The following is a 72089-nucleotide window of genomic DNA, read 5'->3' on the forward strand; positions in this document are numbered from 1 at the left end:
TGATTAATTCGATACTTCACGCTATCAAAAACCACGTCCCTAACTTTCAGGAGAAAGACAGCTAGCAAGTAACTATGCAATGACGTTCACATTCTCCAAACATGCTCATGTTCGAATTGGATTAGCGCTCACAAACAATTATATTTTGCGATTGGATAAAAACTTTGAAGACGTGACGTTGTTGAGTTTAGAAACCTCGTCCGAGCTGTCTATCTGCTCCCCTTCTACTTCCAGGCGGTCTCTGATAGGCCGTAGAAGGGTGTGGTTAGGAAATACAGATTTCTCCCCTGTCATCTAAATGGTTGTGCCATTGCGAGAATCACACCCCAGCACGTCAGCAATTGGCGGAGCGTTATAGCGTGCTCGGCGCGATGGAAATATAGGGACAGTGAGTGGATGGATGACCGAAGGCGTGGTCGTGTAGCTGAAGTGTTGAAAGTCCTGTTGGTTCCCTGACAGGGCGAGGGGTGGAACTGTATCGGAACATGGCGCTAGTAGAGAATGAAGACGGGTGTAGGCAAGGAAATCAGGAAGACCCTCAACCACGGGGACCCGGCAGGGGTGTACCCCGATGGGGTCCACAGCACGCAGGTGCTCGAGAGCTTGCGTCTTTATATTCACCAGGTAAGGAAGATAACTATCTGGCTAACTATTCAGACGGAGACAGTGGGCGTCACCATCAGGTAGCTGTGCTTTCACGAATCCGTGCTCGGCCGTGACTTGGCAGTTGATCGTTGATTCACTGCTCTTTGGTGTTTAAGGTCAAGTGAACAGAAACGCGTGCTTGTCTGTCGTGTACCGTTATATTATTTCCCAATCAAAGTCTTACAAGTAAGCATGAGAGAGCAAACTATATACACCCTGTTTTCGTATGTAGCTGACGTTAGCCAGACTGAATAGCTAGCATTATTAGCTAGCTAGCTCGCTGTATGTCGTGCCGGTGTCCTGACAATCTGAGAATACCGGTTTAACTATTGTAATGTTAGTTGGCTAACAGTTCGCAGTGCAACTGAAATAACTAGGTCGCTAACAAGCCCTTATTTTTCGCTTAAAACAGTATGTGGTGACAACTGTAAAGGCTATCTAGTTAGCTAGCTAGTTAACTGCCTGGATCAGTGACATTTAAAAGTGTAGCTAAGTTAACTAGCTCAGTTTACAAATTGAGTAATCGAACTCTGTTTCGTTGAATCTGAAAATGTAGCTAGTATGCTAACTAATATGTTACTCTGGGGAAAGTTATTATTCATCCAGTAATTTGGAGATGAATTGCCTCAGTTACTGTAGCTACCTGCAGAAGATCCAGAAATTAGTGGAATATGGTTATATATACAGTAGGTTACGTATCAAATTACAAAACATGAAAAATGTAAAACATGCTTTGAAAAGCAGGTTGTGGCACGGAAGAGGCAGACTAGCAACAGTAACGTGTATCGGAAACCATGCTATTTATAGTGTTATTTAAGGTGACAAGTATCCTAGCTACAGCGGGGTATTGTGTGCACCATAACAATGCTAGACATCTTGTTAATATAGAAGCTGTTAACAGTATATTTCAATTTGTGTCCACTTATGTTGAATTATGCTGGTTTTTGGAATAAGTCATTGTCTTAACATTTACAGAGACTGGATCGAGTGCTTCTCTGCACTTCTGTGACCAACGAGACATCGAGTTAGTTATCTAAGCAATTTTTGCTGTCTGATACAGTCTTGATACCACTTTAAGGAGGGATAAAAAAAAAAAAAAACATAGTTTAGAATTTAGAAACTACATCTTTGACTTAACATGCTACATCTCCACTGATATAGACTAAGGCACTCATCTGGGATATATGTATATTTGCCACATGACTTTTTCCAGTGTAAGAGCACCATACATCACGATTTTTGAAAAGGGCGGGTCAGAGCCATTGTCATTTTTTACAAATATTCACTAACTTTATGTACTAATAATTAAGAATGAACTCATTTTCAGATGGACTGTTAACGTTACTGTCTGTGTATTAATGTCTAGAGTAGGCTATACCAAGTCAGTGATAGCTGACTCTTCGCTATATCGCAGGTGTGTGTCAAGTGTCCCTCTTTGTTTTTTCACTGTCACATCGGAAATATGGGTATCTAAGGAATGTTTTAAATATGTTAATTTATCAAGCTTGGATATTTAACATTTCAGTAAATAATTTGCACTCTCACACGTTATACATCACAAAAAAGAAGTGTTATAGACTTTCTTTTAGGACACGTCCCATTGCCTTCAGTGTTAGGTCTAAGGGGTTGGAGTTTTAGCATGTATATGTCCAGTTACTCCAGTAATCGTGACAAAAGCTAGGCAAAGTTGCAAGGGTAAAAGCTCCAGTTAGGGGCTGGAATCCTAGCTTGGTAGTCCACGAATTAGACCTCTGTCTCATTAGGTAAGCTGCCTCATTTTTCTCTGAAAACATGACTCTTTAAATTTGCGGGACACTCCTGCACTATTGTTTGAGCTGGTGTGAAGCAACACGCAGGGAAATTTGTCTTCCAACCCGAGACGTCGTCCTCAGCTAGCAGCAGATGTTATGGCAGAAGGCTGTGCAGTGGAAGCCAGGCCAGTATTTCTGGGCCGGCTGCATTTTGTTCAGATGAGCGGTGTCACCCAAATGCTGCCTAAGCAGGTTGGAAAGAGAGATGTAACCTTATATCCAGCTTTTTAATATTTTTTTCATATGTTTGGAATGATTTAGGAACAGTTGTAATGTGATTTTTCTACCTGGGCCATGTGTTAGTACTCTGAAGTCAAGTCTGTGAAAGATGTATGTTCTTAGATTTTTAAGGGTCTAAGCGCTGATATTAAATTAAATTAAATGTTAAAATGGTCTCAGTGTAACCCAATGGACCATTTTTTTACTCTTCTTTGTTCTCAGATTTCACAAAGAATGTGTTTTCACAGCCATGCTCACAAGCTTTATGCCCCTTTTTTGGACTGGTGGCATGGTGGTGCCACAGCTTTTAACAGTACTAGCATTTTACATGAAACACATCCCAGAAATGTGTTGCCGGATTAGGTTATCTCAGTCTAAGTGAAGACAACACTTTGCAGTTGACTTCATTATTGAGCAGATAGATGTGTTCTCTCTCCCTCTGACTCCCAATAGGAAAAAGGTGCCAGGAATGGATCAGTGTCGTCCTCTGCTTTTCTCTCATGGCCTTCAACTTCTGCCACCTCCTTGCCAACTTCCACCTGAGTCACATGTGGTACATCCTGATGGGCATAGGTGGGTACAGATGGCTCATTAGCTTTACTGGAAACACAGCCATCCATTGGGAATTCCTCTCTAATTGTAAGTCTTTGGTGGTTTAACTGAATAAAGGTTGCCAACTCAATAAACCCATTTCACTGAGGAAGGCAATTTGAACCTTAGCATCATCTTTGTAAAGTGATTTGAGTGTGGGTCCTTGATGAATATAGGTGTTTAATTTTTTTTTGTATCAAAGCCCCTGTGTTCTTAACCTGTATGCTCAAATAAGACCACAGTCCACTTCTGTTGGAAACAAATGCTCATGCACACACATGCCTGGCTGAAACACACATACTCATTTTCAGTTTTAAATTTAAATTTCACTTTACCTAAGGTTTCCGTACAGCCCACAACACATACTGCAGAGTTTTTTTTCTTTTTCCCCATGTTGTCATGAAATGGCATTTTGGCTGCTTTCTCCTTAGCATAATGGATATTGCTTAGCTTTGGGCAGTGAAACATGCTGGACACTTAATGACTGGAAATGAAGGAGTCACAAATCCTTGTCTGTGTCTGTCTTAGTTGCAGGAATCCTGACTGCAGACTTTGCCTCTGGGCTTGTCCACTGGGGAGCTGACACCTGGGGGTCTGTAGATCTGCCCATTTTTGGAAGGGTGAGGAACATCATTTTCTGGTTTACTGTCTCCAGAGGCCCTGAAAAGTGCTGTGCTGAAACAAACACACACAGAAGTTGCCCCCCAATGTTAATGTATATTTGTTGTACAGAAAAACCGATGGACTATGTTTTGACCTCTCTGGTCTCTGTCAGGAATTTGTGAAAACATTGTCTGTTATGTTGTACAACAAAAATCCACCAACATTTGTGTGCAGGTCATACTGTTTTACTCGGTTTCCCATTTGTCCTGCACCTGTGACAAATTTGAATGTGTCCGCATTCATTCTGCTCTGCAGGAGAGGAGTCACTTGCCCAGATGAGGAGTGCTAGGCCTGTTGACATGAGTCACCACAGACTGAGTACTCCCCTCTTTTTGTCCCAGGATGGTGCAGTCAGGGTGATCATTAAAACATGTTTGCAGTTTCCAACTACCACTCAGCAGACCATCAGAAAGATCTTGTCACCTTTCACGTTTAAAGGCATTGGGTGTTATATTGAGTAATCTTCCTTGCGTTCTTATTAAAATATGAACATTGGTGGGACGTCTGGTCCCGTCAGTCTTCCTGTGGAGTCTCAGCCCCTGTTTCTCTGCTTCAGAGAAATAGGTTTCCTGTAGGCTAGCCCTGGGCTAACCTTGGGTTCCAAATTTCCAAGAACCGTGGATTTGATAAGACATGTACATTTCAATTTTGCTCTTTGGTTCCTAACTTTCGCATATTTCAGTCGCGCTCCTGAGTGAAAAGCAGTGAGCATTTTACAGTCCATAAAAGTTTCACTTACCTGCTAGGACCTGCTATGCGGACCTAACGACACGTCATTTGTTATGCAGTACGTCAGCAAACCATGTGAGAAGAGACACTTCTGTTTACATCCTGGACCATGGCTGACCGCAGCAAACGCTCGAAAGTTTGGCTTAGCTTCACTAAAAAAGAAAACGACAGCAAAATGCAACACCTGCAGTAAGGATATTTTATGCAAGGGAGGAAGCACCTCCAATATGGCAAAGCATTTACTTCAACACAGCGTGAATCTGAAGGAATGCACCGTGTTTGATGTGTTGTGGTCTCCCAGCCACAGTAACGCCCCAGATACAGCTTACAGTACAACGTTAACAGTAGCAACATCTCACGCTCAGGTACAAAACACAGCAGTGTTAATTAAACAAAGTTAATTAAACAATCTCACGTTGCGGCTTTCGCAAGCACACAAACTACAGACAATCTGTGCTGTTTCGCAAGCATAATCATTTATTCTAACTACGCGATTGGTGTCGGTTATTCTATGAATTATTTGTTTCATTGTTAATCAAGGAGGATAAAGGGGAACAGGTTGAAAGTATTGATAGATTTAAAGGTAGTGTTTGGGCTTCCCCTGTTTCCAGCTCACCCGCAGCCACTGTGGGTATGATGAACAATAACTAGCTAGCAAGCCTACCGTATATCTAGCCCATCCATGTATGCTAAAAAGTAGCTCGCTAGCCTGTATTGGGCTATGATTAAAAGTGGCTTGCTTGCCTACCCTATAGCTGACCTTTCCGGGTATGATAAAAAGTAACTGGTGAGCCTGCTGTCGGGTATGAAAGTAGCTAGCTAGCCTTTTTGTGTATGATAAAAAGCAGGTAGCTAGCTAGCTAGCTAACTAACCTGCAGTCAAGAAACTGTTTATGTGTTGCTTGACAGTACGTGTAAATGTAATCCTGAAGGAACTATTTTCGTCAGCGGAGCCGAATAAATGACAAAAAACATAATTTTGTTGTCTCAAATTATCGTTATTTGATAAACAGCCTTGTCTGTAGAACTGTGATGAGTTGACAGTTTACTGATTATAGCCTAAATGTGCCAAGAATAAAGGCAGGCTAATTTTTGTTCTTGAAATATTTGTTTTTTTTCTTTCCAAAAAATATTGGAATCAGAACAGAGATCCGATAAGAACCGGACTCGATAAGCATAATCGGAATTTGATAAAATTGAAACGATACCCAACCCTAGTTTCCTGGAAACCATTTTCTCAGCTCTGTTTGTTTTCTGGTTCCCCTGTTGGCCCCTCCCTTGCGTTCCTCTCCGTTCCACTGGAGCTCACCCCGGTATCTCTGGCCCTCCCAGGCATTCATTCGACCATTCAGGGAGCACCACATCGACCCCACCGCCATCACCCGCCATGACTTCATTGAGACCAACGGGGACAACTGCATGCTGACCCTGGTCCCATTGGCGCACATGGCCTTCAGCTTCCTCACCCTGTCCCCCGGTGAGCACCAGCCGTTGGTTTTGTTTGGATAGATGTGGCCGTGTTGAGACAGACTGCTGGGACACTCCCAGCCCTGGGCTAACCTTGTTTATCCTCCCCAAACACAACATGAAAAAAGGCAAAATCTGATGGGTCTCTGTTCATTAAAGCTGCAGTGCACTTTGTCTTTAAAGAATTCTAGGTTTATGTTTTTAATGCAAAAAAATTAGTGAAATATGCAACACCTGAAAAATGTGGCACTTGCTAAAATTCATAAATAGAGGCCTTGTTGACAGCGGAACCAGAAAAGGTCTTATTTTCTGTCCTTTCCCTCTCTGCAGCGGAGCTGTACCACAAGTACCCCTGGGACTGCTACGTGTTCGCCTTGGCCATCTTCGTCACGCTCACCAACCAGATCCACAAGTGGTCGCACACGTACTTCGGGCTGCCTCGCTGGGTGACCTTCCTGCAGGACTGTCACATCATCCTGCCCCGCAAGCACCACCGCATCCACCACGTGTCCCCACACGAGACCTACTTCTGCATCACTACAGGTCCGGTCTCCAGGGCAACCAGCTCAGCCTGGCTCCGCCTGCAGCTCATCACACTTCTCTCAGGAAATGCAAACTGATCACGCCCTACTATACCCCAGTACACACACACTCACACACTCACACACACACACACACACACACAAGCACATTTTCACTGGTTCTATGCTGGTGAAATTTGTATTTACTGTGTCAGAGAGTCAGTCTGATTAATAGAGTGAAGAAGCCCAGCATCCACAGATAAATGAGCTCGTATTTCTGTCCCTCCACTGAGAGATCACAGCTTTGGCTGACTTCACAAAAGCCACATGGTACATAATGTTTATGGGATTAATTCAAGTGGGAAATGAGTAGGTTTGTAAAATTGCTGCCTAGTGATGCCTATGATATTATCTCATCTGTCTGGCAAACAAGCATAAAAAATATGGAAAAATAACAAGGACAACAAAACTCTATTGCTGTGGAATACTTGGGAAGAGAGACTAGTTACAATTTATTAAACCCATCAAGGGTGAACTGCTTCAGGTTGTATACACCAGTACAGCTTTATGGTGTAGCTCTGCAATGTAAAATTAAGTGTGAGAAATTATAGATGGTTTTCTTTTAAAGCTAATATGGTATAAACGGTGAGTTCTCCCTGTGTTATCTGGATGTAGACTTTGCCTGAAGACATGAATTTGCTGGAGGCCATTGCAGTAACCACAAGGGATGGCCCTCTGTCCAGACATTTTTAAGATTGCATTTGATCTCCTGTTGAGGCTAAATTAAAACAAGCAATTTCCCAGTCGTATGATATTAGCAAGTATTGTCTTGTGTTTTGTGTGGTGTATCTGTTACTCCTCTAGGCAGACTCACTAATGAAATCTCTCTATATTTCCCACCAGGCTGGCTCAACTACCCTTTGGAGAAGTTTGGCTTCTGGCGCAGCCTGGAAGACCTGATCCAGAGTGTCACGGGAGAGAAGCCCAGGTCTGATGACATGAAATGGGCTCATAAGAAGTAACTCTGCCTGCTGACAGCGCCCCCTACCTCGGAAGACTCCCCTCCCGCCTCTCCCCTAGCCCAGCTGGCCTGCAATGTCTTTGCTCCCAACTTTAGAGATATAGATTAATCTTAACCAATGTATTGTTGATGGCATAGCTTTAGATTAAATGCCTTTAGTTTGCTCAGTTAATCCTGGTCATGGTAGCCAACATTAGAGGAGTGGTTTTTAAAACCTCGCAAAGGCTTGGAGGGGGCTGTGCTTTGCTTGGATGAAAGACGCACAGAAGCTCAAGACGGGATCCCTCGGCCCCCATCCAGCGCTAACCCCTGGTGGCATCCTCCCCACCCGACCCACCCTCTCAACTGGTGTCAGAGTTCAGACAGAAAGCCATTGTCCACATGTGGTGAAAAAGCCTGGGTGAACTTTGCCCTGCTTCACGAAGACGCAAAAATCAGACGTTTGACGTTTTTATCTTTGCTTTCTAGAGCGAGGAGTTCTCCTAAACTGATACTTGAAGAACAAAACGGCTTCCCGTCCAGTCTCTGCTTGTTTTCTTCAGAGAAAATTTTGAAACGGCTGAAAGACAGTGGCTGAGATGGAGCCAGTCTTTCTTTTTTTTTTTTTGTGTGTGTCCCACAGACCCTGGCCCTGGCATTCATCTCTGTCCTTCACTCTCACAGATGGGGCCTAACAGGGTTATGTCCTCCTCACCGGGCCATTATCCTGGAGATGTTGAGTTGCAACCCAAGTGTGTATTCATCTCATCCCCTTGTCCGGACGCACGGCGTCCATCATATGCAGTTCTGTTGAAGCAGCCTTACGCACAGCCGTTGCAGTAGACTGTCCGCCTCGTCTTACTTTACAGAGCGCCTTTTCTTTGCACGCCCGCGCAGCTGTCTCTTGACTCGATCTCGGGTTCTGTTTTGCGTCAGAGCATATTCGCCTTACACCTGCAGCCTCCACACCCCCCCCGTTCACCTGAGCACCTCTCGCCTCACTTCAAGTCCCGACTCGTAGATTCGCAGCACTCGGACCCGTGACCCCGCTGCCAGTCCGGTTCATTTCCAGAACAGCTGAGAGAGAGAGGCTGCGTTCCGGGGCTTGCAGCATGCAGGCACTTTGTCTGCTCCCTGATGCATCAGTTCGGTACAGTGGAAACCAGTTTGCTATTTGTGCATTAGAGACTGCGGTCAGCTTCGGATTGATGTAGCTAGATGAGAGGCAAATGAGTAGCTGGAAGGTTATTTAGCTAGGACTATGCATTTTGCTTTGAAGTGAATGTCTTAAAGGGAAACCTCAAAGAGCTTTGCATGGCTGATTGTCTGATGTTGCGGATGCTTTTTTTTTTTTTTTCCTTTTCATTTCTGATTGCGGCTGAAATGCCTTTTTACCCCCACACACAGAACACGCCGCAATATCATATGTATAGTAAATAAGCAAATAGTACGCAAGTAGAATGCTGACATGGTTGTGGTGCCCTTATCCCAACTTCATGCTGAAACATCCCCTTGCAAAACATGATCTTTATTAGAGAAGCAACACGCTAGGAAAAGACATTGTAGAAAAAAGTAAGGCATTTCATTACAAAGACCAGCACACCTTCTCCCTGGCCTAGAATTTTCATTCTTAATGGTTCTGTTTCCACAGCATGGTGATGCTGTAGCCATTTTGGATGGACGCCAGTTATGTTACTTACCAAATGTCATCATACCTTCCAGTCATTTTTTTGTGATACTGCTTTTTTTGGGAAAAAATGCATGTTAAAGGCAACTTTAAAGTTCTGAAGCCAAAATTCCTCAGGTTTGAAATTAGATTAATTATGTACTGTTAAGCAGAATGCATTATGCAGGCATTCTGGTGAACAGAGGATATTTGGACAGACATCCAAGTAGTGTTTTACTGTTCCACTGTCACTAGCAGTGTTGGAACTTGCCCTTGAATGTTGAAAATGTAAATTGGCAAGGTTATAATTGTACTAAAACATTCTGTGTGGTCATACAGACCTTACACCCCCTGCTTTGTCAGGTTTTAAATTGAAATTTTCCATTAGGATATTTAAAACGTATGAAGATAATCTTGAATCAAAATTGGATGGTAACGCTATTTGAGCCTTATTATCAGCATGGCAGCATGGCTGCAGTAGCCACGTTACAGTAGCAGTACAATGGTAGTAAACAAAACAGTAATCCTTCAAGTGTTTTTGGGTAGCAGAAAACCCTTGGAAATATTTGAAAAGGAGAAGTTGGATGAACACAAAAATGTGATGTTTTATGATGTATATCTACAGCTAACATGTACAATCGGCCATACCAAGTGGTGTCCTTTAAGCCTAGAGCTCTTTCCATCTCCATACTATCAGCCAGCAGGCATCATAGACTGGATGGGTAGCCTTGGGCTCTTTTTATTAATTATATGCTTAAAATTTGCATAAAACATACATTTTTGATTTTTTTACATCCAAGACTTCCCTAATAAATAATGAAATGTTTCTTCATTCCTGATTATAAGCCAGTTATATGGTCAGTCAGAGAATTGCTTGATGACATTGGCTTTAGTTATACAAGTGACTATTTTTTTGAATAGGTAAGTAGCTATGTAGATAGGCTAGCCAACAGGGGGATATCCTCTCCTTTGTAAGATCACACTCAAACTAATTACTTGAACAGTGGGTCGGAATTCGGAGTGGCATAGGTTGGGGCACTTTTTTGTATAGCTGGAGCTATAGGGATGTTGCACAATTGAGCTTTTTGCATTTGCGAAACCATGTCAGCCTACATTCAGCTGTCTTAAATTGATGTGCCAATTCATTTTCCACAAGGAATTCATATAAACCCACTGGATATACTATCCAAGATGACTTATGATGGTAGTCTTGCGTCTCTGTGGGCTGGAATTGGGTATACCTTTCACTTACAAAAAGAAAAAAGTTAGTTTGATGTAAATTTTTTTGGTTATTCTATAGAGCCACAGCAGCCATTTCACAGCCCTTTGAAAAGTGGCCTGGACTGCCTTTGTATTACATATAACTCTTTAAATTTAAAGATCTACAAATGTCAGAAAGAAATCTTGCACATTCTACCAGGTACATCTAAATATGGCAGTAGATCAGTTGCTTAACATGTCTGTATTGGGTTTTTTCCAAGAAAAACAAACAACAATATACTTCGTTCACCTTTTATATCACTTTTGTGCAGGTTTTTTGAACTTATAACTAGCGTAACTGTTCAGTGGAAAGTGCTGGTTGTCAATCAGAGTTTAACTCCTTATCGTGTATTTTAAGAGAAGCAGTAATATGAAAAAAGATGCAGAATGACAGCAATTATAATACGTCTTAAGCACATTCCAACTGGAAAAAGCAGAACAATGCAATAAGGATTAACTGTTGGATATGTAAGAGCACAGTTAATCACTGGACTTTTTTTTTTTTTTTTTTACAGTCAGGGTTTTTGCAAAGGCTTTATGTAGTATGGGAGCATTGTCACCCAGTTGAGCTCTTACACCAAAATACCTGAATATTGTGGGAAAATAAAGCTATAATCTTAAAACAAAAAATTATGGAGCTAGATGAAAAGGAAGGATCCTGATTACTGTTGAACATCTGGTGTGTTCATTGATGGGGACAAGATTCTAAATTCCATTCAGCATTTTGAATTCTAACTCAGTGACGGACACTGAAGTCAACTAAACTCTTACAAGTGTTGTCGGAGTAAATTTGTCTGATTCACTTGATTGGCCTTTAAAACACATATTTGTAGTACGCCGTTTTACTGTTTAAATTGATTTGTCCTCCTTTTTGAACCTGAAAGGAAAGCATATTTTTTGTAGTACATTAAAGGAGGATAATTTAAATATTCATTAGAAACTTGTAACTTACAGGCTGTCATAACCTTTGTGCTGCCATACAGAGTGTTTTTATGACAAGTTGTAAGGACAACATGAAACGTGTATAATAGCTTTTGTCTAAATATCAATGTTTAATAGGTCAAAATGTTAAGAATATCCAGGAAGTACGTGGTGAGGTATTATGGGAAAAATGTTACATGTTAGATAGGAAAATGTTGTTTGATGTGGCTTGGAATATTGTTGGGGAATGCTTTACATGAAATGAGAGGTCAGTGTTCTGTTCTTACTGACTTTTAAATTACTTTTTCCAAAAACAAAGAGTCAATTTGGGGTATATTTGACCACCAAGCAATTTAGCATTTTATTAACTTCTAATTCTCCTATATGAGAATATGTCCCTTAAAACTTAATAATTCATTAACTTAAATATTTACTGTTGTACTAACTAATCATATTTTTGTGTAACAATCTCGATTTGGTTTGATTCATGTTTGTTTTAATCTCTGAAATGTTTTCTCAAATATCACATTGATAGCAGAAATGCACTTGGTTTTGAAATAAGTGATTCATAGCTTCTTGTTTAAGATAAAGCATACCTGGTATTTGTCGAAGGGATTAAAGCAGTGACCGTGTGGGTTTTGTTGAAGTACCTTTGGACTGGTTGACTTTTGTAAATATCAGAAACAATGCCTTGATGCCTTTTTGTTTTCTTCCCTTGGGGAGACTGTAATGTTACAATGTATATATGCAGTATATTTATAAGGAACTAAATAAACAAATGTGTACTGTCTTTTTTTTCATTTTGTCATGTTTACTGCATTATCAAGGATATCAAATGGCTTGTTTTCATATGAATGCAGTTTCTTTCATAACTGTGGTAAGAACCGTCAATTGACTCCCTTGACTATGTGAAACCCAGGATGGATTGGAGAATGATTTCTCTCATATTGTTGGTCAAGTATGGCCTGTGCCAGTTCCTTGTGTCTGAATGTCTTACTGTATGTCCAGTTCAGTGAGGGTTTATTTCTGTTTGCAATGTTCACTGACAATGCATGTTTTGACAGGTGGGACACTAAGTAGAGAAAATAGCAGATTTTTGTATGAAAATATTTAAACTTGTATAGAAATTCATCTACCTACAGCAGGTATTCTGTATATTTGTAATAGAAAGTATCTTTCATTTAACTGTTGAGAAGTTTACCTTCATTTACCAGCTGTGCACTTCAGTGAGTTTTGTCTTTAAAATAACGTGCTGAAACATGTTTACTGGAAGGAGAAAGTACAGTATATTCTAGGGCTATAAAATATCTCTTTACAGCTGCATCACCTAGACACCATGGACATAGCGGGATATTTAGGCGGCAATACATCGAACTTTTCAAACTACTCAGGACCCTTTATGCGTAAAAAAGAAAAAAACAATATTCTCCTTGTGTTACATGTAGACAGTTAAACACAGGTGCTTTTCATTGTTCTCATTGTTAAATAAGCTGTAGGTCTTGGTAGATTCTTGGTTTGCTAGCTGACTAATTGCTTGTGAATTTCCGTGAAGAAAATGACATGGCAATATCTTTGGTTAATAAATGAAGAGTATATCATGCATCATAAATGTGATGTTTAACAGTGACAGAAAGCAAAAGTCCATGTAGGTGCTGTCTACAGTTATGCTAAGAATCCTTTGCTATCATTTTGTGTTTCTCCAAATGCTTAAGCCGGCTCCACCTGTAACGCAAAGAGTAATGAGTCACCTGATATGTAGTTTTGTTGTAGAATCTACACATTTTCAGGCTGGCAGGAGCAGGGCAGTTTAGGGTGCAACAATCCCTGTGCCCTCATTCACAATTGCTCCCTAATAGTATTGGGACATGATTCAACATGGTGGCAGCAGACTCCTGAGCACCCACCCATTTAAGGCCTCACGCCTGTTTGCTGTATCTGTTTGCTCCAATATTCATCCAAAATTCATCCCATGATTCCTTTGGCTGTAGAGCTTATTTCCAGCAGCAAGACCACTTAATCTGGCAGTGCCCAAATCATGATGGCAGTATCTCCTTCAGTGTGGAGTTTTTGAACCATCAGGAACCGCAGGCTGCCACAGTAACCATGTATAAATGTAATATGGAAATAGACTGTGGTTTTCTGTAAGCTGTTTCCTGTAGAAACACAGTAAGACTCAGAAGAAGATGTAGTGCGAAAGGTTGATACTCAAAACGCATAAACAGCAAAATGGGGAATTTGGCTTTATGTGGTGACGCACGTTGTAACTGTTGCTTCCATGAGCCCCCAGTTTTGAAACTCATGTCTTGTGTCACACTGATGCTGCCAATTCCTCATTAGCCCACTCAAATTGTGTCAGGGTCAGTCACCATACACTTTCTTGAGTAATTTAAGTGGGCAGGAGAAAACTGGATCCATTTTGCCAAGGTACTGTATGCAGGGAATTTCCTTGACTGACCTGCCACAGAAGAAAAGTGGGGCTCACACACACACGCAAGCTAAAGGCAACAGCAGGATTTCATGAGATGGTTGAAAAGTATGAGGTGGTGGTGTTGTAAATACCAGAGGAAATGATCAGCTAATGGGACTTCTCTGTTTTAGTCTCACACATGGTCAACTCTGACTTTACTGAGTCATTTTGTGGCTACCAGTTAGGTCTTCATTTGGTGTATGAAATCTTTTTTTTAATGGTGTATGCCTTTTTCACCTTTTCAGTTGCCTTTTATTCTCTCTTTTTTCTAGTTGCTGTTTATGTATGTCTGTGTGAGAGAGAGAGATGGAGAGAGAGAAAGAGAGAGAGAGACAGAGAGAGAAACTAGTAAGTCCAGCAGAACCTACCCAGCAAGCCCAATGTTTACTTACAAGGAACTGCATCTGAGCACCCAGGCAATGCAATATTTTTAGATGTCCCTCAATGCTGGGTGCCCAGAGATAGTTGCTGCAGCACCCCCTGGGAGCTGGTTTGGTTATAGCAACACCACTTTAAAATAAGACCATAATTAAGTGGGGTGACGTGAAAGGCTGAGCTATGCATACTGTTTGATGAAAAAACGGTACCAAAAACATTGAACTTTATCCTGCTTGAGGCCTCAGTTTTCTTTCTGGGTTACTGCTTCCCTGTTACACAAAATCAAGATTCACATGACTTATTATTGAAGTTGAATAGGCAGTGGTGTGGTATAGTGGTAAGGAGCAGGACTTGTAACCTAGAGGTTAGTGGCTCAGTTTTCAACAGGTTAATGATTGAGCAAGGTACCTAACCTGAATTAGTTAAGTAAATATCTAACTAAAAACTGATATGTGGACTATGTAAGGCCCTCTGAATAAGAGAATTTGATATGTAAATAATGATATGACTATCTTCAAAGTCAACATGCTTGGGCAATGTAGGTCAGTGTGAACAATAAAGCACTTCAGTGTTTTATTGTCGGTGGAACTGATTGAGGAACACCCCATATATCACAACATGACAAAGAATAACTATTTGTCAAGAATCATGAAATGTAATGCTTGGTGAGATACTACTTGTTTTAGAATTGAAAGGTACATTTGTCTTGATGTGCCAATTCATAAACAAAAACAAAAGGAGGGAACCAGTATCTAATTTCACATATCAATCTTGTCTCTCGGTGCTGTTAATTTTTCTACCTCACAGACACAGTGGGTTGACCTGTAAGGGGCTGTGTAAATACTTAGTAGTGTTTCCATCCTGAATGATGCTAAAATGCTCATTTGTCCAGAAGCATCTTCTGTGCCATTTCCACAAGTTGTGTTCATGTAAAAGGACCCTTTCTGCGTGTCTGCTTGGTTCACCCAGTCTCTTTTTGCTGCCATTAACACTGCCTTAACTGAGACATTCAGCATATGCCTGTTTGATGCACTTCACCCCAGGACACTGATAGCTTTTCCAGGTTGTAACTGCTGCTATGGCTCTCTTTGGGTTTGAGCAGCAAAACAGAGTACGCACAAAATAGATCACATGTAGCTAACAACATGTGCCATTTTTATTTGTGCCAAGTAGACTATGGCGTGTTGCTAGTTGCTACTTTTATCAAGATACCTCTGTAAAATTATGTATAGCCCCCTATGGTTAGAAGCTTAAGTGGTAAGTACCATGAGGTTATCTAGTTTCAACTATATAGGTTACATAAAATTAATGTCCATATTTTTAAACTAGTACCAACATGTTCTGGCTCATTAACATGGCTGGCAAGTTAAAGTTATATAAAACTTGCTTTCTTTTTCATGGTTACTATATAGTGCTGACTGCATTAACACTTACAATGTCATGCCTACCATATCAGGTATATTCCTTACCATACCTTAGCATCATACTTGCACATATAGCCTACCATAGCGTGCTAATTCTAATGAGCATTACCATACTACCCAGTTCACATACTACGCAGTACAGTACAGTACAGTACAGTACAGTACAACTTGCCCCTCATAATATAAATCATACTGTGTATCTTGCTCTTGTATACCTTAAAATCACTTTAATGAATCTTCTGAAATATTAATATTTAGTTTTATGAAAAGTAACTTTAGTGCTGCTATATGCAATTAAAGTTTCTCTTAAAACTTTAACTTTCTAGTTGCAGTTAACATCATGCACGGTTGCACAGGGGCATGGTAGCGTGCGCGTTCCCGCTTTACAGCGACAAGATGGCGGTCGCCGCCGGATCAGGTAAATGAATTTCACAATGTGACAAATAAGTAACCACATGATTATTATATTTTACATTCTTGATTGTGGTGACGTAATTTTCCTTAAGGTTAAGCAGCAGGCATGCTGCCTTGCATCTGTTTTCCTAATCGTTGTATGGAGATTATGGGTGTGGAGCTAGCTAGCTATTTGTTTTATTTTGCGGGCGCACGTTCAACAACATCAGGAGGCTGGCTGGCTAAGGAGGCTGACTAAGCCATTGTCCACAGAGGTTTAGTTTGGTAGCTAACCAGTCTGTCAGTTATTGCATAAAACACTCAAGTCATTCCATCGCGGCTTGTCAGATGAGCAGTTACAGAGGCAAATAGCTAACGAGTGTAGCTACTGTAGTCGCTCAACTGCCGCGTCATTCGGATGCATTGTTAGCGAGACTGACCCAATCTGCTAGCTGTAAAATCCTTTGCATTCTTGTTAGCTAGCTATATGGATTCTTAGCACTGTATTTTGCACTTCGGATACGGATAGGTGATTAGCGGCTTGGGGTTTGCGTTCTTGTTTCTGGAACGTAACTTTGTCAGTGGTAATAGATTAGCTAATATCGTAACTTAACACTGCAGGTCTGTGCGAGCCTAGAAGTAAACAATCTGTCGATGGCTACCGTTAACCTCAGATCATCCCAGATTTTAGCCACTCATTGTGGCCTAGCTTGCAAGATACCTAGGCATTTTATAATTACAGCTGGCCGGCGTGGATACAAGAAACCAATTTTTGTATTTGTCATCAACTTACTAACCAGCTGTCTGCACTTGTGTCATCAGTTAGCCAGTTAAGTTGTTGGATGTTAGTCTATCCCTGTTGTTGTGATATTGTTGAAATAGCTATCTGACATTAGCTACCTTACATTTTAAACCCTATACAATAGCTAGCTATAGCTGACGTGCTTGCAAGGTGCAATACAGTATGTGCAGGCAGCACAGTAAGAAGTGTCTGTGCTCAGATTTCGGTTGCCTGTCCGAACGAAATTATGGTTAGAGGCTTGTCATTGCTCTCGGAATAATTACAATAATTAATTATCTGTTGAATTTAGCCAACTCCATTATGCTTAACACTGTCTCAGGGTGTTTTAAGTTGTGTCAGGGCAAGGAGAAACACGACACACACAATACCCTATTGTATGGTGATCACGACCACATTTATGCAAAAAAGGTTACATGTGTGAAAACATCTTGCACACGTTCACACTGGAAGATCATCTTCCACGCAACAGGCTCATTTTACATACTTCTTTTGACCGATGGCTGATGTGACCACTTTAATATAAGCATTAAGTTTCAATGTTAACTGTAATGCAGGTCATGTTCGCAACCCTCTGTGGTGTTTTCTTTTCAGGAGAGAATAAACGAGCAGTAGCCTAAATATATAAACCAAAGATTCTGGAATTTTTCTGGTTAAGGGTAGTTGCCATAGAAAAACACTTGTCAACCGTAACAATGCAGTACTTGAATGTATTAAATGACATATGACAGGCATGTTTGATGCAGATCAGTTTATTACAGTGAACAGTAGTTGTAACAAAAGAGAATAAATTTGGTGATTTGAGGATGGCTGTGAATGTGCATGTGTGGACACAGAGGTCTGAAATGACTTTGTCACTGATTGAACCATTCAGTGAATTTTTTTTGCCGAATGTGTGTGTGTGTGTGTGTGTGTGTGTGTGTGTGTGTGTGAAAGTCTCCATAGCTCACAGAATCCATTAGCACAATGGGACGGTATTCCCATCGACGCAGGAATCCTGTCGGTGAAGTCTTTGCATTCTCCTCATACTCTCTCTGGAGAAGTGCATATGCATGACCTGGGGTGTCTTTGACCAATCAGGAGCCTGGTGTATGAAGTGAAAAACATTGGTTTAGAGACAGGCTGGTGTTGAAACCTGTGAGGCATTTCTTCCTGTCGCATCTCCGCCAGTGCCTGAATACCAGCTGCAGGGTCTTTAACTGGGAGCCATCCTTCACTGATGTTTCACCCCTTTAATCCCAGAACATCTCAGGATGGTGGGGCAGCGGTCAGGGACGTCTCCCTGCCGCTCCCTGCAGCTGGATTTAGATGGTCACTAAGTGGCTTCTCGGTTCCCCCTAGCTCTCGTCTCTTCTTCACAGCCAGAGCCAAAAACTTCCCTTTTCTGCTTTTTCAGAGAGATCTTTTAGGACTTTTTTGACTTTGGCTGACATGAAGCCAATGTCTCTCAGGAAGCGCTTGGTTGAGAGGCACACAAAGCCACGTTAGCCGACTCAGCTGTTCTGTCCCTTAATTACAGTTTTTGATATTTTATTGTAGCCTGTCCCTTTAATGTTATTGATGATGGAATATAAAATGTCATAAAATACTAGATAATTTTGATGCAGTAAAACCGCCTGCATCAAAACAGTTGAGACTACAGTGTTTATGTTAGTACTGATGTGACAGACACTGACTTTAGCATGTTACCTCCTTAGTGCCTGTTCACAGAATTTCCAGCCTATATAAAGCAGGTGATAATTCAGTTATATTTATGCCTTTAACTTGTCAGATGATTTAGAAAAAAATGACCTAGAATGTTTTGTATTTCCAAAATCAAGGCATGAATAATAATCACTGTACTCTGTTAGCAGGAGAAAACAGGAAGCTTCTGAAACCATGCACATTGTCTTGGATTCTGTCTGTGGATCCTACATTATTATTACATAATTATTACATAATACCTGAGCAAATAAAAGTGACAGAGCTCAGTAACGTTGGGCCCATAGGTGGAAACCCAGGGAAAAGATAGCAGCCTATGGTTGCTGTCTTTTATGTGAACATAAGAATGTGTAGCAGGGCTTAGATTAGCACTTGAGCCCAATGCTGAAGCCGATGTCACCCGAGGTCCCAGTCCCTGGAAATGGGTCTTTAATGTAGTGAACCAAATGGACCTCTGGGTTTGCTGCATTGACATTGAGGGCCACTGTTCAGAAGCCACCATTACAAAAGGCATGTGGTTAAACACAAAGCCCAATTGCAGTGACCTACACATTGTCAGTATGCACTGTTGTGTTTCCTGTGCGTCTTTCCAGGCGTGAAAGTTCCCCGCAACTTCCGGCTGCTGGAGGAGCTGGAAGAAGGACAGAAGGGCGTGGGAGACGGGACGGTCAGCTGGGGCCTAGAGGACGACGAGGACATGACACTCACGCGCTGGAGAGGGATGATCATCGGGCCACCCAGGGTGAGCTCTGGGGACCGTGCCCGGATGTCCCGCCAGCCCCTCCCCTCTGGGACTCCCAAGGGAACAGTCCCGAAACAGTCACCGTCCTCCTGTTTGGACTTTGTGCCAAGAACCACTTTCCTTGTGGAATTCCAGATTTTTGCTGAGTATCCAAATGCGATTTCCCAAACCACAATGCTTTGAATTAATGAGGCAAGCTTGTATATACACGCAGCATATATATCAGCTCCCTTCTTTTGACAAAGTGGTTGAAGTTTTATAGGTCTACCTATAGTTCTAATGAATAGTTTCCTTCATGTCTTAGCAAGTGGTAGACCCACTCGCACTCCCCCAAATGCCATGTTTGCGGGATGCATGTCAACTTGGTGTTTTGAGTCAACAGCAGCTGTGTCCATATTTTTAAACATAAAAATGTTCTTTATCTGTGGAACGTCAGTTCCAATCTGGTGTATGTTTGGTGTGGTGAAGTGGGGTTTTCCAAAACTGAAAATATGTAGAGCAAACACAGAGTAAAGAAATAAGAAAACAATTGTGCTCATTCCAGTGTACTTTATAAATTTTACCCCTTACATAATTAGTAAAACATAAAATGCTAATAAATGTAGATTGCTACTACTGTGTGCAGAATTCAGATTGCTCCTCTCTTGAAAATCTTATTACCGAATGCTCCCATTGTAAAATTCCATCCTTTACCGGCTTCAGGAGTGTGTCATAATATTATTGTATAAATCAGTGTTGTGACACTCGGTATCTCCAAAGCCACGTGTATGTTGATTTTTGCTCCGACCTCTGCCCTTAATCACTTACTTAACATAATCGTTTAGGCATTCTTAACATTCCTGAAAATGGTAAATCGTTTCCGGAGACTATATTTGTGCCATATTCCTGAGAAATATTTTGCTGTTACGTATTCTGGGAAGTGCATAACTGTAAACGTGTAGCAGACGGACTGACTGAGGCACCCATGCCCTAAGCAGTCGTTTTCATAAGCCATGATGTAATTCCTGAGTTGAAGTGAGGTGGTCCCCGGCTCTCTGTTCAGAACAGACTGCTGTGATGCCCTTGACCCCGTGCTCTTTCTTCTGGCTGCAGACCATCTATGAGAATCGGATGTACAGCCTGAAGGTGGAATGCGGGCCCAGATACCCAGAAACGCCTCCCTTTGTCCGATTTGTGACTAAGATCAACTTGAATGGCGTGCACAACTCCAACGGTGTGGTGAGTAAGGCCGTGGGCAGGGAGTAATTACGCTGTCAAGATCATGATCCTGCTGTTCAAAAGCAGCTCAGGAGGCAGCTTGCAGAGACAGTTTCCTCTCAAAATTTCACTTTATGAAAGTAGATGGATTAACTGCAAGGATGCGTGAAATGTTTTGTTCAAAATACAAACAATTTATTTCTTAGTGTTACTGGCTGCTTGTAGAAGATTGATGTATATGTTGATGTGTTCATAATGGAGAAAACATTTGTACCTGCAGTACAAGTATAGGCCATTGTCTGCATATGAATAATGAACCTGACAAGAGGGCTTTTGGCTGGAGCTGAAATGGATTGGGAGGCTGAGGAGCAGATAGTGGCCCCTTGCATGATTTATAGGAGATGGTAAACTCAGTCTCCATTGACCACACGTATTTTACACAAACACAGAATTAGACAGCACAGTATGCTTCACACAGAGTCTGGGCACTAGTAGTTCTTGCCCAGAGCAGTTGTGTCAGATGAGAGGGCTTTAGTGACTATTTGATGTGGAGGGGAGCAGGTGATACGGAACTGAGAGGAGGGCCCCTTTGGGGAAGAGTATTCCAGGGGGGCATGCTGTATGTCAAGCAGTCAGTGTCCGTTCTGATTGGCCCAGACACCCCTATGTGACACATCTGGGCCAATCGCAGACGCGCACTCACATCTCTGGCCTGCCCCCAGGTGGATACGCGGGCGGTGTCAGCCCTGGCCAAGTGGCAGAACTCCTACAGCATCCGGGTGGTCCTGCAGGAACTGCGACGGCTCATGATGTGCAAGGAGAACATGAAGCTGCCCCAGCCCCCCGAGGGACAGATCTACAGCAACTGATCTCCAGCTACTCCTCCTCCTCTTCTTCTTCTTCTCCTCTGTCTCGTTTTTCTTCATCCTTCACTCACTTCCCTCCATTCAGCTCCGTACATGCACGCACACATGCCGATACACACACGCACACACACACGCACACGCACACTGGCAGCAGCCTTTCCCCTTTATCTGCAAGACTCTGAATGTCCAGCCCTGCCGCACCCTTGGCCCCACCCCCATCTGTGGAGCTCTCGCTGGACAGAACGGAAGATGCAGACGGAGTCCGCAGTGCAGACCACACCACAGCCAGACCATTCAAATACTGTACATCTTACTAATCTTTTTTTATTATTATTTGTTACAAATGCAGATTGTACAATAACATAAATAATCTTATTGAGTGTATTAGGAGGTGTGTTGAGTTTTTCAGTGGAGGAGAGGAAACCTGTAGCTATAAAGGTCATATAGCCACATGGCCCTGGCAGCCTGTGAAGGAAACAGTTACATATGTGGATATTGTTCAGCGCTGAATGTCAGTTGAAAATGTTATGTTTTTATCGCAATCTAGTCCGTAACAGATCTATGAGAGCTTGAGCTCTTTGTCACAGGCCCACAGATTAGTGTCTTAGGTTGAGTGAAGATGGCTACTCTGACAGAGAAAGCTGGCAAAGTCAAAGAGACACCGCCTTCATGTAGTATGGAACTGAGTTGTGGATTTGTTCAGAAGGATTCAGGGGGAACAACGTACTAATTCTGTATGTGGACAGTTCACGGTCCCTGATGAGAGACACTCTCCATTTGCTGTGTAAACATGTTTATTCTAGTGTGACGAGGCTGTTCCCAGTCCGCAGTGATGGGCAAGCTCTCCATTTTGTCATTGAATCTGTACTGGACATTATGTAACATAAGGCCTACTGCTCGTTCTGGAAAATACTGATGGGAAATTCTTTTTTTTTTCCTTTTTTTTTTTTTGGTCCATCCAATAAAAAAAATTGTTCAATTTCATTTCTCCGTTTCAGCTGCTGTGGAGAGCATTTGACTTTTGAACCTTGAACCCACCCTGACCTCCACCCCCAACTCGCTGAGGTCACAGTGACTAATAAACGGGCTGGAGTGAAGTGACTCTTCCCATCGCGCCAAGCTCACAGTCAATCCAAGCGGGCCGTGAAATCGTTACGTGTCACAAGCGGTTATCTGTAGAGACAGGAAGCAGTTCTCTGAAGTTGATGAATTGTATCGGGAATACAGTCTTCAGTATTAGTTCCTTATTAATAAATACCACTTTGGAATAATAACAGCCACCGTAGTGAGTTTGACTGTGCGTTTTATCTGCATTGGAGGTGCTGCGTGAGTGGGTAGATAAAAGGAGAGGAATGGCTGAATGCCTCTGCCAGCTGAAGCTGTTTATCAGTGTAATTTATGGCAACTCGTGTCTGGAACATCAGGGCACTTGAGCTGCCAGAGCAATCAACAGATCGTCATAACTAGGCCCTTGTAGAGGCTGCAGGGCAGCCGCTGACCTTGTTATACATTGGAGAATGTGGTAAATGCACCACGCTGCGGAGTCGGAGAGCATCAGAGATGCAAGCAGTAGTTTCTCTTTTCGCAGTGGGACTGGTAGGGGTTAACAGACATGTATGAGCCTCCAACACTAACGCATGTTCTTGTATATTGTGTTAGCAGGCATCATCCAGAGCGACCTTTCATATGTATGCCATCTATTTATGCAGGTTAATTATTAAATGACACAATTTAGGTTAACTACCTTGCTCAACGGTACGATGGCACTGTCCCACCTTGGATTCAAATCTGCTTCCTTTAGCCTACAAGGGTAATCGCTAGACCACTCTACTGCATTTTGTCATACTCTGTGGGTAACGGAAAGCGTAACAGTGTGAAACCATCCCATTTTCTATGGCTGTCACACAGAACTGAAGGACCATCTCGTGTGCCCAGGCTAGCCTGGCAGGATGTCGTGCATCCCGTCTGCTGGGTGTTGCATAGATGACTGCTCCGTCTGGATATGCATGGGCATTCTTAATACTTTCCTTTCCTTTCTTTCCTGTTAAAAGATTATGTTATGAAAGGATGCTTATGTACATGTACGGGTCCTGGAATGCTCAGGACACGACCCGCTTGCAAACGTTCTGTTCCGTTTTGTTTGTACAGAAGAATATGTCACAAGGCGCATGGCCACTGAGCGCTCTATCAATAGGCATCGTGTAACAATAACGGCTCAACTTTGACACAGTAACACAGACTACCCATTTATGCCGGAGGGGATCACACGGCAACCACTGCTCCTCGGTGAACTCGCACAACCTGCAGCATTGTACACTCTGTTACCAGTCATTTGACTCCTTCTCAGACTGGCTTGCAGCGGATTAGGGTATCACGGTGAGGAAAACACCTCATTAGTAACCAATAACATTTTTTTAATTCCCCCGCGGTTTACAGAGGCAAAACAGGGTGATGACAGCACTGCCGTTATAAAAATGAGGTCAGCTTAAAGGTTTCCCCATTTATGTATGTTATATGAAATGACAGGTATTTCCCACCAAAGAAATGCCTGTTAAATGTATTGTCTGTCTTTACATTATTGACATTTAGCAGATGTTATGCAGAATGTTACATTTTATCTGCTTATACAGCTAGATATTTACTGAGGCAATTCTGGGTGAGGTACCTTGCCCAAGGCCCAAGGGTACAACAGCAGTGCCCCAGTGGGGAATAGAACCGGCAACCTTTTCGGTTGTGAATCGTGGTCCTTACACTATGCTACACTGCCGCCCCCTGTCTGTCTTATTGTCCTTATCCTTATCCCCAGATGCACTTTACAAATATAGTTTTTTTTCATATCAGTCGAGCAGTACGGTGGTTTTAGAATGAAACCAGGACCTACCACGTGTCAGGGTAAAATGTTCAGGTGACCCTCAGTGTGGCCCTCGGTGTCGCCGCCCACATGGCAGTGGGCTCAGTAGTGCTGTTGTGGGTGTTGAAGTGTGGTTGAGTGCCGCCCGCTGCCAGGGTATCGTATCACCGGTGATCACATGCGAAATGCCTGCAGTGCCGTTCTGTGCTCTGAACATTTGGTCCAAACATCTCGTGGTTTTTCTCCGACAGCTGAATAATAGACAAAAATCATGCCAAAATTCATCTGAGGGTCCTGAACCTGAAAATGTCTGAAATATTAACAGAAGAAACATATGTGTGTTTACTGAATAAGCCATTAAAAGGCAGTGATATCCATGCATTTTCACTGGAAGATCTCCATCCCTGATGGCTACTGGGCCCTAAATGTGCACTGTAAGTACAGTTAGATAGCTAGGCCTGCTGAAGGATGAGTTAGCTTTGTGCTTTTCTCTTTTACTTGTGTCTGTGAGGGGTTTAGAGATTCACAAACTGGTCACATCATACATAATTATCATTATAACATGTACATGTAACTGAACACGGGGATAATTAGAAGGTTTTCTACTGCATTTGACAAAATGTTTATTCCATCTAGTAAATAAAATAAAATGGGGTAGGTTCATCATGTTTGAAAATTCTTCTTGATTGAGAAGTGCCCATCTACTGTTCTTTGCCATCTGATGGCCTTGCAGCAATCTCACAATTCTGTTCACAAAATAGTTTGTTTTGTTACTTACCAGTAGTTTTTTTGTTGATTTATCTGCAAAATTAGCCATTTTGGACATGTTTTATATATATACAGCCTTTGCCTGTCCCCTGAAAAATCAATAATCAATCTCTCAAATCCCTAAAGTAGATCTTAGATGAAATGACTTACCAGTAATTCATTTTGCCTTAGAAAAACAGCTATCTTTGACCCAAATCTATTGGGTTATTAATCGCTGTGGTCAAAAAAACCCAGCTTTCATTTTAGAATTACTAAACACACAGTGGTCTTGACATACCAACGGAAATAGCATGCATATATTTAGTAAAGCTTAAAATAGAAAACAGCCAACAGGCTTGATGCGTGTCACATAACATGCACAACATGAGTGTTTGCTTTTGTAATGCTTACATTTGTATTATTTGCTGCCCTGACATGCAGTGCCAACATTACACATTGGTTCTGATTACAAAGTGAAAGCTGTGTCATGTTAATCTGTTTTGCTGTATGAAGGGCCAACCATATTGCACACACTATGATGAACCTGCTTGTTTTTTTCCCATGTTGACTGGGTGAAAGCAGATTAGCAGTGGTCGCTATCACTAGTGTGAAGTGAGGTCAATGTTCATACCTGTTGCTAGATATCACAGGGGTTTCCAGGAGATTACCACTGTTTCTCTGTACTGGGTTTGCAATAATAGATAATGAATACCTAATAGAACAATATCTCTTTGAATGTCCTTGGGCATTATCATCTTAACTTACAAAGACCAGTTCTAACATCTCTGTGTGTATGCACACACACACACACATACACACACTTGTAAACATCAGCTAATCTCTGAGGGGTCCCGTGGCTACTGCTGACACACTACAGCATTCAGTCATAATTGAGAAATGCGGTAAGAGACCCGTGATGTTCTGTTACGAGAGGACTGGAACTTCCTGTTGAGAAGGCAGTAGGGAAGGCCCGCCCCCTTTTTTTTCCCCCTCTGATAGTTTATGGCTGTTGCGTCGCCCCCGAGAGATTACTAAAGAGCAGCCTGCGCGGGCGTCAGTCACTGCCACGGCGGCGACAGCTGGACCGAAGTGCTGAACGACCCGCGAGGCAGCCTACCCAGAGGTGAGAGAGAGAGAGAGAGAGAGACAGAGAGGGAGCCTGTCTCTCAGACCCCTGAGCCTGCATGCTGGAGGACAGAAGAGGGAAGTCAGAGCACGTGAGCCTGCGGCTGAGGTCTGCCTGATCAGTGAGTACAGCAGGTTTTAAAGACCTTTAGCTACCTGGCTGCAAGAAGGCTGTCATCTGCCATGGATATGTAATAATTTTCATAACAGGGTTTTTTAAGACATGGATCACCCTTGCTCCTTTTCTGAAAACAGTGTGACTCCTGACTTAGGCGTTTTCGATGGACAGCCGATATTCAGTTCTGATGGTTTGAAGTTTGGATCACACTGCTGGTGTCCCGTGTCCTTGCTGTTTGCTTGATGATGTCCTCCAGACAAATGTCGCTGTAGACCCGCGCGTTTCGTATTGAGCTCATTCATTCTGTTTATATATGAGAGACGTGGCTCACCGGTGAGACAGAGCTGCCATGTGAATGTTCAGGTCACCCTTAACTGTAGCTGAAACTGGGCCAGGTCATGTAAAGCATTTGCAAATGGTTAACCACACAAACCCTTTAGTGTTCCTAACAATTATTTTAATGCTGTGTTTTATGTCTTTACACAACGTCAGTATTTTGTTGTTCAATAAAAGAAGTCGCCTGTGAAAAGCAATAAAAGGCTGAATCTAAATCATATAACCATAAACCACTATTGCTTGCCGTAAAGTAAAAGAATATCCATGCAATTTTCAGAGAATAATGACTTAGTGCCAAGTTGTTGTGACATATTCCTGAGGGTTGACCTCGCAGAGTCATCTCAGATCCAACACCTGCGTGCTTTCAGAGGAGCCAACAGTTTAGAAGGGGTGTTAACTGCTTCTTCCTGGCATATGTATATAGTATGCAATGGGGCTTTTGATAGTTTGTTATGCCCCAGAAGTTTGTGAAAATGAGATGAAAGCATTTCTTAGCAGGACTCTGTGAAAAACACATTCTTATTAATTTTTGTAATCCTCTCTTCTCACATTGCCAGTAGAGCCTTGTAAATTGAACAGGTCATGGGATTTTTGCATTTTGGGGAATTTGCAACAAGAAGTTTGAATAGGTTTTGCAATTTAATTTATCTTGCATCCCTTGGGATATTTGCCTAATTGAGACTCTTATGTAGCTTATATTTTTATGTTATCCACGTACATAGTAGAACATTTTTAAAGAAACAATTTAAGGCCTCACTCAAGGATAGAGTGGCTATATTCTACCAGAGATCTGAACCTGCTGTGTTTTGGTTCCTGAGCCAGGCTCCTAACCATTACACCACACTACTGCTTTCTTACACATGCCTCATTATAATGTCATGCCTCTTGCCTGCTCCAACAACATGGCAAATATTTTGCACATAAAAGTGCAAGGAGTAGCCTGCTCTAACAGTCGACCTACTTTTTTTCCCATGAAACCCCTGCTTGCATACTTAACCCTATATAGCCCAAGTTGACCGAGATGCACAGTTTTGAAGGTTGCTCGTTAATTGTTGAGGTTACTCGCAATTCAAAACCTACAGCACTGTAATTTGGCACAGGGCACACACATGACTGAGGGACACACTGTATTTTAGCTGAGCTGTTTAATGAGATTATTTTTTAGATCTGGATTGGGTAAGAATACGTCCATATTGACCTGGCTTTGTTAATAAGTAACCGATCTGAGCTCACAGGTTTACATCAGGTTTTCAGACCACGAAGTCTGAAACTAGGATGCACTGTCTGGTGTACTTTCATAATCATATTCTGAGAAAATATCAGTTACTTATTATGCAAATAAAATAGCTTTTTGACACAGGTTAAATATGTGTACAGTCACTGTACTACCCCTGGCCCACTTTTTCTTCTTGTGCTGAGCAAACATTCTTTTGCGGTCTCATTTTTCTCACCATTGTATGATGAATTGTTTTTGCGTCATTGTTTTATTGCTAGTGCTGATCGTAAATACATTTGCTTGTAATATTTTGTAACATCTTGTCTCAATTTACAGGTTTAGAATTGGTGAATCTGCGAGAGTCCAGTGAAGAGAGAGGCCAGACTTTTATTGACGCCACTGTGCTTTCTTGGACTCTGCCATGGCTCTGCTTGTTCATTTCCTGGCCTGTGCATTTGGGCTCGGGTCCTGGGTGGCCATCAACGGCCTGTGGGTGGAGCTGCCCCTGATCGTGAACGAGCTGCCAGAGGGCTGGGACCTGCCCTCCTACCTGACGGTCATCATTCAGCTGGCCAACCTGGGGCCCCTGCTGGTCACCCTCATGCACAAACTCTGCCCGGGGCGGCTGAAGGAGACGGCGGTCATATACACCATCCTGACCATCGGGATCCTGGCCTGCTTCCTGCTGGCCTTCTTCTGGAAGGTGACCACGGTCATGGCAGGAGCGCTCCACAGCACCGCCTTCCTGGTCATGACCTTCTTCCTGTCGCTGGTGGACTGCACGTCGTCCGTCACCTTCCTGCCCTTCATGATGCAGCTGCCGCCGAAGTACATCACCACCTACTTCATCGGCGAGGGCCTCAGCGGCTTCATCCCAGGGCTGGTGGCCCTCGGGCAGGGCGTGGGCATCGCCAGGTGCGTCAACATCACCCGTGGCCCGAACGACACCAGCCCCGTCAGGGCAGTGGCTGCCAGCGAGAGCCTCTACACCATGCAGACCGAGTACCTCCCGCCAAACTTCTCCACAGAGGTCTTCTTCTTCTTCCTGGCCGCCATGATGGCCATCAGCCTGTTGGCGTTCGTGCTCCTCGGCCGGGTGCCCCGCACGTTCGAGCTGTCCACGGAGAACCTGGTTTCTGACACTGTCTCTTCCGTCTCCTCTGGCCTGGACAATCCTGTGGCATCCAACCAGAAAGCCCACAGTGGGAAGAGCGAGGAGGCCGGCCAGTCCAGGCCGTTGCTGGGTAAGCCAGGCTACTCGGTCTCACAGCTGGCCTTCATCTACTTCCTGGTGGTCTGGGTGAACGGCCTGACCAATGGTGTGCTGCCGTCAGTCCAGACGTACTCCTGCATGCCCTACGGGAACATCGCGTACCACCTCTCTGCTGCTCTGGCATCCATGGCAAACCCCTTGGCTTGTGTTATTGCCATGTTTCTTCCTAAAAGGTAAGCCAAGCACGATTGTGCTATGACATATCAAAATCCCTGGGAAAGGGTTTGGTTGCACCTTCCAAACGTTCTTAGCTTTTTTGATAAAATTTGTAAGGACCATTTGATTTGGCTTTGGCATAGGTACGTCCAGCTGGACACTTTCCCTGGGGTAAGTTAAAAAAATGTGTAATTAATTTTCCTGACAACTTAAAACCAGTTTTAAACTCCAGTTTACAGTTATATCAACATATTAACGGATTAGTAATTATAATTGAAGGTGCCATTTAAGACTTACTGGTACTGTAATTACATTTGGGGTGTGCATGCAAGTTTGAGGTTTCTTTTTATCAATAGACATAGGTAGACCACTGGTGATGCAAGCCTATGCAATGACCTGTGATAAGCAATGTAGACACTAGGGTTGGGTACCGAAACCTGGTGCCAATATGGCACCAGTTCCTATACGATCGGTATCTACCGGACCAAATCGCAACACAGATTTCGGTCCCTCATTTCAGTGCAACTGAGCCTGAGTGCTGTTGGTTGAAATATTTGCCCTCTGGTGCTCCGAAACGGACGTTACAGTAATGTAACTGCTATTTAGTGTTAAATTATTGTAGTTGGGTTAAGTTTTATTTATTATGTGAATTTGTTATGTAAATTTATTAAGTGTTTATATTTATTTATATTTATATATATAAGTATACTTTAAACTGTTAACAGTTAATATATTGTTCAATTTCAAGTTCAAATTTGCCATTCTTTAATGTTGTTGACCGTCGTTTTGTCCTTTTTTTTGTTTTAACCCTTTCACACGTAACTTATTTTATGCTATGTAGCGCACATGTTATGTTACATGGTTTGTTATGTTTAGTGTTATTAAGCTTCTCATAGTTTTCACCGCCGCATTTGCTATATTTATAATGTTAAATCGCTGTTTCCTGAAAGCTAGAATTAGCTAGAATTTTTCCAATGTTGTGTTCTAATCGCACCAAGTTTTAGCATACGCGCTAAACGGCTAATCACACCGGTGTGACCGTACGCGCAAAAGGGATAAGTATCGGTTCAGGCACCGCTTAGGCACTGGTACCATTTTAAAAGTATCGCTTTAGCATCGGTATCGGAAAAAAACCCGAACAATACCCAACCCTTGCAGACACTGAGCTATACAGCAGCCTCTCAATCTTTACTGCTGTTGGATTGGTCCTGGAAGGTACACGAGTGACCTGTCTCCTGTGCTGCAGGTCGCTGAGGTTCCTGGGCATGCTGTCCTTGCTGGGGACTGGATTCGGAGCGTACAACATGGCCATGGCAGCCCTGAGTCCCTGTCCCCTCCTCCAGGCCTCTGCGGCAGGGGAGGCCTTAATTGTGAGTATTTCACAATACGCCCGAGAGGTGGAAGAGCACGGCTTCACCATCCACGGACTGAGGGTAGCTGTCATGTTATCAGCGATTCAATGGTTTGAGGCCAATGTAGCGTTTTCGCTACCAGGAGCAAAGTCTTTCGACCGGTTCAGACGAGTCAGGGATCACAATCTAACAGTGGCCGTTGACCCTGTGAGGCTCATGAAACCTCACTCTCCTATCCTCACCCCACTGTTGTGCTTTGCTGAAATGGTCTGCCTGTTTAAAGCACACCCAGCTTTTGTGATCATCAAGCTCTTTGACAAATTAGCTCATGTTCAAGTTTGCATATTACAGAAACTGCTTTCTTATCACTGTTTTTCCTATCAGGAAAAAGGTTGCATTACTTGCTGCAGGGCGGCACTGTTGGAGTCGCTCAGTGTCCAAAATGCAAACTTCAAGCAGTGATAGTTCATGCTAAGGCCCAGATTTATTCTGTCCACTCTGTGCTTTGTCCTGAAATTTGAGCAGTAGTAAATTTAAGGTTCTTAATTAAACTTTTCGTTGCTTACAAAACTTTTTTGTGCTAATCTTAGCAATTGCCAAATCCTCTCAAAAACAAACAAACAAACCAAAAAAAAACCCCACAGGCTTCCTTTTGTTTCTGAAAGTCAAGGTCAATGCGCAAAGCGGCTGGGCTCGACAAAGGCCCAACTCTCCCACGCTTGTGTAATCCCATTACACTGACGAAACGTCTTGGGGTCGTTAGACTTCGAGCTTTCCACAAGCCTCACACCCCTCTTCCCTCCGATCCTGCAGGTGCTGTCGTGGATCTTCTTCACCGGGACGCTGTCCTACGTGAAGGTGATGGTGGGAGTCATACTGCGGGACCAGAGCCACAGCGCCCTGGTCTGGTGTGGAGCCGCGGTCCAGGTGGGCTCCATGGTTGGGGCGCTCAGCATGTTCCCCTTGGTCAACGTGTACCACCTGTTCCAGTCCGGGGACATCTGCAACACCAAGTGCTCATTGTAATTACCAGTGCTTCACGGACTTAAGACACCATGTGTTACGCGCGCGGGGTCAGGCTGAGAGCACTGGGCTGCAGGCTGGAGGTGCCACGGGTTCAAGTCCTGGCTGTAACACTGCTGTCGCACCCTTGAGTGAGGTGTTTAACCTTAGTAACTCCTTTAAACAGAATGACTGAACATTTGAAGAATGTGTGCAATGTAAAAGTGTATTTTTAACACTGGCTGGGTGATGTTATTGTCTACAGTATCTTTAAATGCTATTTACATTTTTTATATACATAAATTATACCACTGTCCTTTCTTATGCATTTATTGAAGCATAAAGCAGATGTGTTTAAGAATGTTATACAATGATGTGTATATTAACTGAAAACAATTTTGTCTGTGGCCCATTGTGTTGGAGATTCAGTCGATTACTCAGGAACTCATGCATTTTTCATCTGATATATTACAGATTTGACAGAACAAAACTAAAAACCTGAATAAAATTTTATTAAAACTAACATCCTACGAAATGTGAATGGTCTGACCTGATTTTGAAGTTCAGTTGGCATTAACCACCTAAAATCTTCACTGGTTTTTTTGTTGTCTGATATTCCAACTTTTGAACACTAGGGGGAGATATTACATTTTACTGGAACAATCATCAGTCAAATGAGGGACGCCACGGACGAGCGCGTCAAACATGCGTCACCACATTCACTGTGCTACTCCTCTGAATTGACTCTAGAAAATCAATTGACATGGTTTTTTTTCTGCACAATGGAATATTTGCGTTTGGACGAATGTAGTTTGGGTATCACACCAACTGGAAAATGCATTTAAAATAAATATTACAAAGCAAAACACCAATTGTAGCTCTTTTATATTTATACACATCTTGTAATATAAATCCAACACAATGTTAAAGTGGAGAGTAGTGTGTGTGCATATGCCTGTTTGTCAGTCTATGTGTGTAACAATCAACAGGTTTTGAATCCAAGCCAGTCTGTGACTAGCATGTAATTTATATAAGTAACTTTTGTCAGAATAAATCATTTGGTTTCTGCCTGAACCCTTTAAATGTGCACATACAATCAACAAACCTCTGAGAACATCCCATTGCAGTGCTTGTGACAATCAAGCGTCAATGAACAGATGTCAAATGAAAAAGTCTGTTTTATTATCTAACCTGTCAGTGCATCAGTAACAAATAACATTTAATCTAAGAATGAAGAAGCAAACATTATCTCTGTAGCTTTCTGATTCTGGACTCAGAAAAACTGTGTAAAGTGAACTGTGCATGCATTCTGGATGATTTTCTCAGCAGGCTCTGGTTTAATGAGCTTATGGCTATTTATACTCTGCTTATTTAAATGATCTCCTTTCAGAGGGGGCTGCATGCTGATATTTGGTATCAAAGCTATTATTGTTCCTGGATTTTATTTCATGGTATTTTGGCAATTAATAGTGTTAAGCCACATGCAGAAATTGCACAGTGAAAAATTACTATTCCTGATCTTCCTATCACATCAGGTTGTATTTCACAGATGTAGCACCCTTTGAGACCAGCTGCTAAAGAATGCTTCACAATAGACAGAGGTCAAACCTGATGGAAATGAACTTGCCAATCCCATTTAGGAAAGCCAATTCACTTTCAGTCCACTCTGAAGGTAAAGGTATGACACCACACACAGTTTTGACAGGTAGGCAGTGGATTTATATATTTCCCATAATCCATTGGCACGCAATGTGGACATACACAGACCGATTTTTGACTATGAAGTCACCGCACCCTAATTACTTCCCTGGTGTTAGTGTTTCTGTGTCATTGAAGTGTCCCATGATGCTCAGGGGCTGGTGGGCGGGGTTCGCTCTGCGGGATGCCCGGGTCCCAGTTGCCCAGCTTTGCTGGCGTGCATATGGCCGTCCCTTTCCTCAGAGAAGACGGGCGGGGCCGGGGTTCTGTGGGAAACAGAACGCGGTCCCCAATTCGCAGCTGTTCCCTCTCTGCCCCTTTCCGTCAGACGTGGCCCTCGGAGAGGCGTGCGAACCCGGGTCCGAGGGGAGGTATGCTAATTCGTCACAATTAAGAGCGGGGCTTCGTCAGCTGCTGGCACGGCCATTGGTCATCAGGGGGAGTGTCCCTGACCTCCGGCGAGGCGTAAAAACAAAGAGGAAGAAGCTTCAATTATCTTAACGCTGTGTTGGGGGTCAGAGGTCAGCTGATAGGCTGCAGGCAGATGCAGGCTTCTCACCACAGTGATTCTGATTGAGAAGACTTCTTGCAGCCACTGCTAGGGACTACATTTATAATAGCAGAAAATGCATCAGTCAATACAACACTATGGAAGCAATTCTTCAGACGGAGGAAGTTATGATTAGTGTCAAGGGGAACTTCCTACGTTACAGTCCGTCTTGATATCATGTGAAATATTCCAAATTAATGAATGAATCCTGAGTAGAGACTGTGATTGTGAAACTGTGAACCAATTTCACACTGTAAACCAAATCTGTCTCTGGATACCTTAGAGTTGGAGCCAGAATTGAAATACAGGTTTTGAGTGCAAATAAATGCATATTTTTAGTTCACCTTTTCACACGTTTTTCAAGTATTTTATTTGCCTTACCTCGAGGCATACCTTGTGTAACAGTTAAGTTAAATCTAAAATATAACGTCAGGTGGCTAATTGTGTATGTATTCCAAGTGAGCGTAAATCATAAAAAGTATCTGAATGCCGTTTTGAATAGGCTACTTCACAACAAATAATACGAATAACTAGCTCCATTACACGATTGGGCTACATTTGTCGTTGCATTGAAATGCAAAGCACTAGTTGAAAGTGTATCGCTTCTCCGATGTGTCAGATGGCCGCTGTTCTTCCAGCTGGTCGGGAGGGGCCTTCACCACCTGGACGCCCCCCCTGCTTTCGCTCCTGCGAGATCCTGCCACCGCCGCTACCGCGAAGAAGCCTGCTTACAGCACCGCAGAGAGGCCCATCTGCTCGCGGCTGTCACCTCGGAGAGACACTCCTCCGACTTCACCACCAATTTGCCAAATGAGCAGTTTGGCTTTCCCGTTGTCAATTGAAATGAGATTAGCCCTCTTTAGCTGCGTTTCCACGACAGGGAATGAACTCTGGGACAAAAGACCAGCATTGTTTTCGCAGGAACGTCACCTGTGCGGAAAATTGCTGCGTCCTAATCTCAGACACACCCAGACAACACGAAATTATTAAATATATAAAATGCACTTTAGAGTAATTTTAATTATTTATAAATAATAACGGGACTTTTCATCTTTAGAGTTTAAATAATATACATGATAACAAAAGAATTATTATAATTACCAGCATACAGCGGCATTGATACATGTCTGAATCTAAATTAGTCTAATCTCTAAAATAGTTTTAATGTATAGGATGTTTAGTATAATATTAAATATTTTGGTTAAGCAATATTAGCGTGCAAACTGCCTCTAGTTTAGCGGCAGTTAAAAAGTAAATGATGTGTTAAATAGATGTATTTTACATTTCCATACAAAATCTAATTTAGGCCATATGTCAAACATCCAAGCAAAGGTTTTAATTTAGCAAAAGCAAATTGTTTTAATAAACGTTTTTAAAACACTGATAACGACATGAAAGAACGCAGAGGGGTATAACTTTACAAAAAATCTTTGTCGTAACACTCATAAAGTATGTAAAATATGCACCTGGCAAAAATTACTTGAACAAAGCCAGACTGAGACTAATTCCGACAGCTGACGGCATGGCCAGGTGAACAGCTTGTAGAGCAACCGCTCGGCAGTCTGCGAGGACAGCTCTGAGATGCAAACAAGGTTAGCTTCCATTCATGCTCAGCGTTGTGTTAATTGGCCAGTCCATACACGTTCACTGGAGAAACGTAATCGTTGAAATTAATGTATACATTTCCTTGCTCTCTGCAAGGAGATGGATATTGTATCCCTTGAAGGGAGTATTTTCTGATGACTCTCGGTAGAATTTCACTCAGTTTTAGAGGTTTAGATTAATTTACAACAACCTTTGCAATGTGTTTAACTGACTTTCTCAGATGACAGAATTTCACTCGTAATGCAGTTTTCCTCGAACACCTCAGCTCTTTTCGCGTTCTAGTTTCTACATTACTTTCAGTCATCAGATATCGGTGGTTAATGATTTAATAAACTGTTAACCACGCCCCCTGGGATGAGTCTGTAAGATTATGCAAATATTTCCGATTTGCCGTTTTAGCGAGGGGTCAGCAGGTCAGTGTTGCTTCCCCACTGGGAACTCTTTTTTTTCAAAGTTTTACAGTGGCACATATGGAGGGACCAATTATACTGCTGCACAGCAGGGAGGAAATATACTTGTTACGCTCTTGTATCTTGCCAATTAGTGCATTTATGCTGCTGTGACACAAGTGCTGATCAGCAGAAGCTGAAAAAGGTGGCCTGTCCATAAAGTACCAACTGAGAGCAAATGTGCTCGGTTATGGGTAAAATGTCCACACCTAGCATGCGTGGCTGAGAAGAGATCTGTTTCCCATGAACAGCTGCGGGGGCAGTGAAATCATTGCTGTGCTTTTATTATGCTGTCAGCAAGGGGCGATTTACCGGTAACTGACTGTGAGCTCTATACCCTTGAAATGAATGGAAAATGACTGAATCAATCAAAGTATTGATGGCTCGGCAAGGAGCCGGCTCATGGACAGGAATGCGCTGATGTGGATCAGGAAGACCTGGCGGCTGGGCTCTCTCTGTCTCTCTTGTTCCTCAGTTTGTTTCCATAACAGCCTCATATTAATGTTTCTCAAAGTCTGCGGTGCTGCTCGGCAAGGCAGCACCAGGTATCCGCACAGGATGCCAGAAGCTAATGATGCTGAGACACAGATAGGGGACTGGAGCTCAGTTCCACTAACGTCCGCCCCTCCCAAACCCTCCCCCGTTATGCCCATGGGGCCCCTGGGGGTCCAATTATACAATGGTGGCAGCCTCTAATGCGCCAAGAATTGAAGTGGGCTGAAGACCAGCCAGGGTGGCTGAAGCCAAACAGCAAAGGACATTACTGTAAGAGCACATTTCCCCCCCAATTGGAGCATTCTGAGAGGTTTAAATAAAACATACAGGAACCACAGCGCCATGTCTCACTGCCTGTGAAGCCCAGAATAATTAGTCCCAGAAGTGAGAGGCAGGTAGGTACTGGCCATGATAAATAAACAGGCCTTCAGGGTTCACCAGCTCACCGCAGGCGTTAATGGGATAGCTCTCAGGCGAGGAATTACGCAACCATCAACAGATTTGCAGATGCAGCAGGCAGAAACTTATGAGCGAAACTTTTGGGAGGGCACTGCGGTTGTTTTTCATCCCTGTAAACCTATTTCCTTATAATGTCAGCCTAATAGCATGGCTGAGATCCTTGAACTATAACACACACTCCCAGTGTGGTGCGTGCTGGAACACGCCGCAGCTGCACACGCTTTTGCGCGAAGCACACTTTTTTACACGTCTGTCTTCTGAGGCTCAGACAGATTTGATTTTACTTCTTCCTGCTTATCAGATGCCAGCATCCCACGCAACTACCAACTGCTTACAGATGTTTCATCTGAAAGATGCAAGTTGTTTATACAGTCAGATGTTTAGTTGAAGTGTCCTGCGCAACCCTCAGTTCCAGGCAGCAGTGCCCTGTATGTCATTTCCCACTGTCCTTCTGTCATATATTCTCCACTTATATGATCAAAACAGAAGATGAATTCTATTTTGTCGAGAAGTTTTGTCCACTGAGTGACAGTATTTTAATTTTGCATCATTCATCTCATGTATTTATCCATTCATTTACTAGCTTGTACTGTTGGTAATTTTTTGTTTTCAAATTTAGGTGGATTGTTTCTGACATGAGTCAGGATGCTGTAATGTTTGTGCTAAGTGTTGTCACTGATCCACTACATATCAAAGGAACAGGTGATGACTGGAACAGGCCAAACCAATCTAAACCATGACTCCTAGTTCACTAACAAGATACCTGTACTACAGGAGTCATCCAGTCATTCCTTTCTGCAAGTTATCTTTGTATGCAGAGGTCCTGACTTGAGGCCACAATAGTCACTGTTTCTCCGTGTCTCCACATTACAGATGCTTCGGTGTACATGAGGACCTAATAAAACCCACACATAGATCACAGTGCAACTGTTAATTATTGATACCGTTTTAAGTGCTCCTGCAAGTGATTGTTCGCCTTGAGATGGCAGTATTCAGAGACAGAATGGGAGGGGTCCCACCCACCTTCACTCACTGGGCCCCACCCACCCCCTGCTCTGCTCCGCCCCCTCCCCGCCCCGCCTGGCTGGCCAGGCGCAGCTGCAGGGGGGGTGGAAGGCTGCTTGGGCCCTTTGTGTGGAGCGCCAGTCAAGTGGAAAATGGCAGCTCCGGCGAGAGGCCACTTTAGAGGGCCATCATCTTTTCAAGAGGCCTGATAGCCTTTGACAGGCACAGTGTTAACACCAAGTGCACACAAATATGACATGGCCATTACTGTGTGTATTAGAGGGGGAGAGAAAAGAGAGAACGAGGAGCACCCTCTGATAATGTTTGTGTCCGGGCCGAGGTGGGGGCTTGCCGGAACACTGCCACTCTGCCCTAACTGGGAGAGATGACATGCCTATTATAACCAGAGGTACATTAGAGTCTTTGTCATCTGCGAAATGGATAAATTACACCTCTGTCAGGCAAAGGTCAGATGTTGGACGCACTGGGGATTGGTGGTCGCATGCAGTTCCTGTCATTTTTTCCACCTCTGTCTGCACACTCCTGGCTTTCTTCTCTGAAGGTCAAACTTTTAGTCACGTGTTCCTGTCAAGGTCCTGCAGGATGGCTTAGTACGGTTGTCTTTCAAGTTCACACTCGTGGGCTGGCACGCTGTATCAAAGGTGTTCCTGTGCACAGTCCACAAAAGAATGATGCCACAGCATGCGTCTTGCCGACGGATGACGTGTCCATTTTCGATTCAGCTGGAAATGAACTGGTGAGTGGTCAGCTCAACGTAAGTTTAAATCCTACTAATATTATATCTACTGAATGACCCTTGGATTCTGAGCTGCAGTGAGCCAGCTGGCACACACGTGGCTCTCATTAGAGAAGACTGTTCTGGCCCAGTCCCACCAGTCTCACAGGAACACATTCAACTGCACATTTGACTTCATTTGGTTTACAAGCGTTTAAACTCTGGTGTAGAGGCAGCATTTAAAAAACTATATTCCTAGACATCAGATTCAGCATAGTTGCCAGTTGATATTTTTGAGTCTAGACAGCAGAATGGAATGGTATCTCTGCCTCCTAGTGAATGAATTTTGGACCTTCCTGCTGACAGAAAACATTCTCAGTTTAAGACATGAAACGTGGAACTGTGAACCAGGAGCATTTGCAGTTTCCATGTGTAAAACTGTGAACTGATTATTAACATGAATGTCTAACAGAATAAGCACAGCACACCCTGTATTCAGCGGCAAGCTTACATGTTGGTTAATGAATAACATTCACATTTTAAAACTTACTGGGGCATTACTCTATTGCTTTTTCACCACTGCTACTGCTAATTCTGCTGATACTACTGCTACTGCTACTACTACTGCTACCATAACTGCTGATTCCACTGCTAGATATAGTGCTGCTGCCCTGGGGGTGTGGGAGTATGTGGCAGAGATTGCTATGACAGAGAAAGGCCACTGCTCAGGTGTGTGTGTGTGTGTGTGTGTGTGTGTGATCTTATCTCAGGGTCTGTGTAAGTAATCTCTGAGGAACCCTGGGGCTGTCAGCAGATCAGCTGGACACCTGATCCCAGTGCTCACTCACTCACTCACTCACTCACTCACTCACTCACTCACTCACACACCATCCCCACAGTCTAAGAGATCATGCTGCCTAGGTCATCTGCCTCAGTGCTCACAGCTTGATGGAGACTGGGGTAAAAAGTGTGCTTGTGTATGTGTGTGCTTGTGTATGCTTGTGTAAATGTGTGTGAGGATGTTTGTTAGTGTCTGTGTGTGCAAATGCTTGTGTTAGTGTACAGTATGTACATGACTGTGAGTGTCTGTGTGTATGTGGTGCCGTACCTCTGAAGCTGTAGCTAGTTCATGCTCCCTCCAGTTCAGTAACTGCTGCATTAATTGGCAGGTACTTCTTAAATGTGCCCGGACCTTAATTAGTGCAAACAGAAGCGGCATTAAGAGCCACGGGAGAATCGTTATTTAGCTCCAGTTCCAAGGCAGTGAAAACGTTAATCCCACTTCATCATCAGCAGTTTCTTTTGGCGAACAACCTTGAACACAAAATATCTGGAAAGGATAACAAAATGGTGTCTCGCATAGCGGATGCGCGCAGTGCTGACGGCAGCTCTTTCTGCCCGCGCTCCCCTGACCGCTTCATCTTCTCTGGCGGAATTGCCATTACCTTTGATGCAAGCCTCTGTTGTGCATGCCCTGAATTGCGAGAAGTCTCGGAAGTCATCCCTCAGTGTGGCCTGATGGTCAGCGCTGCATCTTTTCCAGCCCGGCTGCGTTTGAACCCACACCTGTGAGACATTGGATATGGCTATTGACTTCGCCTACATGACCCTGGAGACTGAAGATAAGGCCTTCAACAGCACCGGCCGTGTTTAAAAAGTAATTCTCTCCCGCTTGATGCATTATTTACAGCTGGCCTTTCCTGCCGCTTTCTCTGCTATGACAAACGGGTCTGTGGGAGAGCTGAGCGCTGGGCGACTTGAAAGGGTGGGATCCGGCTGCACTTGTACAAAGGCCAAGGTGTGCCCTTGCAGCACCGTGTACATAAAACGCAGCCCCCCCCAAACAACACCACCACCCAACAATAACACAGCATGACGACAGACTAAATGACAAACCGTAGGGAGGCAGCCGGGAGCGAGGCCCTCCACGGCACGGCGCAAGCTCCACGGTAATGACTGTGAAAGAGCAAGGCGCACCGTGGAGCTCTCAAGCTCTGGAGTGCCGGGGACCACCCCCGGGATTAGCCTTCTCCTCCGTGCCACGCGGAAACCAATCACTCAAAACGGACGGGGGCGGCAACGCGCGGACACTTCCAGGTTATGATTTATGCACCGGCCAGTCTTCAGAGGACAAAGGGGTTTTTTTGTGTTAATGGCTGTTACAATGAGTAGAGTGTCCATTTGGACAGGGGCCAGTGGAACGCCGCATTCAAAACAACACTTCTGACCTTGCCAGAAGTAACCTTTGTTTTAAAGCGAGAACAGCACTGTGTAGCATGCGTGCTTTTTCCAGAACCTTCCATCTCCATCCGTTTTTAACTGCAGTCTGAGAATTTGCTACTGTCATAACTATTTCCACAGATTGTCTTCATTCAATGTCACATACACTCATTGTGATTGGTGTTCCACATTGCAGAGGTAGAACATTATACAAACAATGCACTATTATATTAAAAACGTTGTTGCCCTGTAAGGAAATATTGCAAAAGGTATGGGGTATGTAAATGGTATGCTTTTGTCATATATCATAATAAAAAGTATATTACAGGAATATAAGGACTTCATACAACTAAAACTGAATTTTATAATTATACAAGTTCTTTGTTAGAGGCTGTCATAAACTGAATTTTTGGCTCTTAAATTCAGATGACCTAATCATAAAAGCCCCATTTGATTCAAATATGTATAGCAGTGTGCATGATCATAGCTGTATTGGGTGTTGCATTAAAAGTAGCCAACATTAATTCAATGCTAGTTCTTAAACCAGCTAATGAGGAAAAATTTAATATATTTTTTCATTTGCAAAAAATATGTGACAGTTATACTAATGAAGTGCATTATGTAAATATTGAGTCAGGAGAGGATTTGGGGAAAGCATGTTTAGTCAAAAAGAAAATGAGATAAGATGTATTTTAATATGTGAACAAATTTTTACAAAGTCACACCATAAATTATCTATATCCTCTGAGAGGGGGATGTGGTCAGATCTGATCTCCTCTAGTAGTTAGGTTCATTATGAGATATTTGTTATTCATTTATATGCTTGTTTATAGTATCGTTGCCCAAAGAGAACTCTAGCCCAGATTTGCTAAATATAAGTGCTGAAAGACAGCCAGCTTTGCTGATAAAAACATGCCTCTCTGTTTCCATTTAAATAGTCATTTTTTGCTTGCATTTTATTCTAATTGACTTCAGCAAGTGAACGCTGCACTGCAAAGGTCCTTTGGTGTGTGTAGCCAAAGAAAAATGTCATATGCTAAACTGACCCCAGCATGGCCCTCTGGTCCCCCACTGGAGAGGGCTAATCACAATTATACACACGCTTCTCTGAAGACGGCTCCTGGCGGAGTCCGCCTCTCCTCGGTCAACTCGTGGAGGGACTGCATGCATCTGTGATGTGCGTGCACTTCAGACTCTGTCTATGCAAATGTGATTGTGCAGAGAGGGCTATTTCAGTAGCTGTGGCCAGCGCAGAGGCGTCGGGCCTGTTGAGCTCGGCGGACCCCGGATTTGAGAGAGGCGAGCTTTAACAGCCAGCCTCGCTGTTGCTTTTATGATATGAATAATTCAGTCCTTCGCCTCCGTCTGAGGTGACACCAGTTCACCACTGCCCCCAAAACAGCAGAGATGTCGTCACCGGGGCCTGACTCACCATGCCTTCACAACGTGGGGCAAAAGCTCCGGAAGGAGCAATCCGTAGTAAGTTACTCAGTTTGCCCTTGCTGTTGGTTAACTTGCACTGACCATTTCAGCTTGCTTACAATCCCTTACACACCTCTGTGTATGTTCCTGGTAAATGGATGTTCCTGTCAGTGATGAGAGGCGGCATGCCAATGAGTCTCCCAATCAACCAAAGTGAGTTTGTGTAGCACATCTTCAAAGAGTACAATGCAAAAGCGGAGGAAAAAAAATTGAAAATTACTGGAAAACAGTAGAAAATCAGAAAAAAATGTGTGGGAGAAACACATAAATGGTTGTCCATGAAAATATCAGTTCACCACACGCTGGAGGGGTGGCTGTCGGTGTGACATGGTGGGTGCTGGGTGGAGGGATGTGGTGTCTTTAACACACTTCATCTCAGGGCCTGCGGAGCAGGTGTGGATTCCCCAAATCAGCCTGAACCAGAGTGCTTTCCAGAGCTGTGGTGTCTCTGACGAGAGGGGTGTTCCGTGCCGCTGGAGAGGACAGTTCCTGAGAGATGACCCAAATTGCCTTAATGAGGAGGGTGGCCACAGCCTTGTGAGCGAAGACAGCTGTGTCTGTTCCCTTGCCCCGTTTCCTTGTTTCTCCTCCCCTGTCTCTCTCTCTCTCACTCTCCCTTACAGGCACCCTCTGCCAAGCCTGAACCTGATCACCACCTGCCCCCTGTTCACCAGCCCTCACCAAATCGCTGTAAAGACCAACGCTCCAATGGGCAGCCAGTGGGCAGTGGGGTCTCTCTCATCACCTGATGGAACAATATACATGTTATCAAACACACCACCTCTCTTCTCAAGCAATCTGTTGTCCCATTCCCGTTTCCACATCATAGACTAGCCATAGACCTGCTAATGGCTCCACAGTTCAGTTTATTTGAATTCCTATATTATATTTAAAGTGCTTGAAACGGACTAGCATAATTCTACCTGGAACAGAGAAATGAAACATTAATTGTCTCTATGCAGTTAGCACACATCCTCACACAGGGTGATGTACATAATTCAAATGTTAAATGCTATCCCTTTAAACAGATTAATAATTATGAATGAAATTCAGGCTAAGTACACCTGTCCAGCCTGGAATTCATTGTCACGATGAAGTCCTCAGTCGCTACACCACAGTACCACCTTACTTCCAGGATGAGGTAACAGATTTTATATTGGTAGTTCAGAATATTGTGTGCATCTTGTGAAGTGAAAGACTAATTTTAGACGTTAATGTAACGTACTCCGCTCTTCCCATTCATTAAATAAAACAAAGAACTTCTCACACAACTGAACACACGGTGCATTGCTGCAATGCCATTTGGGTGAGCAACTGGATCCTGCCTTAGAATAATAATTTCGGATGGAGATTAGCAGAGCGGAAAATACAGAAATGTCATGGTGAGGCAATGGACAAAACCCAAAGGACACTACAGTTTTATGATCAGATATAACTTCTCAGCCCCCTCTGAAATTATAGCGGTACAATTTCATCATGTGCCTACTGAGTCCTCTAAGCCATGTGCACCAATCCTTACATTTCAATTTTAAGCCATAGACTGAATGTGCGGAATGATATTCCATTTTGAAGAGTCTGTGAGTGCATTGTAATTGCAGCTCAAAAGCTGATGCCACATCGTGTACAAGTCCCCCTGGATTTATAAAGCTTAGTTAAGAATTTAATTCTGCCACAAAGAACGCTTTAAATGTTTCATTGTTTGCCATTAAGACTTAGGTAATAGTTAGCAATAAACATCTGTTCGTGCGTTTTCACGCACATTAAATTATTAACTTAGGTTAGCAAACATGCGGAGTAGGTATGCCAGTGTGACCTCAAAGGAGGTTCTCATTAAATTAAAATCAACATATTGAATCTGCATCTCCAGTAACTGAAGGACATATTTAAAAAATCTTCTGTCTTTTGACTTTTTACAATTATAATCTCCCAGTCCAGTTTACTGAGGTTTATTTTTCCAGCATTCATAGCATTCTCTAGATGGAGTTATGATATTAACATATGATGTTTTTGTGCATGAATTTTGTTCTTGAAACCTCATACACAACTGTCAACTAGAACTGAGGTATTATTACTACTATTATTATGTACTTTGACCGACAGAAATCTCACTCTGAAACTGTGTTCACAGTCCAGATACATCTGTTTCTTGGCGAGTGCGATCATTTGAGGGAATTGCGTTTCATCCCTCCATCAGTGCAGTATCAAATATACCTACCCATCAGTCACCAGCTCCTGCAAGAAATGAGAACCTCTGCTGTGAGATATGGATGTGACCAGTTTATTTTAAGATATTGTCTCACAACAGCAGCCCTGATTTTCTCTGTCATGTGTGAAAGCAAAACACCACAGAGACTTCTTGCTCCCTCCTTTGCAATGTGAGTAGCACGTTATAGCAATTCACCATTTATTGAAGCAGGGACAGAGACATATTAAAATGCACAGCTGGTGCTAATTGAGTTCGCTAGCAGTTGGATTTGCACATGTGGTATCATGTGTTGTTTCTTTGGGATCGAGGATTGTAATAGGGGATTGTAATGAGCAGCTATCTGCAGAATGGCCTGGCTACCTTCTACAACTGCCTTCCCTCTGTCTCACTCTCCCTCTGTCTCTCAATCTTTCTCTGTTTTTTTTTTCCATCTTACAGCTTCAGCTTTCTCCTTCAATTTCTCTCTGTCTCTCTCCTTCAATTTCTCTCTGCCCCCCCCCCCCCCCGCCCTCACCCCCTGGCGTCTTGGGTCCTGTCACCCCATCTCCCCCCCCCCCCCCCCCCCCTCCCACCCCCCCACGCTCTTGCAGTCTGAGAGAGAGAGGCACTTTAGGACACTGACAATAGAAGGTTCCGCATTCAGGCCACAGGGCCCCTCTGGGCTTCATTCTGTCCTCCCCAGCCAGCGGAGCCTCATCACAACATCTGTCCAGCTCTTGCATTGTTCCTTGGTATCAGCCCTTCGCTGAGGCCCTGTGTTTTTCTCTTCCCTGATTGAGATGAGAATCTGGAAGGTTCTCGGGGAAATCATGTGATCATATATTAACATTCTTATGAGAATCAGTAGGAAACAAAATAGCTTAATTCATCATTTATTTGTGTACTTCTGCTTCCTTGTCCTTATGTATGGGTTGTGTGTGAATGTGTGGCTGGGTCTGAATGTCTCTGTGTGAACTTGTGTCTGGCATTAAACAATATGTCCCCTCGCACATAATATGCTTTGATCAGTTTTTAGTTTGTGTGCAAAGCGAAAGGACATCTGTATATCCAGCCCTTAGAATTCATCCACTGGTTCAAGCTGAAATCAGGTCAAAGACGAGCCAAAACTGAATGCAGGGAAGTCAGTTTCACTGTGATGGAGGGAGTTTTGAGGCAACACAAGGATTCATGCCCTTTATTTAATCTTCATTTGATCTCCCTTCGATGTGTGCGATTTTTCAGGTCAAACGCTGGGCTATTTTTAATTCTTTGGAGCAAGTGAGCTGTGCTGTGCTCTGATTGGCCAAGCGGCCTTGCTCGGTGTCAGCACTTTGCATGGAGAAGAATGTTGAAGGAGCCTGTTGGCGAGGCCGCGCAGATTTGATACGGCGATGCATTTTTAACGCACCACGAGAAATGTTATCTTCTGCCTGTGGAGAACTTTTTATTCCTGCTCTCCAACCACTTCATGCCTGCCAGTCCTTGTCTTCAATGTTCAGTTTTAAATAATACAACAAAAAGGAAAAAAAAAACTAACAAAACAAGTCATGTCCTTTAAGCAGATTGAATATGCCAAATATTTCACAATGAGTTTGGTCATACATATTTATTAGGCCCTCAGCCAGCAATGCATCATCTCAAAGGAAGGGTCACCTTTAATGGTAGAACAGTGGGCATGTCTCATATTGTGAACTGAAGCAACGGGGAGCGTCACTCCTGTCAGAAAGGGAAGGGGGCGGAGGCAGGGGAGGGAGAGGCAGGTTCGCTTCGTTTAGATGATTACGACTATTTTTATCCTGTTAATATATTCGGCTTGTTTCGCTTGATTCCTGCCTTCAAACCCTGGAACCCGCTATGAGAGCACTCAGACACTCTCATCTCATCAGCCTCCCTCACTTATTTATTTATTTGTTCCATTTTTGGCTCCATTGGCTAATCTAAACAAAAAATGTGGTGCGTTAAAAAATCCTGTGCAGGAAGTCTATTGAATGTGACCGGGGCTGCAGATACAACAAAAGCAACCGAGGAGGTGTGCCTCAGCGACTTAATTAACACCGTTTAATAAAATGCATTTTGTGACCCCCCTGGGGGAGGGGGACTTGGAGTTTTCTGCTGCCCAAACCCCCTCCAGTGCTGTAAAGCAGCGTCACAGTGACACCGGAGGATGTGGTCCCTTCCTCTCCTTAATGATGTGTTTTACTTCCCTGCCGCAGCATGCATCACTCTTCATTTGTACACAGAGGGTCGGTAAATGGCTTTGTGAAACCTTGAGAGAGGATCAATGGCAGCGGCGCACGGCATTCTGGGATTCTGTGGTGCGCAACGTGAGAACTCTCCAGCTCTGCCTCTCTGGAGCAAATCAATGGGTCAAGAGGTCAGCAGCTCTCACTGAGAACTCAAACAGGTGCCATCCAAGATTCTCAGGGGTAATATGAACCCAAACCAATACGTGGCCAATGATGAGAGCAGGGCCATATGTCTACTGTTTGTCTTTAAGTGCTAGCCACGCCACTCTGTCGATCCGAGCAGGGGGTGGGGGGTGGGGGGGTCTACGAGGAGCCCCCCCTCTGAGCTTGCATTTAGGGCAGAGAGCTCATTTCCGTTCCAATTGCTCTTTTTCTCAGTTGATATCTGGTTCAGGTCAGCGACATGGAGCTTTGTCCCCGAAGAATAAACCTTTAAAAGAGATGTTTTAATGCCGTTTGTTTACCGTTAAGGAGTGTGATGTTGCTTAAACTGGTTTGATTATTTTCGGAGGGAAGGTACAAGATCTAAGCTGCTTTCTACATTCTATATCGTTTTATTATTCTACATCCCATTGTATCAACATACCCCCCCCCCCCACCCCCTATAACCACCACCTATCCCCCTAATCGAGTGGAATAAGGCCTCCAATGCCTAGTAGGAACTACAAGGAGAATGAGCCACAGAAAAATCGGATGGGAACATTAAGCCAAGCAGCCCATCCTCAAAGCCCACATTTCCATCTGGGCCAAAGTAATTGGTCTGTTATTCATATTTCAGCAATAAAATAGCCTGAGGCCATTCTGACATTCACGCATGAACTGTTTACACTGGGGACAATCACAAAGTGTGGTGACCTTAATGTCGCTGTGGATTTGTTTCATGCAGGAAACGAGGGGTGGGGTATACGTGTCCAATATCAAGATGGGTGTGGCCTGACGGGGGGGCAGGGGTAGCACCTGTAAATTAGAAATGAGACCCTTTTCTAAATGTCCAGAAAGACCACTTTTTCAAATTCAGCAATGGTTGAGATATGTAATTTAAGATGATTTTTCAATAACTCTGACAGATGATTCTGGTTTTTTGTGCAAGGTTGTTGCTCTGAAATTTCTTACAGTGGTCACAACACGATAAGACAAGAGGCTTTCATTCAAAATGATAATAAGGAGTGCAGCGCTGTGGACATCGCTATCACATGCGATTCATGCTTGACTCCGACGCAGTTTACTGGAGTTCTGGAAAGTATGAGAATCTGCACGAAGCTCAGGGCATTGAGTCATACATCAAAAGTGCCTTGAAGTGGCGCAAATATAACCGACTTTCTTAGATCTAATCTTTCATTAAAAATGATTGGTGTTTTCCTCCAGAAAATTATTACACATTTCCACTCTATATTTGCTGAAATGTATGCAGTGACTCATGAGTTCTTGCGGCTGCTAATGGTAACTTATTATCTCCTCAACCGATTAAAGCGCAAGTCTCTAAAGTGTCCGAAAGGCAGAACCCTTAAAGCAACAGCAGTACTTCCCAAAGCCTCAACACGAACATGGAAAATAACAGCCTGATAATCACCCTTGAAAGTGAATTTATGCGCCACAGTAAATTCAGTTCAGACACAGTTCGAAAGATAGCTGGTTAGCCATCTGATTCAATGATGCACAGCGGAACTGAAAGGAAATGAAACTGGTTACCACACTATAAGCATGTGCTGTATGTTCAGATATTACTATGCTCAGAGAGTAGTATCAAAGCTTTCAAAGTAGGGGGTGACTTATGGAAGGATGCAGGCGGAATGTGGCTTGACCTGATAGCCTAACCCCCCCCCCCCCCAAGACACACACACACCTGACCCTATGGAGACTGTGTGAAGTCTGATTGTAGGTGTTTGTCTTCATAATTCCCAGGATGCTTTGTGGCAGGTGAAGTATAACGAATATGCTTTACTGTAAAATCAAGAGCAGTAGCATAGTGTGCAGCAGTTACTAATTTCTCTAGTTCAGAAAAAGCATATGGCTAGTAACTGTGAGGATACTCTTCACAACAGAAACACAGTGGAAAGGTCCCTCTCCATCTAAATCTCCAATATATTAGCTCACAGATTATTAGATTTCCTTGCAATTATCACAACCCCAAATCACTTTTCAAATGAAGTTCAAGTTTGAAGTTTATTGTCATATACTTGATAACAATGCATCATTATCAGTAATGAAATTCTTAGCCTCAGAGCCAACTCAACTTTACATATTAAATAAAATAAAATACGAGTGTAACAGTGCATACCATCCGGACCAGTTGTCTGTCACTGGGTATCTTTTATTCGAATTCACCCTACAGCGCATAAGAAACACAATGCTGTGCTAATCATCTCATTCTCTGTATAAGGAAACAAGGCTGCTGATGCGCTGGATCTGAGGGCACTTCAAAGACTCGAGCGTGCACGTGTGGGGTTCGGGTGCTGCAGTTGTGCGGGCGCATCTGGCACGCTTGCGTTCCTGTGAAAACCAAGCCCTGGCCTTCGAGTGAGTGATAAAGCAGCCAAAACATGAGGAGGGAAAAAGAGCCCTTTCATCATTTCTCAACAAGACGGATACGCCAATCGATGCATTCCGAGACAAATGCGGGCCACTTGGTCCCGCGGATCGAGAGCGCTTTATTTATCACGGGCTGAAATGCAGTTGAACCCTGCCAGCGGTGCTGATTAGTCACTCTGAAGATGAACTGTCAGTCCTCCGTCGGCCGCTACCTTAATGCTCCTTTCAGGAGGTTTGTCTACCCTCATCCAGCTCACAGGGGAAAAAAAACAATGCAGACAGAAACAAACAACCCCCCCCCCCCCCCCCCCCCCCCCCCCACACACACACACACACACACACACACACACGCACACCCCGCCCCGGTCGCCCTCCCCTCACAGGGATCCTGTCAGCTGCTGCGCTGGGAGCTGTGCCATTCATCCATTTTCAACAAGTTGGGTACTTGAGGAGCAAAAGCCTCAGTCAGATGTCTCTCTCTATCCTTCTCTCTTGCCCTTTCTCTCCCCACTCTCCCTCCCCCTCGCTCTCTCTCTTTCTCCCCCACTCACTCTCTCTGTTTCTCTCTCCTCCTCTGTCTGTCCCTTTCTCTCTCCCTCGCTCCCTCTCTCTTTCTCCCTTTTCTTCCCCCCTCCCCCCTTTCTCGGTTTCACCCCCGCCTCTCTAACAAGCAGTGCACCCCCCCCCCCCCTCCCCCGGGCCATTGTGAGATCCAAGCAGATGGACTGGAACAAAGAGGTGAGAGGGGGCCCCCTGCTCTGTCCCCCCAGTATCACCGAGAGGCAGACCCTGTAATCTCTCCAAGCTCTCCGAGAGGCCATGAATAACCCGGGGCCCGGACCTGAGAGCCGAAGCCGCCCCTTATCGCACCCTCTGCAGGCCCGCCACCCCCAGACCCGGGATAGCATCTCTCGCCGCTTCCCCCTCGCCTCTCGCCCCTCGCCCACTCTTCCACGCTAAATGGTTTTTGTCGGGGGCCTGTCGGAAGGCGTGAAGATTAATTGGTGCGGTGATTGGCTGACATCTGGCCTCAGCATCATAAAGGCTTGTTTCTCTGAGGTCTGTTGGGTTATAATGAAGTGTGCATAAGATAATTTGCTCATCGACTCTCTGTTTGTCAAAGCTTCCCCAATAACCCTCATAGCATGGTTTTTACCCCCAATGTTCCCCCCTCCAGCGCCACCCTGATAAGGACAATTAGAAAATGGCTTTGCATCACAAAAACCAAGACCCTTCCCTTTTCCTCAAACTTAATCTTACATTTGTTGATTTTTTTTTAATTTGCTGGTGCAAATACCCCTAGAGGAGCAAATGCAAATGTGTGTTCGGTGATATCTACAGGAAAGTTGATGTTTGATTGATTTTCCATAAATAAATTTGAAGTAGTCTGTTGCTTATGCACACAATGAAGTAGGGTTTTCGGTTTCAAAAGATTCCTACTGGCCAGAAGTGCTGCCTGACAGAAGAAAAGTTTATTATCCAACATGATTCTTTAAAGATGTACATACATTTTTAAATGTAGCTGTGCTTCTGCGTTTCCATTACACCATTATTAAATTAGTGGAATCACTGTTAGTGTCTAATTTAAATTTTGGATGTTTCTGGAATGATTTTTCTTTGTTGTACTGCCAAGCTATATTGTATAAGCTCTTACACTATGCTGCAGATGGAGAACAGACAACTCTAGGGGGAAAACCACAGTTATTTCCTAATGCCACAGGTTTGTCGCACTAAAGCTGTTGCACGCCGTAGAAGGTCAGGTTATAACAAGGCAGTCCTGTAGTTAATTTGGATGTACCGCAAGCCTGGCATTCCGGAACAATCCGCAATCCTCATGATCCTCTCCCATCAATGCAGGGGTCATACAGGCTTGATCTCTTTAAATGCCGCCCCAGCACAAGATATGAAATCATGACAGTATCCTCCATCGGAATAATTGAACAGAGCCTTTCCCCTCGAGAGTTTATCGATTGACATTGGGCTCTTTGAGCATAACCGTCATTGATCAGAGGGGGCTGCTGTAAAGGTTGACCCTGCTGCTTACAAGGGGATGGGAACAACTCCACCAAATGCTAAAGTAAAGGCTGGACCTTTCCATTACAAGTGAAATCATCTCAATTCCTTCATCAAACAGCGATGACCTTCGCCAAACTAGCGGATGTCCAATGCTTCAAAAGCCGTTCCAAGCCTGTCCTTTAAGTCATGAGCACTGTGTCTCTTCATTTGATCATTTTATTTCTTTATTGAGCTGACTGATTTGTTCTCTGGAGCTACACATGGTGGTTCATTCATATCAGACATGACTGCTCTTCTTTTCATTTGAACCTTGTGTTTAGCTGCACCATGACTGCAAAAAGTTAATGTTAATACATCTGAACTGCTGATCTCATGTCAGTTCTGTGAGGGCTGAATGGCTGAAACTCGATTCTCCTCATCCACAGCTAGCCACAGTTAGCCACCCATCACTGAGTTCTCTGCATACTCCTAGTATGAGAGCCTTGCCTCATAGAATTACTGTTCATCAGTACTGCACTGCGTAAGAGTTTCTGCCAAATGACTAAATGTAAATGTAAATGCACTACAGAACAGTGTTGCGTTCCCCCCGCTGACTTTGGTCTCAGCAGGACCAGTTTCATTAACTGTGAAGCTCAGTGGGATTTCATAGCTGCTGGTCTGGAGAGATTGGTAAGATCTGAATGGGTCATGATTATGCTTTGGGAAATCATGCAAAAAGGACAGCATAACCATTAACTGCATGCATCTTTCTACCCTTGGAAGCCATGGGCAGGATCCCATACTGTTTTCCAGAAGTGAGATTTTTTTTTTTTTAATAACATACTGTCTGCACAGCTCTCAGAATGGTCAAAAAACACCACATGGTCAGCCCTGACTACTCTGATGATTGAGTGTTAAAGAGCAGCATTTTAAGTGCTGTCGCTAATGAGATCGGACCTTATCGTGCCAATCCAGAGCGCTCGAGAGCCGCAAAATCTCCACCTGACATCTACAAAGCTGGGGCGCGTGCGCTCCACAGGGAGGCCAGAGCTTTATGAGGTCAAAATGTTAAGACACGAACAGAAATGGATATGAATAAAAAGCACTGTAAAGACTCATTATTATACAGACGCCGTGCTCCGAGCCCTGCAAGGGAGGACAGCAGGGATTCCTTGATCATCGCAGGAAAAGGATTCTCTTTGGTCAACAGGTCCAAGTTCAAACGACTCCCCGACTGTTTCCTGATACAGGCGCACCCCCCCCCCCCCCCCCCCGCGGGCTGCTGCGGCCGTGTGGGGCGGGAGCGGGACTTTGAACCGGAGGGCACTGGGAGAGACCCCCGGGGTGGGGTGGGGTCAGCTCGGAGATGGTGTGGTGTCAAGTGTCAGGTCATCCTGGCAGGCAGGGGTGAGAATAATCAGGGCTTGGTGGGTCCCTGGCTGGTTAAGAAAGCTCTCCACCTGTGCCCCCCCCCAAAATCTTAATCGCCCACCCCTTTCCCAGACCAGTTGAAATATTGAGCAGGTACTTAAGGGCCGTTTGGCTAAGTGTCATTTAGCTGGAGAGCTCTCTCGACTACAAAAGACGCCTCGGAGTGATTCAATCAGCGCTGATTGAGAGACACAGACGAGAACCGAGGCAATGAATTATTCAGCTCTAATGAAACATTTACACCATTGTCCCACAAACTTTATAAACTGCTGAGAACTTTGATGTTATGTCTCACATAGAGCATTAGAAAACAAAGCTTTGGGGATGTCCTGAATGAGAGATGTTAAAGCGCTTTCTTTTTTAATGACCGCCTCTTCCAGATCGGCCTTCACCACCATCTTGCTCTGTTCCTGTGAGTGCAATCATTTATAATCCAATCACACACTTACACGAATGACCTTGTTTTGTGCAGGTCTACAGCAGGGTTAATCTATCAGATATGAGTTCAGATAAATTAAAGGGGGAACAACTATAAGGTGGCTGTTTTTAAATCAGTTCATTTCGTGCTGCAATTAGATGCACACATTAAATGATAAAAGCAAGATAAAACACCGACATTTCTCAGAGAACAGTGGGACTGCATTAGTGCCGCATGCTGAAAATTCCCCCGGCTCCGACTAGCCTGGAACCGAATAACAACAATAATTTCTGCAGTGCAGATCGACCTCATTATTGCCACCATGGCTGTGCTGACAAGTGTTGACACGGAGCGGGGTGTGACATTAACAGGTCGCAAAGAATTTATCACATGCGGCAAGTCGTTTCTGTTGGAAAGAAGAGGGAGGAACGCCACACGGGATGTGACATTAGGACAGATTATACGGATCTGTCTCCACTGGGGCCTCCAAGCGGGTGCCCCGGTCTATCTAGGGGGATGGTTCCTCTTTGAAAGTCACTGCTGCAAACCCATTACCTCCTTCACTTGGGGGGCAAGACGCTGTTAAAACACTGCCAATTGTAGGTAATGGCAGAGGCAGAGAGCTGTAGTTATGCAGGATGAGAGAGGGAAAGAGAGAGAGAGAGAGAGAGAAAGAGAGAGAGACATTGTGACATTGTGACATGTCAAAAAAGCACAGCGGAACCTCATTGTCCGTTTGCCTGAGAAGGAGACATTGCCAACAGCTGGTATTCAATTTTTTAACAAGACGGCAAAGCTGAAAGCCAGGGTTATTATGTTGTTTTGCTGAAGCAGAATTACCCGGACTGTCTCACCTGAAGATAGCCTACATTTTAGCAAAAGTAGGAACTATGTATACGCGTGTATGTGTATGTATGCAAAGCTAGGTTGACATTCAGTTCAACTGGTTACTGTGTGAGAAATGAAAAAATGTAATACATGGTTAAATTTGTTATTCAAGTTCATGGACAAAGGGTTCTCATTGCTGGTGATTATTGAATGATGCAATTCAGATGTTACTCTGAAATAAATCACAGATTTGATATCCTGGAACATTTTTAATAATTATTGTTGTGTTGATGAATTTCCTAAGGAATTTGTCAAAATTTGACAACATGTATTTGACAAAAGCAAAGTTGTTTAAATTCATCTGAAACCAGTTGTAAAAATGGTAAAAACTGTTGAAAAATTAATCAGCTCTCATATAGCTGTCCTATACATGCCTGTTAGCACTATACGAATCAGTGCCATTCCTCTGCATTCTGTGGTGAGGGGTGACAAGCACCACTGAGGATCTTACCAGTGTCCACCACAGTGTTGGATACGCTCTGGACACAAAGTGCAAGGGCCATTTGAGTAAACAAAGACCCCAGAATCTCTGTCCCCCAGCAGCCCAATTTCCACAAACTGGAATCTCACAGTTTGGAAGTGGGAGCCCTCCAACAGAGCCCCAAATTCTGTTGCCATTTCCTTTCATCTTTTGTGTGGTTTGCGCTTCCCTGTCCCGCTCCGGCTTATTAACCCACGGTGTGGGTCTCTCGCTCCCATCCTCGCATTTTAATTTCCGACAGCATCTGTGGCCTGGGCTGCCATGCCCCCTTGGGAATCCCCCCCCCCCCACCTCCCCCTCCCACCCCCCTGTCACACACACGTACGCCCATCCGTGGCTCGCCCTCTGAACCGGAGGGAGTGACGCGTTTGATTGATGACTGTGTGAATTAAAAAGAGGGAGATAGAGAGAATCCTTTTATCGGGGCTGAAACACCAGTGGATTAAAATGTAGTTGTACAACCCCCTCTGTATAATTCAGCGCACCGCCCCGTATCGCCCCGCGCCAGACGGCCTGCTGAGAATGCCTTACAGTCCCCTCCGTTCCGCTCTCTGCCCCGTCTCACGCCTGCACTGTTGACCCGCGGGTGCTGCAGACATTCGGCACGTTGCAGCGCATGTGACAGCATCGCTGTAAAACTGCACTTTGGATTCGAGAGTGGACTCCCTGAGTGCATCGCAAATTCGCTTAGCAAGAGCAACTTGACATGCAGCTCTGCATTTTATCCATTTATACGGCTGGGCATTTCACTGCAGCAATTTTTGGTTAAGCGCCTCGCTCAAGGGTACAACAGCAGTGCCCCTCCTTGGAGCTGAACCTGCAAAGGGTTGCTTAGGGTGCAAAGTCACTCTGTCTATGGTACACTGCCACCCAGGCTAAGCAGAGACCTGTGGGTTCTGTCAGAACCTTGATTCATTTTCAAAGTAAAACATGGCTCTTTTAGATTGTCTGACTCAGGATCTTGCTGCTTGCTACTTGGGGATCAAGTCCTCTCCAGATGAACCAATGTTATTATCCTTCTTATTAAATGAAGACACACAATAAGCACAGTTCTCTAATGCACCCAAAAGGAATTACAGTTACGCATAAACAAGTGCATATTAAACAGGGCTGTGCTTTGGTCCCCAAGGAGCTTCATCAAGGATCCTCAACAGCGATCGAAACATTGCCCTCTTTATTTGTGGAATAAATGTAACTGTTGGGAGCATGACTGTGTACAGTTTGTGGACTCGTTCTTTCCTTTTGACCCCCTTTTTTGTACTGCACCTGCCACATGATAGTACACTGTGTACGGTTTTACTCCTGTTTGTCCTTTTTATTGTCCCTGTGGAACGATATTTCATGATATGACAGTTAATATGGAGTGACATTAGGTTGGGTGGAAATGCCCAGGTTACGCTGTCATTTCTGGTGTGGTACTTAACCTAAAACCATCTATTTGATCTGCTTTGACAGCCATTACTGTGCATCCCAAAGTTAGTTTTCTACATTCCAAATATGACTGGAGTTTGACTCGTGAAAAGCCTGTCAGATTCAAACATCCTTCAGAATTGTGTAGTTAAATTAAGAATTACTGCTAAAAAATGCAACCATAATGATACTCTGCCATCATATCACAGTCTTTACTCTATCAGACTCCACCCTCAGGGCGATTTACAATGGCACCGTATCTGCCATACTGTCTGCCATCCATGTGTACAGCAGGACATTTAGTGCTGTGATTACATCTGAGTACGATGTTCAACAGCAGAATTCCATCTAGGACTCAAACCCATAATCCTCTGGGGCAGAATCCCAGCCCTGTGACTACCACAGTATACACTACCCATTCTCAGAATGCCTCTGGCTATTATACCCTCTATTACCCATGGTGCTACATTCTCAGAACAGCTCTGACACTTTGGCTATATATGTGTATTTATCATTATATGTATGTATATCCCAGCGTTTCCCAACCCTGCTCCTGAAGGCACACCGTCCTGCATATCTTCTATCTATCCCTGCTCTACCTACCTGACTGAACTTATCAGTGGCACTTTTGATTAGCTGAGCACACCTGATTTTGTCAAGCAGCAAGGATACATAGAAGATATGCAGGACAGTGTGCCTCCAGGAGCAGGGTTGGGAAACACGGGTATATCCAAATGTAATGCCTATTGTAGTTCTGTCATTTGTATATACTTTGGTATATGGGAAATGAGGTTCCCAGTCAAGACACACTCCATTAAGGACTACACTTGTAAAACCCTGCTCTTACACTCACCTATACCCCTTTCACCATTTATCAGTTTTCCATGAATGTATCAATGTATCCTTGATATTGAACGAGCGGAAGAAATTCTTTTAAAATGACAAGACAAATTCAAATAAGACGCTTAGAACCTTGGAACAAATGCAGTTTCATAAAGGCCACCCTGATATGCATTTTCACATCAAAATAAATTTCGGCATTGATTTATTCAAAGATTCAAGCACACATTCAAAGATCAGGCATACAGAGAATGGGGGCAAAGAGTTGGCACAAAATAGACAGAAAAGACTTTGTTGTGGAGATGGACCAAACCTAGCGGCTCTCACAAAGCACTTTTATCCATTCTGTGCAATACAATAATTTAGTTATGATGGAATGGCACAAATTAATGTCATATGCCAGGATGTGACATGCTCAAGCAGTGACACACATGTGTTATATATTATGCACATGTCACATGCGAGAAAGATACAGATACATTGTATATTAGGTGTAATTTTCTTGTTTATTTCTCTGAATAGGTCAATGGCAGTGAACTTTGATGCATATGTATACACAGTTGAAAGGTGTTACCTGCACACTTCTAGATATAAATGTAATATTAGGACTACAGAAAAATATTTATGTTCATGATGACCTATTTTTGCTCCTGACCTCCTTTGTTAAATATTAAATGATATGCTTATTATCCTTTTGCCAGTATGTGCTATTGGGCAGGAAAATCATTGGCTTGAAAGAGACACAAGAAATAGAGCTGTTACTTAGCAGAAAACATTGAGGCGGGTTTCGGGCCTTGTCTTTGACAGGATGTGACCTCCTGTCATACTCAGTGTGACAGGGAGATCAGTGTGACTCCGAAGCGTGCTGTATGACTCTGTGATCAGCACTTCTTGCCCGCAACGTGTGACGGGGACGTGTCAGGAGAAGCCCCCCACTGTCGCAGGACGCGTCCTCTGCAATGTCAACCAGCGACGCCCCCGAGGCATCTGCGGGACAAGGTGCATTCTGGGAGGACAAGAAGGGAATGCTGCTTCCCGGATTCAGGACACACAGAGCTATTGCTGACTTTCTGCCTGCTCAGAAAGCTGAACCCCCCCAACCCCCCCCCCCCCCCCCCCCCCCCCTTCCCTGTAGTATCATTTATTTATTGGCCCGTACCCGGCCTCCTCAGCACATACTGAGCCCAGAGGATGAGCCGGTGCAGGTGCTAGTTTAACACGCTGCAGCTCAGGCCCAGACGAGGCCCCCGCAACCACAGGCGAGGAGCGCAATTAGCGGAGAACGTGCGATTTATTGACTCACGCTCTGACAGGGGCACAGAGGGAAGATTCGTCAAGGGCTCCCGGGCCGGTGTAGCGAGCTTTCTCCTGCTCTCAAACACGCAGCCCCTGTGGCTTCTCCAGAAGGGTAGCTGATTGATTAAAAATGCACCCTCTCACCTTCCAGTGTTGTCCCTATCCCAGTGCATGCATCTTCTTCAGCGTTACCCAGGGCAGCGGTGTCTGACACATTCACTTCTGCTGATGAACAGAAGGTGGTATCCAGGTCTATTGCACCCAACAAGTAAAGGTCATATTATTCCACTCCCCCAAGACTCTACCAAACCTGCAATGCTAAGGTGCAGCATTTTACTGAAGGTAAGAGCAGAACTTTGACATTTAATCAGTCTATGTCTGTCATGACTTGACTTGCCTAGGTCACGTCTCTGAGAAAGTGTAACACCTTTAAATTGAACCGATTATTTAAAATGTGCATCTAATTGTGGTCTGAAGTTACTTCATATTTGAAACTGAACCTCGGGGAATGTGTGTGGTTTGATACACACTCAAGTTCAAATGCCCTTTCAATGCAGATTTGTACAGGCATCCAGCCCCTGCTCAGCCTAGGTTTATTTTCTCACAGTATAACTCTAGGCACATTTTAAAAAATGCAATTTTAAAAGACTGTTCTTTTTTTCTGGTCTAGTGTTGATTGTCTTGGGTGTTCTGCGCCCAATCTCTTGTAAATCATAACAGCGCAACATCTGAGATGACTAAAACGCCCGTGACCTGCGATCCTTTAATCTAATTTCGGGGAGGCGAATGGCGCGATGTACTCACATCAGCCCTGTAGTGTTATTTCACGGCTGACTCTACACTCTCAGAACCGACCGCCATTGTTCCCGGCGAGTTTATTCTATAATCCACTTTATTCCCGACAAGTTTCAGGTGTCCGTGGCCCCTTTAAGTGGAGTCCTTTAAAATGAAGACCGGCCTCTTTATTAAGAGCGGGTGGTCAAGCGCGGCGAAACCAGCTGAGCGCGGGCAGGTGTTGAGCTCGGCGAGCTCTGGCACCGCTGGCAAGCCCCTGCCGCTCATTTCACGCATGTTACCGTGGTACAAGCTGCGCCTGGAATTAGGTCGCCGGGTGCACCACGTAAGTGCTGAGTGATGAGGTCTTGGAGGAGCCAAGGCGATGCGCTCAGCCTGTGGCGGTTCGCTCCGCGGCCCTCCGAAACTATTTAAAAACGAGTTGGCTGCTTACAAAAAAAATGGTGTTGTTATTACCACTGCTGTTGCGCAAACACAGGGCAGTTTTAGAACTTCCTTCATTCTTGATTAATTCATTTATTCGGTTGATTTTCGTATCGCATAGAACGACATTATTAAAATGAGAAAAAAAGTATTGATTTTTAAGCCAAGATGCCACAAAAATTAATTATCCAGCTGAAGTCGTCTTCTCACAGAATTAGTAATGTTCTCCTGTCATGCTACAAACAGGGGTGTCAGAGAGTCTTGGCTGGCTTGTTTGGGGGATTAGTTTGGCATTTTCAAAGGCTGGGCTTGGACTTCGCCTAGTAAATAATGCACAACTGCAAATTAAATTTGCATTTAAAAGGATCTTCCCCGACCTTGCAATATGCAATAATTTGACCACAGAACAAACGGTCCCTCACAGTTTTCAATTCACTGCAGCATGTGCACAGTCTTTGAATAATAGGAAAATATTAATCTGAATTATTAAAGAGGATTATGAAACACACTCAACATTTTTTGATATAGACAATAATCCTGTATAAATTAAATTATTTTTAGGTAACAGAATCATCATAAGCATTTTCAAGGCAATGTAAAAAGCAAAATAGTCTAATTCTATTGATCCAAAGCGTACCTTTTAAAGTTGATACATATTTCAGTTTTCATTTTGAAGAACGTGATGACAAATATAAAATTATGCAGCATGCTTTTTTTTGGGGGGAAATTAAAGTACCATTACACATTACAGTCAATTCTGCAATGCCAGACAGCTGGTGACATCTCTGGAAAACAAGTTTCCACCCACTTCTGACTGTATTCCGGGGGGTCTGAACAATATAATCCAATCAACCCCCGAAGAAAACAGTAGCAACTATTTGTGTCAAAGTTATTTATGTTCCCAAATTACATTACGTTACATTACATGCATTTAGCAGATGCTCTTCTCCAGAGTGACTTCCAGCACAATAGAACATAAGTGTATCCATTCAAGTTAAATGATAAGTGTCAAATGAGCAACACTGTCTAGGCTAACAGCACTCACAGACCACTGAGTGTAAGCATAACATTGTTCAAACCCTACCACAAGTTAACTTCTGCAATTTAACTAATAACATCATGTTCTTGTGTTAATATTAAATGTTCAAGGGACAGAGTTGTACAGGGCTGTGTGGAAATTTCTACTGAAACTGGTGTTGAAATGTTATGGGATTAAAAAAAAACCATCACACACACTTTTTGCTCTTTCCCTTTGTTCAAGCTTTTTTGGAATTACAGACTGTGCATTAGGTTCGACTTTGTTAACCTCTGCAGTCACACAGGAATCCTGAAGCCAGAGGAACAGCAAGCCAACAGCACTACACTACCCACAGTCCACCATGGTGGGCATGAATTGGAGAGTAAGTGCTACTCCACTTGCACCACCTCACCAACTCTCAGGTACCTGACAACTTGCAGCGATACCTGAGTGCAGTGAGATGAGGACATCATGGCACACCTCCCCATCCCTCTCCCTGGTGCACGAAGCCAGCTGTGGGACCCCAGTCATTGGCCCCAAATGGCATGGCCAGTTTCGAACCAGGCTGTGGGGACCAGCTTACAGCTGAGGTGAGTGTCTTGAGGACTGAGCCACTCAGGAGTCTGGTGCACACTTTTTATTTAAATGGACCCACAATGTTACTTTACAAAGTCCACTGGTATTGTAAGGCCTGTTGTTTCTTACATCTCACCTCGCAATGGGCCCTCAACCTGGAGATGGATGAAAAAAATGTATGAAAAAAATGACCCCTGAGAAGCAGGAGGGAAAGGGAGCTACCAGCCTCAATTCCTCAGAGCTGTGTGGCTTGTTTTGTCAAAGCCTTGCCTATTTTAATGTGACAAAAGAACTGGGCCCCATTTTACCCACAGCAGAGGAAAAAACGCTGCACAATGGGCTGGGTTCGGGTGATGCGCCCCAGCCGCGGAGCATCCGACAGTCCTGCTTTGAGCCTGAACAACCCCCCCCCCCCCCTTCATCCAGAAACTGCGCTCAGAGTACTTCACTGGCAGCGGCTGCCCGGAGCCCCTCTGCACAGTGACCGGCCTGCAGGGCCGATCAGAGATCTCCCCGCCGTTACAGGGCGGCTGTGCCTCCACCCAACTGAGCGTGCACAAGCGCACAGATAGAGCGCATGAATATTTAACGCCTGCAGCAGGAGAGTGGGCAGGCAAACACGGGGCGGCATGCAGCGCTGTGTTCTGTAACAACGGGAGGACAAATGAATTATTAAGTCATCGCCAGACTCTTTTGATCGGCAACAGTACGAACACACGCATGCAACTGGTTCTTGAGGCAACTACATATTGACCTGGGGTCCCCCGCAACAGACAATTTATAATTTCTTGAAGGACTCTTATTATTGTAGTGTGATAATTGGTCGACGATGAAGCAAAGCTGCCCTGAAATGCTGAATCATTGTTTGCCTCATGGCAGAGTCTTTTTTAATGTCTCTGGTTTTCTTCTCTCATTCATCTGAAAATACCTGTTGGAAAATATACCTGATACACTCGCAAACAGGCCATAACACTGCAACTAGTGTAGGATCATCACAGGCTCATGTTTCCACACAAATATGGCAGATATGTTGATTGTTTGGAGGGGAAGAAATGGAAGACATATGGGTCTGGAGTGAGTCTTCTGGGACCATATGAATCCACTAAGTGTATATCCAGGACAAGGAGAACATCAGTAAATTTTATAAAGTAAATCTAGACCGACAGGGCCAACACTCAAAAATATGCCACTTATTAGAAGCATATGTACAAGTTTAAGACTGCACACATATGTCAATGATAACGGAGCATCCAAGACAGAACAACCCCTTGTGATACAGAAAAAAGATATTACGAGGGGATTATCTGAGGAATGCACACTGAAAATGGCAGGGTGCATTGCAATGTCAAGAACAAATAAATAAATGACTTATTGAACACCTTACACAGTTGGCAGGCTGCCAAGTTTGCTGGGTTCATCGTAAATGATTGACATTTACTGCATGCAAATGTATGACCATATGTTAGTGAACTTATCACGGGGTGAGGGTACACATTGGTGTGGTGTATTGAGTGGGGAGTATTGACACGTCTGAATCTTAACCCCTTGATAAATACAGTATAAGTAAATCATACACTGTGATATAATTATACTGTATAATTAAATGACTTTACTTACTGAAGTGTTATGCAGGTGCACCTGCACTTGGATCAGGTATGATGAATATCTGACATCTCAGGAATTCCCAGCAGAATACCAGATGGAGTGTTTGCTTGTTCTTATTCTGAGTTCCATGTTCCGGAGGCCTCCTTAGCGGCGCTGAAAACCTCCGTGAATTTAGTGGGTTTATTTGACATTACCTTGTTGCAAGCGTAAGTTTGATGTTGTTGGAAAACACTCCAGTGGCAGTGCTACACGGTCAATGCCGAGTGAAAGTAGGTTAGTGTGATCAAGTCTGGGCAGAAAAATGCCTGGCTTTTCTCAGACTTAAAGGTTACTGATTTCAGTGCCGAGGGGCTCTGCTGTTTTTTAAAGAAGAATCGGACCCTTAAGTAGAAACTGAACTTCAAATTAAAAGGTCCATTTGGTGCATTATTCTAATGGCAGTGGATGGGTGGATAAAACCATGTGATGCGCTCGCCTCTCTCTCTCCTGGGGGGGACAGATTGGCTAAGTTCTCATCACCCACCAGAGCCAAAAGAGAAGTCTTCACTGGAGGCAGAGATGCAGAGAGCAGGCTGTTATGACAGACGTCTCCTCCTTTTAATTTATCAGGCAATTACAGGCCTGCTGCCCCACCCACATCTGGACAAACTGCAGATTAGCATCCTTTTATTGGCGTCAGGAAGCGTGGGTAATGTAGTTTACGTCCAGCAGGAGAATGTGTTGGCGAGACACAGACAGCTCACTCCCCTCACCACAGCAGCAGTGTGTTATAATGGTAAGAAATGAGCCTTGTAACTCAGAACGTTCTAGATGAAGACATCCTATGCAGTAATATGACAGAAAGGTCAAATATATAAAGGATTTAACCGATAATACATCTTCCCCACATTTATTAGAGTGTGAAGAGATTGTGCAAATGCATTTTATTTTTCCTTACTGTTGGATCCGTGCTATGCATCTGTCTTCATCATACCAGACAACAAGCGATGAAGCAGCTTTTATTCCTCTTATAAAGCCTGACCCAGGTGCCAGGCCCTTCTGTAAGTGTGCCAACTTGGAGACGCTTCCAGCAATTGACATGCTTCTGCCAGCTGCATTGTCTGTGCCCACACATTGCATTTCTCATTGCTTTGCGCATTTAAGCACACGTGCGCATGCACACACACACACACGCACACACACACGCTCTTCATGCTTCCGTGAATCTTTTGCCTTTAGAGTGATTTCTTTCTGTGGTTATGATTGTGTAAATAAGAATAAGTCAAAAATAATTTTGTCAAATGGTGAATCACAGAGGAGAAGCCATGAGGAAGTGTTGGGTAGGTGCAGATGGATGGTTTCATTCATCTAGCTATGAGCTCTGCATGTACTTAAAAATGAAATATCATGCTGTGCTGGAAAAGAAATTCTGACATGTACTACATAACTGCAACCACTGTAATTTGTAAAAATCAAGTTCATGCATCATCCTTCATGATTTTAGATTTGTTCGTTCTTGGTTTCATGTTATTTTATTTTTAAAACCATGGTCATTATTTGCCCACACCAGATTTCTCCGATCTCAACTGCACGCAGGTTTAAAGAGTTGGATGTTAGGCCACTTCATTCTGAAGCTCCATTCAGAAGGCACCGGAGGCCTATGAAAGCAGTCCTTCAGGAAGGAAGGAAACCCTAGCACTGAGTCTCAGCAGGGACCCACCTGGCGTCTCACCAGCTATGGGATATCTATATTTAGAACACTCGTTTGGGATTTGTTTCTGTTTTATTTCACCTGCTGATCATGTGACTCCGCCGCGCAGCGCTGGTGCCTTTGTTCCCTCCGAACACGGTCACTGAGAGTTCCCAGATTAATGAGAACAGGACAGGGCTTATTGCAAGAAATGCACAAACATAACGCGAGAAAAAGGAAAGCTTACCTTCGTGTTCGTTCCCTGTAATGATTGCCCTCGTGACCACAACGCAGGTCTACTGAGTGGGAAACGCTGTAGGGACGCTGTAGAAACACTGTAGAAATGCTGTGGTGCTCTGCTCTGAACTGCTCCGGTTTTCGTAAAAAACCCAAAGACAGATGTTGCTTAATGACAGAAAATTTCTGCCTGCTATGCTGAGGAAACAGAGGCCTTAATCTAGCATCCCCTGCCTGTGGCTTGTTATCTGCATGCTTTAACAAGAGCGCGGAGCAAACCACAGCGAGAAGCTAATATATTAGGATGTTAGTCTCGCTGCTATAATTATCTGTCTGCCTTTGTCTCCCAGGGCCGTCAGGGGACAAGGCCTATGGAACAGGTGACAGAATGCTCACCAGCCCCTGTGCCCTCACCCCCCTCTTTTATGATAAACCAAAAACGTATGCTCTCAATATATATGCAAATGATGACAGGTCCCAAGGTGAGGTTTGCAAAGCGGTGGCGGGGTCGCTTATGTTTCCCTCATTTGCGGAATGCTGGATTCACAAAGAAGGGAGGAGATTGAAAACTTGTACCACGCATATAAAAAAGCAATCATTTTCGTAAGGCTGGTCTAATCCCAAGGAAATTGATCCCTACAACGGTAAAGGGAGAGAGACCGCCCCGATGGCCCCTGCGTTATTTGCACTGTTACATGTTCCCTTTGTTTCCTGAAAAGTGCTTTAGCTCGGCTTCAAGGGCTCTCACGCTTGCCCACAGAACAGGCTCTTCCTGTGGAAGAGGAATACACACCCTTTATTATATGGATACTTCATGTAACACAACATAATCTCCTGCAAACCGCTTCTATTCAGTCTGACCACAATGTGCTTTGTGAGTAGGTCTGGGAAGTAAGCTGAAACTGTTGCTGCATATTTTCTTGTCATATGGAATATGGAATGTTTTTTATGACCACCAAAAATGTGTCTGTACAAGAAAGAAAGAAGAAAAAACGAAAAATGGAACATTCAGTGAAAGTTAAAGGTCCGGCTGGATTCAGTGTAACGACAAATACACTTTGGTCTTTATTTTGAGTTATATACTTACTTGAATCTTACATAAAAAACTTTCTCAATGTACTGTGATGTATCGCAGTCACTGTAAAGAATGAGAATAGTGGTGTAAGAAATGAAAAAAAAAAAAACTTGATTGTAGTTAAACTGAATGAAGGCCGACATTGTTAACAGGCCACTTTCAATGGTAGATACATTCAAAGCTGCTCCTCGTAATCAAATATTCTGCATAACCCACACTGTTGCACTAATGCAGTTCTTATTCATTTTGAATTAAAAAAGGCAATGTCATTTCCATTCTGGTACAAATTAGAGGCTGTGATCCATTATCCGGTAGTTTAACCTTCGGCTCACAGCATATTACTAAATTTATTTATTTATTTTAAATTATTTGAAGGGCGGCTGTTTAATTAAATTAACCCAATTAATTAAAATGAGATTATTAGGACAATCACTTAGACATACCTCCATGCAAGGTGAGATGCCCATCATAATTAACATTTAATTACCGCATTAAAGTAGACTGGTCACAGTGCTTGTATTGGGGACAATTCCACGTCAGAATGCATATTGCATTAAAATGGAAATGTGGGTGAAGCCAATTTCCTTCATGCTCTCCATTTGCACAGCAGTGGTAACAGATACACATCTGTGGAAAGATATTAGGTTAATTGGATGTACCTTGTTAGGTAATGTTTGGGAATATAAATTATCCTATTTTGGAGGTTGTTTGGACTGAGCGGAAAATTGGACACATTTGTAAACTGGTCAGGCCAGATCTCCTTTCCATGAATTCAATTGGTTTTTAATGTAGTTTTGTTGTTGTTGCTGTTATTCTTGTTATTCCTGTGCGCTTTTACGCCTGCAATCGGTCACGCTACCCGCTTAAGTTTAAATCCGCTCCCAAGGTTGACAATTAAAGAATCCTTGGCTGTACAGTGTGTTATATGATTAGCTGTTGTTCTCCTCCGTGAGGACAGCCACCATTATGTTTGGTTTATTGCTCATACCCATAGGCCTCACACTATTCTTCAGGCCGGCTGCTGACATTATTTATTGGGCAGTCATTACAGGCCTGGCCACACAGCACCGCTAACGCTCAGCCTGCTCCCCATATAATAAGGAATTTATGTTCTCGAAATGGACGGCAAGCCAAGCGCCAGCTTAAGAGGTATTAAGATGTATCAGGCATGAATCAGATTTAAAACATTCATGGTTTTTTTGTGGCTCCCTCAGTTGATGACTGCTCAAGAATAATACTTCTTGGGGGGAGGAGGGAAAGATGCATAGCTGAGACCAGTCACAAAGTACAACAACAAAGAATAAGTCTGCTCATTAATTTAGTATTTGGGATTGTTTGCCCTGATGGTTTCTTTCTGATTTCCTCCTGCCAGATTAATGAGGGAATGAACGACAGGCACAGCAGGTGCCTGGATTATGTTAACGGCACGAATAAACTTCCCAATTAGTTCGTTATTAGAAGATTGGTTAGCATTATTTATGCTAACCAATCTTCGCTGATATATATATATATATCTGATATATAATATATGATATATATAATATATGATATATATTATATATGATATATAACTGATCACCCCACATGCCCTTTATGTAACGTCCCAGAGCAATGCATTACTATACATGACTACTCGGTTAAGATACAATATGATATTTCATATTAAGAGGCTTAATGCTGACAGTAAGCACTTGGAAACTTGGCTGTTGGAGTGGACAGAGTTGACAAATTTGATTCTATCGTATAAGGTCTCCCATCTCACCAACAATGTAACATTTAAGGCCTAGTCCTCACAGTAAAATTTATAATTGATGAGATAATTGTCATTTTTTTATCTTGGTAAATATGATCTACAAGTGACATTTATATCCATGTTAAAAAAAACATATAGAATTGTGATGAACATGCAATATTTTTGGCAATACTAGAGATATTCTATATTTTGACTAGATACCCAGCTGCCGCTATGTCATCCATCTCAGTGGTTCTGGCTGGAAACAGTAGGTTCCAGTGCAGTCTGCAATACTATGCTAGCAAAGGATATTTTGTTTCTGAACATGCCTCCTCAAAAGCATCCATAACACACTAGCAAATCAGAACGCTTATAACTTCGACAATTACAGAAATTGAACTTTCAATGCGAAAGTACAGGGAGCTGAACATGTGGCGATGATGAATGTTCTATCTGTTGCAGTAGCCTCCCCACAAACTGAGACAGCAGCAGTGAAATCCTAAATGTGCCTGTGTCCCATCTCCTTCAGTGCCCCTCAGTGCACGTCCCCCCTCAGCTGGCACTGTCCCCGCCTGACGCCCCGTCGGCAGCTCAGCTGCAGGAGGGGGACAAATGTGCTCATTCATTTCCATGCAGCTGTCCCCTCACAAGGTGTGGAGAAACAGATTTTTATTTTGGAGAGGATTAAAAAAAGAACAGTTTATGGAAAGGGGTCCGCTATCATTTTGGAGCAGACTGAGCTAGGAGGAGAGGTTATTAACATAAATTATCTCGTCCATTGCCTGAAAAGAACATATTAGCTGTCTTTTCGCTTACAACAGGCAAGCGCAAGCCAAATAGGGCATGAGTGATATGTTGTATGCTAACTCGCACTCAAGATGGCAATAGTGCAGTTAAAGCTGAACTTTCCCTTTTATGTCTGGCAGAGTGTCTTCATTAAAACCAGAAAGAGGGATGGCTATTGTCTCCATTCTTAAAACACAAAAGGAGACTCTGTGAGCCAAATGTCTTGCTTAAAATAGTATGCGGCAGCAGCCAACATTCTCTTTCTGGCCGGCACATTGTCACACTCAGTTAGACATGGGCACCCTTATGGAAAAAGATATAAACCATATTCTGTATGTGTGTGTGCATGCGTGTGCGTGTGTGTGTGTGTGTGTGTGTGTGTGTGTGCAATCGCGTGTGTCTACTATATGTAAAATATTAATTATACAAAGAATGTATGCTTTAAATTGTCAAAACGTGTTATATTAAAATAACGAACACTGATTTTCTTAGATGTAATTCAATGCTAAAATTGCTAAACAAGAGCTAAGCAAGGTGACATTGAATACACAAAATAAACATTCAGTTTAAAAAACGGAGAGGGTTCTAAAAAAGAATATCCAAGGATGTTTTTTTACCTGTTGATTGACATTTGATTGGAGCAGTAATGAGACCCTGGTATCATGGAGTGCAGAACAAGTGAGATACATAGACATCTTTCAGCACCTTCTGGGGTTGTGATGTAAAACAAGAGCACTAATTTAGCTGCACGCTTGTCTGTGAGGCCAGTTTGTCTTTGTCTAGTTCATTAGAGGTTGCTAACTAGTAAGTAAAGTAAATTGACTATATTTCAAAATGACTACACAAGACTACAAATACTTTTGTTGTGGTGGTCCATCTCTTGACCTTTGATGATATTATGCTGAGGATGTCTGAATTTCACTCTTTAGACAGAGCATATTGGTCTGTGCTATGTCCCAAGAACATGATCTGTTTTGATGGGGAATAAAGCAGGCACATTTACAGAATGAACCCACACAGGCACAAGAGGCCAAAGGGAGGTGAATTATGAATGTCTTAATGGACTGGTAGCAACTTCACCCAAGCCTGCTTCATATACTTTTCAGGACCTGTGTGAGGGCACAGCCATATGTCACATTACTTTTTTATGCAGGCAGCCATTTTGATAGGCTTCCTGTCTAACAAAAAATTTTCAAGGTTTCTGCTCAAAAATGTCTGTTTTAAAATGTTTATGAAAGTCCTGTGATGTCACAATGTCAGTTGGCCTTTTGATGCTTTGAGTGGTAGGTCTACTCTCCCTTTAAGAAGACAGCTAAACAATGCAACCATGTTGCAGGCTCCAGTTCTGCTACAAGGCCCCAGTTCAGTCATACTGTTTTGTTTGAGGACAGTCAATCAGAGAGGAGAGGGCCTGGATGAATGGTGTAGGACTCCAGATGCTGGTCTATGGGCCTGAATCACCTGTTGGGCTCTGTGCTCTGTTGGATACTTTTGCAGCAGTGCAGGGGACTTGCTAATGGGTCAGGCGTGGTGTGTGTTAGCCTCCCGTCACCCCAGACATGCTGTGATGCAGGGGGCCGCTCTCACCAATAGATAAGCGGTAAATCTCTCGTATCCCTGCTGACCCCAGTTAATGTCTGACTGCCTTGCTCAGTGTACAAATTTCTCAGACAGTGGGTGAAAATGTTGGTTGTTCACAAACAGGACACACAATCATACAAAGTAACATCTCCTTTGAGTGCTGCTGCTTTCTTCTGTCGTCCCCGCACTGTGACTCCATTTACAGTAGGTTGAAGAGGTGAGTCTTAGAAGACGAAATAAGATCACTCATAGAATGAAATCATCAGGTACAACATAATTTCATGTGCTAAAAAGGTAAATTGTGTATTGTTGCTAATTCATTGTTCTTTTTATTTGCTGAAAAGCTAACCTCAATGGAATACACATAGGAATAAACCTATCGATATTTTGCATTGATTCACTTGCTTTTTTCCAGTTTCAGCAATAAAGGGACAGGTAGAGAAATCCATGGAAATTGCTTAATATGTTTTGTGGATTGAAACTGCTGAATACACATGGTCTGCTATCCCCTCAGGGAAATAATTATTTAGTTATTACCTCAGGTATTGAAGGCACAAGGAAATAAAACCTTCATACCTGTGGAGTCGTACAGGAAGACAGCACATTGCCAAGAATCTAATTCTCTGATAAATGCACTCAGCAAACCTAATAAGGGAATGTTTTACTCTTTATGATTTGAATTCGCTTGACCCAGTGGTATCTAAACGGAATTTTTATTCAAATGTAGTCAATTGGCGGTGAAAAAGAAGCGTGGCAGAGCAATCTCCTGATGGAGAAAAATGAAAATGCATCATTAACCAAGCCAGTCCCTATCAGCTGTGGCAGTCCTTGAAGCTGCTCAGTGAACAAATCCACTGGTGTGTGCGTGTGTGTGTGTGTGTGTGGATTTTTTTGTGTGTGCATGTACGTGTGTCTACATGTGTTTTTGTGTGTGTGTGTGCATGTGTGCGCGTGCATGCAAGTGTGTGTGTGTGTGTGTGTGTGTATGTGTGTGAGAGCAGAGAGGAGAGAAGGCATCCTCTTGCTCCCTTTTTTTAAATGCTCCAAGGCTGCCAGATTTCTCCGAAGCCTCCAAAACGTGCTTGTCTACCACAGGAGGATGGCACAGGAAACGTTTTTATGACATTCAAATCAAAAAGAGAAACATTGGGAAACTGTGATAAAGAGTCTGAAAGAGATGCAAATTCTTGGCAGTTAATAAGGAGCGTAATTACAGAGAGTGAGTGCTCCAAGGCCGAGCAGGGGCCGTTTGCAAGCCAATGGGCCGCTCCCCTCTCATTCCTGGCTCCTAACTCAGCCTGACTGTGAAAAGGAGTAAAAACAACTCCCGGGAGCAAACGATTCTACTCCAGCATTTAATTTATGCCACTGAACCCCCTGAAAAAGTGTTCATAATTGCCTTGCTTTTCATCTGCACGCTATTTTGAAGTGGAAATGATCACAAATTGAATGGGAAAAATAAGTTTTGGAGAGTTCGAGGGCCACATTTTTCATGCATACCAAGAATCATAAGAGCAAGTACATACCCAGCTACCATATAACATTTCACAGGGTGGCTGTGACCTTGTGATGTTGTTTACCAAATGCTGACAGTGCTGTGAAATGTCACCTATATCCTCCAGCAACTTAATTCAAGTATTAGATTGATGTACCATATTAAACTAGAATTAAGTTACTCTCAGTAGCTGAATATGTGCATTGTCTGCATTTGTACATGGAATTCACTGCAGTAAATGTAATCTCTTACCAACACACATTATTGCCTAAAACTTAAATGGACTTTTAGGATTTTCCTTAACGCAGTAATTTGGAATCGTTAGATTGGATTGACAGTGTGTGAATATCGCAGTCGGTGCGGTTTTTGCAGCGCCGGTGTGGGGGTCCTCTCTTGAAGTGGAAATGCGGGGCCTTATCAGTGGGGTGGCAGAGGGGTGAGGGACTGGCCCCCGGGACCCGCGGGCTCTGGCTCTGCCTGACGAAAAGCGAAGGGGCCGTGCGGTTCAGCCGCCGAACCGCGACTCAGAAGTGGCGATACCGCTTAAGCCGGCCCCCGTCCGTCTAGACTTTAAATGCCCCCCCACCCCCCCCCCCCCACTACAAAGACACTTGCAAGGTCAGCCCATCACACGGTGGGTTGCCATGGCAACAGATGATGAGCATCCCGGGTAGTGACCAGGTGCCCAGAGTGGCTGAACCTCTCGGGGCTCTGAGGGGAGGTGCCGAGGGGGCAGGGATCCACCTGAGGTTGCCATTTATTCCATGTGGATGAAAACATTACCGCTTCACTGGGATGCCTCCCTGTGTGTGTTACAGAGTGTCTCTGTGTGCTACAGAGGGAGATGATGGAATTACTCACACCCGTCCCAACACGACTTCATCATTGTGCTTTGGTCAGGATGATAAATGAATCTAGAACACCAGTTGATCTCAGCGTTCAGTGCTGCTTCTCACTGCAACAATTAATTGTAGGATGAAGGCAGCCAAAACATCTATCTTTCAACTCCTACTGAATGATCTGTGGTGCAAAAATAATCCTAT

General features: G+C 43.6%; 2 protein-coding genes across 5 annotated transcripts; both read left to right on the plus strand.

The window, feature by feature from the left end:
- Positions 1-473: 473 nt before the first annotated feature.
- peds1 (plasmanylethanolamine desaturase 1) lies at positions 474-22412 on the plus strand. 3 transcript variants are annotated; one of them, XM_036532915.1, is made up of 8 exons: positions 474-624; positions 3129-3248; positions 3795-3886; positions 5991-6152; positions 6473-6668; positions 19249-19397; positions 20490-20615; positions 21317-22412. In XM_036532915.1, exons 1-8 carry the CDS (start codon positions 486-488, stop codon positions 21461-21463), a joined length of 1131 nt encoding a protein of 376 aa, XP_036388808.1. In that variant the 5' UTR covers positions 474-485; the 3' UTR covers positions 21464-22412. The 3 variants fall into 3 exon arrangements, with proteins under 3 accessions (XP_036388808.1, XP_036388805.1, XP_036388807.1); XM_036532912.1 differs by lacking the exons at positions 19249-19397; positions 20490-20615; positions 21317-22412 and adding an exon at positions 7550-11834 and having other exon boundaries at positions 5991-6135; positions 6456-6668; XM_036532914.1 differs by lacking the exons at positions 474-624; positions 3129-3248; positions 3795-3886; positions 5991-6152; positions 6473-6668 and adding an exon at positions 16123-16180 and having other exon boundaries at positions 21317-22404.
- A 3697-nt stretch (positions 22413-26109) lies between these two features.
- slc52a3 (solute carrier family 52 member 3) lies at positions 26110-32502 on the plus strand. 2 transcript variants are annotated; one of them, XM_036533364.1, is made up of 4 exons: positions 26110-26305; positions 28190-29299; positions 30529-30652; positions 31448-32502. In XM_036533364.1, exons 2-4 carry the CDS (start codon positions 28275-28277, stop codon positions 31658-31660), a joined length of 1362 nt encoding a protein of 453 aa, XP_036389257.1. In that variant the 5' UTR covers positions 26110-26305; positions 28190-28274; the 3' UTR covers positions 31661-32502. The 2 variants fall into 2 exon arrangements, with proteins under 2 accessions (XP_036389257.1, XP_036389258.1); XM_036533365.1 differs by having other exon boundaries at positions 26110-26292.
- The last annotated feature ends 39587 nt before the right edge of the window (positions 32503-72089 follow it).

Source organism: Megalops cyprinoides, chromosome 7, assembly GCF_013368585.1.
Source record: "Megalops cyprinoides isolate fMegCyp1 chromosome 7, fMegCyp1.pri, whole genome shotgun sequence".
NCBI lineage: Eukaryota > Metazoa > Chordata > Actinopteri > Elopiformes > Megalopidae > Megalops > Megalops cyprinoides.

What these genes read in the sequence shown, in the direction of transcription:
- peds1 (XM_036532915.1), top strand. Translation starts at nt 486, where the DNA reads ATGGCGCTAGTAGAGAATGAAGACGGGTGTAGGCAAGGAAATCAGGAA. An exon ending in CCGGTGAGCACCAGCCGTTG is followed by an intron (nt 6,153 to 6,472) that starts GTTTTGTTTGGA and finishes CTGTACCACAAG; the next exon opens with TACCCCTGGGACTGCTACGT. An exon ending in TGATCATCGGGCCACCCAGG is followed by an intron (nt 19,398 to 20,489) that starts GTGAGCTCTGGG and finishes TTCTGGCTGCAG; the next exon opens with ACCATCTATGAGAATCGGAT.
- slc52a3 (XM_036533364.1), top strand. Translation starts at nt 28,275, where the DNA reads ATGGCTCTGCTTGTTCATTTCCTGGCCTGTGCATTTGGGCTCGGGTCC. An exon ending in GCCATGTTTCTTCCTAAAAG is followed by an intron (nt 29,300 to 30,528) that starts GTAAGCCAAGCA and finishes CCTGTGCTGCAG; the next exon opens with GTCGCTGAGGTTCCTGGGCA. An exon ending in CGGCAGGGGAGGCCTTAATT is followed by an intron (nt 30,653 to 31,447) that starts GTGAGTATTTCA and finishes CCGATCCTGCAG; the next exon opens with GTGCTGTCGTGGATCTTCTT.